This window comes from Plectropomus leopardus, chromosome 19 (assembly GCF_026936395.1).
Source record: "Plectropomus leopardus strain MGB_pleo_1.0 chromosome 19, ASM2693639v1, whole genome shotgun sequence".
In the NCBI taxonomy this organism is placed as follows: domain Eukaryota; kingdom Metazoa; phylum Chordata; class Actinopteri; order Perciformes; family Serranidae; genus Plectropomus; species Plectropomus leopardus.
The window spans coordinates 8,622,050-8,677,177 of record NC_142194.1 but is presented as its reverse complement, the minus strand read 5'-3'; the positions used below and the strand labels follow the sequence as shown (position 1 = coordinate 8,677,177).

The window sequence follows — 55,128 nt, the reverse complement described above, 5'->3', positions numbered from 1 at the left end:
GCAAACGGGTTGCAAATCGAACAGTAAAAACAAAAATGTGTGGTTCTTGCTCTAGCACTCGCCATGTTGATACCTTCGTCTTGTTGTATTTTCGTTCCCTCTTCTTCTTCTTTAGTTTTTCCCAACTTTCTTCTATGAATTTATGTTGTTCGACTTCTGTATTGAGTCCGAGTTTGGCACAGGGACTATTGAGCATGCGCAAAAGGCCTAGGCCAGTTCAAGTCTTCTTGAACGGTATATATGAAAGAGTAAATCGAACCCAAACCCCATTATCTAGGTGTGTTAGTCTGACTTCAAGAAATTTAACTCAGTGCGATTTCAGTCAGACTAACATGTTTAAATGTATTTTTAAAAGTCAAGTTTTAGTCGGACTAACATCATGTAAACGTACTGACTGGCTCGAGATAGAGCCGTAGTTAACGGTCTCCGCAACATGCAGTGTTGGAAAAACACAAATTCTTTCACATGAAACTGTTTTTTTAACCAGTTTGAATCCTTTTGTTTTGGAGGGAAAGTGAAATAAACCTCTTTAACATCTGGATCTTAAGTTACCTCAGAAAAAAGGCGAGCACACATCAGCAGGTGTTAGGCTAGCGGCTTGTCTCTGACAAACCAAACAGTGCGGGAGGAACACTGATTTATAACGTGAAACGCCTTTATTCAGTGTTTTTACTGGTTTCAATATCTTGACCTGTTTGTTTTGGAGAGAGAGACTTTTGTGGATAATTCGGCCCCTGGTTAAACTCTTCTCAACAATTAACAATTAAGGAATTCTAACATGCAGAAGCTTTGGCTGGTTGCAATCTGCAATCCTCACTCCCTGAATATTACACACTGTTCCTTTAACCTGAACTCGATGCTCTGTCTTCATCATCTTGCTTTTTAAAACATTTGTTTTATTCTAGTATCTTCAGGTGGAGTCCCCTATCTCTATCTCACAAACACACACACACACACTGTCACACAAAGACACCTCATTCGCTTACTCTCTCATACACACACACACACACACACACACACACACACACACACTATCACCAGTCGAGCCGTAAAAACTCAACTCAATTAAAGTGCCTCATTTCCTGGAAGCCAGCCTCAGACAGAACACTAGGTATGCAGGGAATGGGAACTCTGTGTGTGTGTGTGTGTGTGTGTGTGTGTGTGTGTGTGTGTGTGTGTGTGTGTGTGTGTGTGTGGTGAGGAATATAGAAATGAAGAAACTCACCCCCTGCTTAATTTTACCAGCAGCACACCCACACACTCACTGCATTGCCTGCACACAGACCGTCATAAATCTTCTCCACGTGGACCCTTTCACCTATTTGACCTCACACACACCCACACACACACACACACACATTTTTCTACTTCTTCTTTGTGAGGACCCTCACTATTATAAAGCATCCCCTAGCCTAAACTTAATTATAACCTGTACCCTGAAACCAAGTTTTAACCCTCAGATAGGCCTTTATAGAAGTACAGACAGGTGTGAATGTCCTCACCTGCCAAAAATGTCCTCACTTTGTAGGTTAACCCCTTGAAACCTGAATCGATATCAGTTTTAGACACCGTTCACAAGCTATTTGACCTTTTGAAACTTGAGCAACTTGGTTAGATTTCTTCCAGAAACATGGGAGAAAAAGCAATGACCAACTTGGTAAGAAATGTCCCACAAACAAAATTAGAAAAAGTGACAAGAAAATTACCTAAAAATTTGTTTAAAATAGAAGAGATAATTTATTTAAAAAATGGAAAAACGTCTCAAAAACTACATTCATAATTCTAAAAAATTTATATTTAAAATGATGCTGCAGAAAAATAAAAATTTCATAGAAATACATTTTATCAGCATTTTTTCTGGGTCATTTTCATATTTTTGTTTTACACTTTTTGAGCTAATTTTGAGATGGTTTTCTACTTGTGCTTATTTTTGGGCTACGTCTTGTTTATTGCTCAATGCCTTCTCTCCATATTTTTGAAAGAAATCAGAACAAAGCGCTGAGGTTTTCAAGGTTTAAAAATGTGTTTTGGTCCTATGTAGCAAGGACAAGGACTCACAAACGCACACACACACACATACATACATACATATGTCCATTCTCTCCCTCTCTCTCTAGAGGACACCATCCTCACTCAGCCCCTCAGGCAGGATGTATAAAACCCGGCTGCATTCCTTTCCAGTTAGGTCCAGCCCAAAGTGAGCGCTGTGCACAGTAACTGCTGTGTCAAAGTGTGTGTGTGTGTGTGTGTGTGTGTGTGTGTGTGTGTGTGTGATGGTGTTAACATAACTGCGTGCTTCTGGGAATCCCTTTGTTACTGACTTGTGTACATCTGCAGGGCATGGCTGAGAAAAGCATGCCCGCACCCCTTTCCTATACGTTCTCTAAAGCTTATGGAATTTACCCACAATGCTCTGGCAGAGAAAACGAGACGTGATGATTGCAGTAATTTTAACCCTATGCTGAATGTTCTCTCAGTGCTGGTGCGGTGACTTTAAAAGCCTGCCGACTGAATAAACACCGCTTTGTTTAACTAGGAAATCCCATTTGCCAGGTAATAATCTGAGGCCAGGCATTGCTGGAATACAGGCTGCCCTACAATACGTTACGGTAAGCTAGCAAGTCAATATTGACTCAGTGAAGTAAGAGCAAGAAAAAAAAAAGAGGCAAAAAAACCAAACAGTAACACACAGGGCAAATGCATTGACTTTTGTAAAAATAGTGCTCTTTAATATAAATTATTGAAATATTTTAGAAATATAAATATGTGCAATGTTTCCTTTTCATTTATTTTTTTTTTCTTGTAATGCTTTGTCATTTCAGATATTACACCTTGTATTTTGCCAGACTAGTGGCCAGCCTTTTGCGAGAGTCTTTATAAAAGACAAAATGATTCACATACACGTGTGGTCCAACTGGTGCAACACATGTAAAAAAAAAACAAAAACTTGGTGTTAATGTGAGAAAATAAGACGTAGATTTGACCAAAAATATGCCGCAATGGTACGTTTTCAGTGCTTTTTGTCTGAAATTTTACGATGTGAAAAGGCTTCCACTCCAATATGGATCACAGGTAAGTATGAGCACTGGTGAAACACGGACTATTCTGATCAAATCTGAGTCTTTGTTTTACAAAAGGCGTTTTTTTAAGAATCACTTAAAGGAAGTCTTGTGTTCCCTTGACATTCAGACAACTGCTTCAGAGGTAACGATGAGGGTGAGAAACCTTTCTAAAGTTACAGGGATTAAAAAACACACATTTTCTCCTGCATGATGTAAGCAAACCAGGAGAGAGCACAGACACAAAAAGCAATACGTTCGAGATGATAATGTTAAATCAAAAACATAATTAAGACTCAGCCAAAACTTTTTTTTTTTCACACGGGGCTTCTTAGCAAACCTGGTTTTATATTTACAGGAGCAGCGTCCTGTTGAAACATTTCCTCTAAGTCTGAGGACATCAATCACGTCAGTGTTCTTGTTTAGCTGTATACCAGTATGTCTCCTCCCACTTCTCCCCAAGCCCCCTCCCCAGTCCTCTGTCCTCTTCAATTTCCTTTTCCTAATCCCATTTCCCGCTCTTCTTTCTCCTTCGTTCAATCCCTCTTCTTCACCCTCCCCCCCAAAATCTCTCGGATCATCATCACCGTCGTCATTCCCCGAGGAGCCTTTACAGTGTCGCTGACATCTTTCCAGCCGGTCTGGATAAAAATAAGTTCTGCTGTTTTGTTTGGTGCCGTGCCAAGGCTTTTGTCTCAGTAACAAGCTTTTGTCTCGGCAACAGCAGCCTGTTTTCTGTCACTGTCAACTCAAAAGGGTTGCAGGGAGTCGGTAATGTAAGAGAGAAGTTGGTAATGTAGGAGAACCAAAAAACAAAGAGGAGAAGATGCTTTGTAATGCTTGTTTTCTCTCTCTTGTTCCCTTTCACATGCTGGCTTGTACCTGTGTGTGTGTTTGTGTGTGTGTGTGTGTGTGTGTGTGTGTGTGTATAGCGAGCGTGCATGACCGCCCCTCTCCCCTCTGTGAGGCAACACTTGCGGGAAGCAGAGCTGGAAATGTGTGCTTCGCCACAACACACAAACACACACACACACTCAGACAAACAAATGCTGTATGTTCTCTGCTTTGGGCCCCTCGTTCAGACTTTGCCTTTTCTCTGTAACTCCGCCTTCGTTCACCCCCTCTGAACCTTCCGGCTCTTTGTCGTCTTTCTTTCTGTCCGCTGATCCAAAGAGTTGTAAATGTCAGGCTGACGGAGGAGAGGGGAAGGTTTTTTTTTCTTGGAGCACATTAAAACCCACGGGGATCACTGGTGGTGTATTGATCATGTCGTCACTGTCGTCGTTAATATCGACCAATCAGGTTAATCTTCTACGAGACTCTGCTCTGCGTCTGAGTCAGTCATAGGAAACACTGACCTTTGACCTCTGGCTTCTTTCGCCACTCACATTAGTGGTCAGTTTTTGCAAGGCAGGACGGATGAGGTAAATCACACTCTAGGCATGGGTGGTATCATGGTGAGACGGTATGTCGGGTTATTGAGAAATCACGACAGCATGATTTTAAATACCTTAAAAATATGGACCCTCATCTTTCGGTTAACTTCACACCGGAGAGGCTGTACTGAAGATGTTTTGCATGCAGTGTGCATCACGTACCCTGGAGGTTACGCCCGGGCCACACTGCATGCGTGGGCAGTGTGTGTTCACATTGGCAGCGTTTGTTGTTGCTACGCAGCTGCAGAGCTGCCTGCTGTTATAACTACAGTACTTCCACAATTAAAAGCACACACTTCACTCATTTATGAAGCCGTGCAAGGTACTGCACTGTCACAGTCTGTCAAATGTTTCACAATAAAATGCCTTGTGTTAAAAACTGAAGGGATTTTGTCGTCAGAAACGCTGTCAGAGGGCTTTTATTTTGAAACACAAACAGAAGAGGGTTGAGTGAAAAAGATAAATTTGTATTTCCTAATGTCTGTGACAGATACAGACATCGAAACTGTGGTAAAAGCTTCCGTAGAGTCAATATGATCATCAAAAGACCATTTTTACTGTCTAGTTTTGTTGAAAACTGGGCGCGTCATGCTGAAAAAAATCGGTGAGACTCCTACATAAGCCGCAACTGAGCAGCGCTGCTTGCACTTGCATCACTTGCATCAGTGTGGCTGCTCTAATGTGGTAACATGGGCGCCAACATAAAAAACAACAGGTTCCACAGTGCTGAAGTCTTAGTTTCGGTAAAAGTGAGAAACATGATTTCAGAGGGTGTATGGTTGTGTTTTTCTGATTAATAATGAAAATGGGTGTATAACAGGTGAATATTACTTGCTGACATCTCGCAAATGTATTGTGTATTTAGTGGACTGAAAATGGACAGAGACAGCCTGCAGAACGTAGCAAACTCGCCAGTTGGCGGTGTCAGGGGAGGGGGGTTAGAGCTGCACACTGATACCGTTACATACCGTATACGCCGGTAAAATTTCAGGAAGGAAAAAACAGATACCGCCCAAGCCTATTCCTCATCCCAGACCCCAGGTCAGCGGGAGACTCTAGGTAGATGGTGTCCGCCAGTGTTGAAGCTGATTTGGGTCGCAAGGAAACAACTGACCTCACATTGGCATCTAAGGCTGGTCAGTGTCTGACGACGCACATATTCACAGAACTAGTCTGCGCCATCCTCCAGGCACCTGGTCCATGTGGTGGAACCTCTGCGGTTCCTGTCAGTCATATAGGAGCATCGTACTCCTCCAGGAAGTCTCTGAGTGTGTGCGGGAGCTGCTCGGCTCGCTCCGACCCCCCCAGGTTGTTCAGGGTCCTCCTGCACATGTGCTGCAGGGACGAGAGGGAACTAATGAGGGGCCGACGCAGTTCCAAGGGAATCCTTTCCCCGCCGGTGTGGATCAGATACACACTGCACCCCTTCTTTTCTCCCTCCCTTGAATTCCCTCCACACGCCCCGTCACGGGTCCTTCCAGCGTCCGACCCTTTCCCCATGTAGTGCGCTACGAGTTTCAGCACACAATCAAACTGCGGCAGCTCTTGGGTGTTTTGGGGGTCCGGTTGTAAGAAGAAGCCGCCTCCCTCGCTGTGGATGCGCAGGTTCTTGGTTCCTCGAGCAGTCTGGACTGAGAGGGTGAAGAAGTGGTGGTGGTCCGAGGAGTCGCGGATCAGGAAGGTACCGGGCGGTTCAGAGCGCAGCAGGGAGCTGGCCTCCCGGCCTCCAACAGCCCCCCAGTAAAACCCACTCTCCTGTAGCCTACGCAATGCACGCATCACCTGAAATAGGTAGACAGAAAAAAAAACATTATTACGCGTTGTGTGACACTGTTGTGTGACTTGGGGCTAGGCGATTAAACGATAATTATCTCAACATTAATTCCTTCAATAGCAATATAATAAATGTTCAATATATCCTCTATATAAAGAAACAACCCATACGACCATAGAGGGGGGCGGTAATGCACCTTAAGTGTTACCACCGCCAATGCACAGAGGAAGACAGCGAAACTGGTGGACCAACAAACTGTGCATGGCAACATCTTAACATTACAACATTAAACGTGCTTAAAGTTAAGCTACAGTAGCGGTAAAGCTTTCTCATCTATGCTAACAGGACGTTTGCAAGTTAACGTGACTGACTAACTTGCTATTTCATACAAAATAAGACATAACATGACTAAAGGTAACGTGATTCAAACTTTCAGACATTAACACGTCTGTAAACATGATTTCTGTCTCAGTCACCTCAGATAGACTTTCATCGCTACTTCACAAAGACGAAATCTGACTTTTGTGATTGTTTTGTTTAAGAAACAGCAGAAATGATAAACTGTGGGTGTAACACTTGCAAAGAAAATACTCACCACAGTTGATATTTTTGTCTATTTAATTTGTGTACAATGCTGCTTAAACCTTTAAAAACGGTTTAAGGTCACGTGTACAGAGTTTGACATGCAGCTGACCAGAACTGATTTCTTTATCATCTGTTTTTAATTTTATTTGTAACATTATTTTCATTACAACTGTCTTGAATCCACCTCAGATTTGTGAAAAACGTTTGTTATGTTCTGACTATAAAAAGCCGTTTAAACCACAACTAACCGCGATTTCTTCAACTTTAACTTAGGAGCAAATATTAGCCTTGAATCTCTAAAGAAACAATGCTCTGACTCAGACTTATTTTGGCAGATAATTATCGATAGCAAACAATCTGAAAACCTATATCGTGATGGCATTTTTAGCCATATCGCTGAGCCCTAGTGACACTTCAGTGAAACACAGGTATTTCGCTACAGCTGTGACTGACCTGCTGGTAGTGTGCATGCGAGCTGAAGGGCTTGTAGTGATGCGGGGTAAAGTTGGACCCCTGAACCCTGCTCTCCGGAGAGGTCACGCTGCTCATGGCGAGGGTGTTGCGTCCGCTGAACGCTACCATGGCGCCATGGCCCCCTGCCTCGGCCTGCCGGTCGAGAGGCAGGGGGCCAACAAGTGGAGCGCCGAGGTGAACAGGTGGAAAGGAGTTTAGGGCGGAGGGAGAGGGAAGAGAGGGGGAATGGGGTGAGGGTGGCGGGGTCACACACCGGGTCCAGGGCCCCGGGGGAGAGGAGTCTGATGCATCCAGAGAGGGGCTGGGAGAGAGCACCTAAACACAGCTGGAGAGAGGGAGCACACATTATCCATCGATATACAGACCAGTGGTTCCCAACTGGTGGGTCTAAATGGACTTCAAGTGACTCCCAATAATGTCAAGTGGGTGAAAAAAAACTTTATTTTGAAGTATATTGAATTTCCTGCACAGAGCTTTTATTTTGAAGTGTGGTTTCCTGTTGTGAAATGAGAAATTTTTTTCAAGGACAGAAACTGTTTTATTGTCCTACTCTTTGTATTATTTGGCCTGTTCACATGCTGTGCATTTGCAGCATCACTGGTCTGTGTGTGTGTGTGTGTGTGTGTGTGTGTGTGTGTGTGGTTTTAGAGGCATGTTTTCACCAAAAAAAAAAGAAAAATCGCCCAAAAACTGTAGAAAAACGAAAATCAGAAAAAAACCCTAAAGAAAAAACAGCAGTTTTTAAAAATTCACTTAAGTTTCAAAGCAAAAAACGTTTTAAAAAAGTTTTAAAGGAAAAAAAAGACAAAAGGTTAAAAAAAATCACCAAAAGAAGGTCCCCCCATAACGTCTTTTTTAAAAAGAAAAAAACATCACTGCCAAAAATTCAAAGGAAAAAGATATCAAAATGTTTTAAAATGTTTCACCAAATGTTTTAAAGAAATAAAAGTCAAACGAGTTAAAAAATCACCTAAAATGTATTTTAAAAATTTTTTTTTTTTTAAATCGTTTCTTGCACGTTATTCTCGCTATATGTTTAATTTCATTGTTTTTTGAGCCCACGTGCTATTTACATTTCTCAAATAAAATGTGCAAGTTTCTTTTCTGTGCGGACCTTTAGACGATCTTAATGACTAAGGAGAAATCTGGAGCAGTTAGGATCAACTCGCACAGACTGATGCACATTCAGGCTCCCCTCTGTAGCCATTCATAAGCATGGATATAAATAAATGACTACTTTGCCACACTGGAGCTCTCGATTAAAATGCAGTTATGACGACTGTGACAAATGCATAGGGCAGGACAGGCAGCGAGCAGGTTATATTTAGTTTAAATGAATCCTCGCTGCTGCTGCACCGTGCAGCCAGACAGCAACCAGATCCTGATTGCTTTCAATTGTCTTCGATCGGGCGTACCGCAACAAGGGATTTCAGAAACCGGGTCACTGTGAATGAGTCCGGCGCGCTTTTTCTCCCCCTCTTTCACAAAAAAACTCCTTATCCCCTGCTCACAGAGGCCCCTTTCTCCGGTTTCACTGGGACTCAAAAGGTGTCCCGTCTGCTCCGGTTGGTCTGATCCTCTGAAGGGGAATTAAAGACAGTGCGGGACAGGGGATTGAAGCAGGAGGCGCCATAACGGTACCGAATAGAAGTCCACTATTCACAATATTGCGAAACAACCCCTTAAAATACACTTCATTCCCATTTGGCTGCAGTGCACCAAGCAGCCAACAACAGCTGCTTCCTTTTAATCTGCATTATAACCTTATTTTTTTCTGTCATTTTGCCTGCTTGAACGATGCACACCGACCCGCTTTGGGTGTCTTTTCAGTCTTTTTTTTTTTTTTTTTTTAACTTACCTTGCGGATATGTTCAGCCCCGCACCGCAGCCGCTCGTCACCAAAGGAAAATGTATGCAAACTACCCGAGAGTAGTGCTAAACGAAGGATTAACTCAGGCATTAAAATCCACAGAAAGTATCCAAAAAAGTGTGTGGGTTTCTGTCCTGAGCGGAGGAATGTGGCCGATATCAGCCGGAGAGATCGTGTCGGTGTGTGGAGGAAGGTTACTGGAGGTTGTTTCCAGTGAGTAAAGCCGATGTTCGTAAGGCTCCGCCTCCCCCGTCCTTCCAGTAAACACACACACGCACGCACGCTCGCGCGCACACACACGCACGCACGCACGCAAAAAACAGACGCTCGTGCTCGCGCTCTTTCTCGGCAGATTGCCAATAAATAATCAGCGTGACCTTTGCCGGGCTGTTTCCTGGTACTGGTGGGTTCCCTTCTGCACAAGGTGGACAAGTTAAAAGCTTCGCATATGGAACAATGCACCGTTATAAAATGTGACATTATTATAGGAATGTTACAGAATTTACTGGCAGACATAGATGGAAGAATGAATACTGTGCAACATTAATAAGTCCATAAAAACTTTAGTATCATTGCACATTTTACTATTGGCTACTTGTACTACTATTACTTTACTATTATACTGTTATTATGCTATGCTATTTGCCACGACATGCAGTGGAGTCATGTTTGCACACACACACACATATATGTTTTAAGTTTTAACACTGATGCATGTAAAGTATTGCATTTATGTATGAAAGGTGCTATACGTTTAAATATATTTATTATTATTATTATTATATTAATTCACACAAGAATTTAACATTTAATAACCTGAATAATCTTAATTTAAGACAAACGACAATGTAAAAACACTAAAATACACATTTGTATGACAAATAAAAATACAGAACTGTTTCCATTAATAGTGGCTCATTATTTAATTACTTAGTGGCTGTAAAATAGCTGTATACGGTTGTTTTTTTTATCACTTTCTATACTGTTAAGTAATTAAATCTGTGGTGATGATGATGATAATATCTTTTAAATGTCAAATTAATATAGTAAAATGTTGGAAATTTTATTTTATACATTATTCTAAAATGTGATGGAGTAGCATAAATAGTGTTAACACAAGTAAAGCATGAGTATGTTCACCTCAAAATTGTGCTTCTGCACAGTAGATCATTATTTTAATAATAAAATACTCACAAGTACATTTTGCATTTAGAATTCTACATTATTAATTATATGCTGCATTGCCACAGTAATATGTTAGCAGCATTTAAATGTAATGTTTAGTTCAAACAACAACAAAGCATTACCCTTTTTTAAGGCAAACATATGTTTTTTATGTTAAATAAATATGAAATTGTAATCTTTCCTTCTGAAATTTGGAGGTGGAGAAGCATATGATAGTATAAGCTAGAAATATTCAAATATTTGCTCAATAATGTTTTTGCTGCAATTATTTACTTTTGAATTCTTATTCTTAAATTATCTTTTTTAAAATCTAAATAGTTAATCACTTTATTTAAGTCTCTTATGCTGCTGTAACATGCTCCCACTGCAAAAGATAAATAGGGCTTTACCTTAACATCAGGCTCCAGAAGTACAAACCTTTGATTTTCTTTCTTCACAACATGACAGATGATTAACAATTGAAGCCTGCTAATGTTTAAAGATAAACTCCTGCAGGCCCTCATGTCACGTCAGGAAGCAACTGACTTACTGTAAGTGCTCTTGAGCAACAACTGGCTGCTGCTGACCTGAAATACTCTGTCACAAGACTGCATTCAAAGTCTGTCTTAATTAAAATTATGAATGTAATAACAGCAAAATGCACTGAAGGTAGTAAAGATAAAAGTACTAATTATGCAGAGTGTTTCCTGACAGTTTTATAATACGTTGTATTGTTCGATCACTATTACTGGAATATAGTTATGTAAGCAGTTTTTTTTAATGTTATATTAGGTCAAATGAGCTATTATTAAGTATAATTATTGGGTTGAGGTTATTATTAAGTACTTAACATACGGCTGGGTAATTTCATTTACCTACAACCAGGGTGTAGCACCTAATTTTGGGCTTTATGCATAAGTGATTTCTGTGGCCCCCCCGTTCTTCCTCTCCAGATCTCGTCTTTTATGCACGTTTGATTTTTTTTTTTTTCTTACAGAGTCAGTTTGCTTTCTTTAACTTTTCTTTCTTTCTTTTGTTTTTTGGAACCCAGATTTCCTTTTCTTGGGCACAAACATGTCCGTTAGTGCCCTGGCTGCAAAATCAGTCACTCACTTGTCTTTATCAACAAATTCCAGGGCAAGACAGGACTAAACCATGTAATGCCATTAACCCTTTGAAACCTGAGCAAATTGGTTTGATTTCTTTCAAAAACATGGGAAAAAATTAAAATAATAATTAAAAAAAAATTATATATATGCACAGGCTTCAAGGGTTATGATGATGTGCATCCGGGTTTAAAGGGTTAAGGATCCTCAGAGAGCTTCCAGTTTTTACTTTTATACAAACTTCAGTCTTTCAAGCAATTTATTCAGCCAGTTATTAATTTAGTTATAGCACAACTTACAAAATAAAATACAATAAAATGAAATAAAATGCAAACATCAAACTTTGCAATAGGATTTTCGAGAGCCCACCTCCCAATCAGTCTCTGGGTAATCAGTCCCACTTTTGTCCCCAACATGATGTTCCTGTAATTAACACAATGTGTTTTATATGCCCTTTAAGGGTTCCCAAAACTTCAGCTGTCAAATACAGCAGTAAGCCCTCTGTGACGTAATGGAGTGCAAGCATAAAGCAGCAGATAATGTTCTTACACTATCAAAGAGGAAGTACACAAAGATTACAACAACGCTGCTTTTATTTTCTGTGTATGGGCATCAATAAAATAACTGCAAAAGCTATAACACCTTTAATACCACAAATGAATGCTCATATCAATACTGTCATTACTATACTGTCATTTTAGTGTAATGACTGGGTGGAGCGTGTTTAAAGTCCTCGTGCTACAAGGAGGACTGAATTCCTGGAACACCTGTATACACTACACACCATGTGACTGAAAACACCAGGTGAGAGCTTGAAGTCACACCATAGATGTGACATGGAAGCCAAAGAGTAAACAAGTGTTAGCAGAAAGGCATTTGGATATATTTGAATACAAAAATCAAGGCTAAATTTGACTAGTAAAGCGTTTAGGTTTGATTGCACCATCACAGATTAACTTTAAGCTTATTTAAGTCATGGTTTAAATTTAAATTCTGTTGCACCAAACTTTATAACTATCTCAAAACTGAAAAATAATAAAAGTAAACCTCTCTTTTAATCTCAGTTTAGTTTTTTTCCCTCCCTAAATCTAGATGAAATTGATTCTGTTGCACCAAAACTTTAAACTGGAGGAATAATTTGAGCCTCACTGCCGAGCCATAATGAGTACAGTTAAGATAGCAACAATGTAAAGTTTATCGTTATAGAAAAGCAGCTTCACGCCCCCCTCCACCTCTGTTTCATACTTATAGGTGTAGACCATAGACTGTATATACAATCTATGGTGCAGACAGTATGCTGATTATTTATTTATTTGTTTAAATTTCAATATGACACTTATCCCTATTGAATTTACTGAGTTTAAATTCTATTTTAATTGAATAAATGTGGCTTTACTAACCCAAGATTGATTTTAATGGTGCAACAGAGCTCTGCTTAAATGTAAAACTGGATATACAGATTTTTTAACCTAGTTTTCCTAAATTGCAATCAGAGCTAATCTGCGATTAAATGAATTCTTGTTGAATTTATTCAATTTAAATTCTTTTTAAATAAATACATTCAGCTTTACTAAACCAAGATTGTTTTTTTATAATGGTGCAACAGATTTCTGCTTAATTTAAAAACAGGATTCACTCATTTTAAACCTAGTTTTACTAAACTCTGATCAGAGCTAATCTGATATTAAATTAATACTTGTTGGTGCACCCTAGTTTTAAAATGCAGTTTTTGGGGTGACCACAAGAGGTCATTTACATGCATTAAATCAAAACAAATACATAAATAGATATAAACTACCAGTTATAATGACTATTATTTATGTAATTTATTGATTTATTGGTGCAGTTTATTTTTAGAAAGCAATGATTATTAAGTTGCTCAGTGCTCGTGACTCTATCTCAGCCTGCAGGGACCTCAGTGTGTCTGTAAACACAGGTACGGTCAATAAAGTTGTTTCAAAGTCCCCGTGCTGCAGCAATGGCTGCTCCCATGTCCTGGAGGAGGCTGCTGCACTCCGTGTACTCACCGGCCATCGCCGGTGTTTTCACGCGAATATCTGACCGACTCTTTCGTGCACGAGACAGGAGAGGAGGGTAAGAGACACGGCTCACGAGGACAGACACAGACTCGAGGACAGTTTAGCGCGAGGCTCTGTCATAAAGATGCTCTGCTAATGTTGTCATGCTAATGCGTCAGTTATCGGACTCATGCGGCTCTAGTTTGGTGTTTTCGGTTTAAGTCTGTAGACACCAGCTTGTGTCTTTTTGGGGGTGAAACTACCGTGTCACCAGCAGAGTTTAAAGTCAGATTTAACTCGTGTTTACCCGGTAATGCGGCTCCAAACAGAAGCTAACATTAACCTTCAGGGACATATTTTCTACAACTGAAGTTTGTACATGATGTGCTCCTCAGAGTTTGTTATGTAACAGGGAGACTGAAACCTGACTGTTACCTGACAGGTTACAGGTTTCTCTTCCTGTCAGTGATTACACAGGTAATATCCCACATAAGCACAATTCACCTACGGCCAAATTATTCACAGGAAGTCACATCTGTGCCCATTGAAACCAGGTACCTGTTCCTCGTGCGTGAGTAACCAGACTGTTCACATTATAATGTTAACTATTTGACATGCATCTGGATTATTTTTTGTTCTTTGAAGATGGTTTAACCCTTACAAACCCAGGCAAACAGGCTTGATTTCTTTCAAAAAGATGGGGAAAAGGCAATGAGCATCAAAAGAAGAAATTACCCAAAAATAAGCAAAAAAAAAAAAAAAGTAAGTAAGTAAAGGAACATTAGCTGAGAACTAGTAAAAACAAAAAAGAACAAAAATGGAGAAAAAAGGTTACAAAAAAAAGGTAAACAAGACTTGTAAAAAGTGCATAAAAATGATAATACCTCTGTAATATAATTTTACATATGTAATTATTATTATGAATATAGTTTTCATTTCAAGTTACCTAAAATTAGTAAAACAAATAAAAATTATTTAATTCTGATAAGCGCTATGAATATTTTTTCAATAGAGTCTCCATAACATTTCTATCCCCTAGACATTTTCCCCTTGCTTTTTAAAAATAAATTTCTAAATCTACTAATATTTTGCAATTTGTTGAACATTTCTGACCAAGTTGCTCATTGCCCTTTTTTTCAATGTTTACAAAATAAATCGCACCAATTTGCCCAGGGTTCAACGGTTTAAATACTTGTGGAAGGCATCTGTAAGAAGCACAAGAAAACTGATGTTACTCCAGGTTTCGAAGGGTTAAATACAACATGATGAATTACAAAATAAAGGAAATTATTTCCAACATTATTTTACTGAACTAACTCAGTGTCAAACTGAAAACAAAGGGGACAAAACCTGATAATTAATTTTTTAATGCAGTTTTGCACTAATTATCTTCTTTAAGTTACTCAAAAATATTACATTTAAAAGGTGTTCAAAATATTTCGCGCAGCCTTAGTTTAAATTAGCAGATGAGTCGGAAGCAGATATTTTAACTTGTCATAGTGGAAAAAGCACAGCTGTAACTCTAATGATGGCTTTTAGATTCAAAGCTCACAGTAAACCAGCATGTTACAACACCAGGATCCTGAATCTGAAGCAGCTAAATGGAATTCAGCCGTTATTAATTTTAGCATTCACACCTGTGATTTTCCTCCTGTGTTCGTCCTCTGTAGACGTCTCGTTACAACTTAAGACTCTGTGGGGGAATTAGTTTGAAGTGCAGTTTCCTGGGTCGTGTCTCCTTTTCCAAAAAGGAAACTTGAGTTAGGGCATTGAGACAGGTTGGAGCCTGAAATAAGAATCTGTAATCTGCATATCTTTCTTATCTTTATCTTTTTATCTCATACTGTAATCATTCTGCAGTGCTTCCTCAAATATTTAACCCTGGTACAAGTCTAAAATAGTACAAGGCAAACCTAGAGAATGTGTCAACGTTGTAAACCTGTAGGTTTAATAGGTTTGATTTTAGCATCACAGTAGTTATAAAGACTAATCTAAAATTCTAATTGCAGCGTATGTGGAGTATGTGGAAAAATACTTTAATGTACTTTTTGTTTTGAGGCTGTTGTCTTGGTTTTTAGGATGCTTTTGTTATCAAATTGCTGTTCTTCCAAGTGCGCTTCAGTGTTTATTTAAATGTCATATGCTTTTTTAAAATAAAAAGTAACTCATTAATCAGGTGGCGGTCTATCAAAAAACAAAAATAACTGAAACTGACATCCCTTATTGAGCCAGAAATCCCTCCCGTGCTATGCTGATGCGCTGAGTCAAACTGAGTCAAGCCAAGCTAGCATACGTGTTTGTAAAAAGGCGCTATTTGCGAGGCAGGAATCATTGTCCAACATCAGATGTCGACCCCACAAATGCTCTTGTGGTTGAAGGGAGCAAATCTTTGCACCCAGGCTCCGACATCTTGTGGAAAGCTTTCCCAGAAGACATGAAGCTGTTATAGCAGCAGATTAATGCTCGTGGTTTTGAAGTTAGAGTGTAAAGTTTGGGTGTCCATATACTTTTGGCCATGTAGCATGCACGCTAACCATTATAATTGTTACTTTTATCTTCATATTAAGAACTATGAAAGAAAACAAAGACCAGCTTGTAGTTTGCAAACTGACTCTCGACCCGTTGAGACAAATGAGGATGTGAGTCTGTGAGGATCCAAAGTTCCCATTCGGGGGAATTTTTAATTATAAGGAAGACAGACAGTATTTTTTTCCTGTCACATGCTTCAAATCAGCAGGGATGTTGTGCAGTAACATACCAGAGTAAACAGCTCCTCCTCCTTGTTGCAGCTAGTAGCTCGAGTCTTTATTAACTTAGCCTCTAACCCAGTGATACTCAGTTTATGGCCCGCAGGTGAAATCTGGCCTCTGATTGGTTGCCTGGTGGCCTTCCAAACATTTTATAATTACAATAAAAATGAATTGATAACCACTGGGATTTTGCTTTGTATTATTACTATACATAAGGTGCTAGAGTGCACGAAACAGCATCCAGATAGAGCTTGTAAAGCAAAAAAAAAATCCAGCGGAGGATCCCCCATCTCCGACAGAGGTCATATCAAAGCCCCCAATGTCCTTAAGTCCTAGAAACATCCGAAAATCCTAGAAATGTCCTCAAACCCTAGGAAATGTCCAAAAATCCAGGAAATGTCCAAAAATCCAAGAAATGTTCAAAAATCGGAGAAATGTCCTAAAACCTTAGAAACATCCTCAGAGTCCAAGAAATGACCTAAAATCCTAGAAATTTCCCAAAATCAGAGAAACAACCTTAAAATGCAAGAAATGTCCCAAAATCCAAGAAACAGCCTAAATTCCTAGAAATGTTCCAAAATCTGAGAAATGGCCTAAAATCCTAGAAATGTCCTGAAACCTGAGAAACATCCTAAAATCCAAGAAATGTCCCAAAATCCAATAAACATGTTAACATCATTCCAGTTTGATCAAATCACTGTTGTTTGAAGTGCGTTACATCACCTAAGTAACATTTTTTGTTTTAATGGCATCTACAGAGACCAACTACAGGAGGTGCACGCACTTCACCCTCATTGGGGGTTAAAAAACAGTCTATTTGACTTTTTTGCCTTTTATGGAAGGTTTTGTTTACTGCAGCTACACTGAGTCAATGGTATATTACCGGAATCAGTGTTTCTTATCTCCTGTCAGGCTTGTTATCTTTTATGACTTACAGAAAGTAGCAGTGTGTTTGTGGTCAGCAGAGCCTGTCCAACACATTACATAAGTCTTATGACCGAGCTTGATGTCCTCCTGTCAGATAACATTTGTAATTTGCACCGCTGTAAAATAAAGAGAGATAATTCCACACGAACTGTTTAGAAAGGAGGGATTTCTCTTTGATGCCGCAGTTGTTTTATAGCTCGATGAGTGATTCGCGTGTTTATGATCGGACTCAAGTCCCAAACATCGGGGAAAATCCCCCTCATCTGTGTTTGCTGCTGAAGCTCCAGCTCAGCAAAGTGGAAACAACTCCTTTTGTTTTGATGTGACTTTTGTTTCCTAGACGTTTTTTGTGGGTTCAGTCCAAACCAAAACGTAAACTATGAGTGTGTTTTTCTGTGTGTGTGTTCTGGTCGTAATGGATATAAAGGAATTCAGGAGATTTTCGACAATCAGCCTCTGAGGGTCACAGTCATGTCTGAGGTTCACACTCCACCCTGTTTTTATTTAATGTGGTTGCGTTGTCAGACCAGATTGTGAGATTATATGGCAGAGACAAAAGGGATGTGGCGTAGGGGTGAGTTTTAGGACACATATTCAGACACACTGTTGAATCTTATCGTGGATCTGTGTCTTTAAAGGTTAAATGCAAAAATTGATTAATTAGCTGATCAACAGAAAATTGTTTGTTCCATTCACTTTTTAAGCAAAATCGCCAAATAATTGTTTAATTTCATCATAGTAAAGTGAATGTTTTTTGGTTTAGACCATTGAAGACATTCGAAGACGTCACTTTTAGCTGTGGGAAATTATAACAGGCACTTTTCACTATTTTCTGACATTTTATTGATTAAACTACTCATCAGAAAATATTTTTGTTTCAGTTTAAGTGCCCTTGAAAATATTAAAGGTCCAGAGTGTAAGATTTAAGGGCTATATTGGTACTTTGTGGTGAGGACTGCAGATTGCAACCAATTTAAAGGCAGATATGTAAAGTTAGATATTTGTCAGTGTTTATTGTAAAATAATTTTTACCAGGAGCCGAATAATGCACATAGATCTCTTGCTCTCCAAAATAAACAGAACTGGCGATTTAAACTTGTAAAAACACTAAATAAAGCAGTTTCTGTTAAAAACAAATCAGTGTTTCTCCTACACTGTTTGGCATGTCGGAGATGGGCCGCTAGCTGAGCACCTGCTAATCTGTGCTCACCTTTTTTCTCAGATAACTTGAGGTCCAGATGTTTTTACAGGGAGCCGAATTTACGCAGAATTCTCCTCTAATCCAAAACAAATATACCCGCTGATTTAAACCGGTAAAAAGACTGAATTAAACAGTTCAAGTTTAAAGAAATCAGCGTTTTTTCGACACTCTCACAATGGAGGGGCTGCTAACTAAAGTCGCTGAGAAGAAAATACGAATGCGTTTGGCGTTGGTGTGTCTGTTCTGGGCCACTGTAGAGTCACGGTGGTGTAACGTGGCGATCTCCGTTGACGAGGACCTGCTCTATTTAGATATAAACGGCTTATTCTGAGGTTAAGGAAACACAGCAATTATTTTCAGTTGATTATACCCTCAATAAAACATACCATTTCTGACAATATGTCCCCCTTAAACTCACACACTGAACCTTTAATTAACCTTTGTCCGGTGTCACCTCGTTTGTTTATCTTGGAGATATTTAGTGTTTTCCACACGACAATCATTATGCAGCCTCAGAGGTTAGCATTGTGATGTATTCAAGTGCTGGTGGGAACCTTTGATGCTTGACACAAAAAGACGATTCCTAGGAAACTATTGTTTTCCCCTGATATGTGGCACAACTGACCCATTTAATCTGACATCGTCTCCTCAAGCAAGGACACCTCCATGGAGACGCGTCTCATTTTCCACTGACGAGGTCAGCTGTTTCTCATGAGTGCTTTTTTTTTTTTTTCTGGATATTTTTCAATCAACCCACGGTATCGGATTTCCGTGCAGATTTTCAAAAGGGAAATATAAACACAGAAATAGTAAACTGAGCAAATCTCTCTGATCTAATACTGTTTCTTTAAGGTAATTTGTATATATTCTCGCACACCTTCTTATCTGTACTGACTTTGTTTTGCCTGTTTAAGTGTCTGAAGGACAGAAGTGGAGGAACAATAAAAGCTGGTAATCAGTGACAAAAGCTTGACAAAGTTTATGCAGCGACCTACTTGACAGAAACTATCAGGGGCTGCACGAATGGCTGAAATCATTATAGTTAAATTAATGTAATTTTACAATAAAAACCTCTTCACACATGTAGAACAAAAACTAAACAACTACTTTAAAAAGTTTTCTTTTATTACACTTCAAATAACTATAATAAAGTAATCACCAATTAGACAATTAATACTCACAATCATTTTAATTAAGGCTGTGACTAATGATTGTTTTCATTATTGATTAATCTGCCTATTATTTTCTTGATTAATGATTATTGATTTTGTCCAATAAAATGTAAGAAAACAGTGAAAATGGCTTATAATTTCCCGGAGCTCGAGGTGACATCTTTAAATGTGGTTTTATTCGATCAACAGTCCAAGAAAAGCATCAAATTTTCACATTTAAGAAGGATGAAACAAGCAAATGTTTCACTTTTTTTGCTTTAAAAAAAAGGACTAAAACAATAATTCAAAAATCAAAATAGTTGCCCATTAATAATTCCATACATCCACACTTATTTGGGATAATTATCATTTTTAGGCAGCAAAGAAGCCATTTTTAAATGCTTATTTTCCAGGGTCCTTTTTATTTCTTATATTTAAAAATAAGATTATTTCTCAAGACGTGGTGTGCGATGGCAGTCTTACCTGAATAATGCTCCTTTTATTTAGATTTTTTTTTAATCCATCTGCAAACTCTCATGGTTTGTTTAGATTACATAATCTCACTGTCATAATTTCGTATGTGTTGCTGGTAATGAAACCCTTTGGTAGGGATCGTTTGATTTATGGTTGTCAGTCCCGTTGGAATACAATATTGTGTAATCATATACTTTATAAATTTGTTTATGATTTTTAATGAGATTTGAATGGGTTGTGCTGTGATCCAAATCCATCCTTCTGTCTTCTAAATGACAATTCATACTTTACTCTTAATCAGCGCAGGCTGTTGTTTGAAAGTTTTACAGCTGCAAAAAAAGGCAATATTACAAATTTGGCACACATGGAGTCTCTCTGCAGTCATACTGGATTCTGGCTTTTAACAAAATAGCAAACTTGGGAGGCTCAGCAGTCCCAATACCTACTCCAGGTTCTTAATTTCTTAATTTACGACTGAACCAACACAGAAACTATTTTCCCTCCAGGTCCTCAGTGCTGCTGCTGGCCCCCCTCCTGGCTGAAGCTGACCCAGCCCCCCAGCGCGTCTCCAGGCCCACCGGGTCCGCCGGAGCTCAGGGCACAGATGGCCTCTGCACCCACTTCCGATGGATGGCGGAGCACGTCCCCGCCTTTCGGGTGCCGGGCACCCACATCCACATCCTCACCTCACCTGACCAGTTCTACCAGACCATGAAGGTTGGTGTCACTGTGACCATAAACATTTTTGTTGAGTTGCAAAGGAATGATTGGAAATAAAAACAAAACTAAGGCCAACAAATGTCAGTAGTGACTTTGCAAAAATGTTCCATGCCGTCATGAGGTGTGACGCAACAAATGAGGGAGTGAAAGTGTTTCAGGTATTCGAGCGAGTATAGTTTCCCAGCAGGTTGATTGTTTACTCGACGACGCCTGAGTTGACAGAGAAACAACTTGCAGTTGACAGGAGTTAGATGTTTAGATGTAATGTGAATTTTCTCCTCTGCATATTTGTGTTGCAGCTTATCTGCTAAATATTTAAGCAACATCACACATGCTGCGAGTGTCTACGGCCGAATCACCGCCGTAATGATGATGATATACAGTACAGCAGCACGACCTCGAGTGTGACAGAGCTTTTATCCAACAGTTCAACAAGCGTCTTCAGTAATCAGCGACAACAGATTTTGATTTGTTTGTTTATTTAATGTTATGGCTCTGTCAACACAAATAGTCCTTACAAGGAAAATGTACATGATACTAAGGAAGCTGGACATTTTCAGTGTGCTTCCAGTTAAATAAGAGTCTGTCAGTGGTCGCTTTGCAGATGAGTTAGTAAGTTTTACGCTCCAGCGTGTGTTCACTCACTGCTGTGATCTGTGTCACCTCACGTCCTGTATCAGACAGTTTGTGCTGGTTTACTCCCAGTAAACAGCGGTTTACCAAAACCCATCCATGGCAGCCGCTCCCCTCTTGGGCTGCAGGCAGAGGGCGTTTGCATGAGGCAGAATTGTGCTCAGGTAGTTTTTGACGCTGGTCAGAGCGGGGTTAATTCGCCCTTCAAACATTGAGGCAATCTATGGTAACAGTAGATACCGAATGATTGTTAATATGAGATTAATTAATGGTTTTGAACACCTGTAAAGCAGAGTGATACATGCAGAGTTAAAAGTCCCAGTGATGATGTACTGTATATCAGCACTCACGGTGCGCCTCTCGACCGGTTTAATTGCTTTGTCGTAATTAACTGATGTATAAATCTGAATATGTAATCATAGATGCTTTCATAGAAAACATTTTTTACCATTTAAAGTCACCCTGCACATTTAACTTAATTTGAGAATCATTCAAATCACAAAGGTACAGTTCGAATTGAACCCATCCAGAGCTACACACTGGGTGATTTAGGTTTCTTTATGTAGTCCCACACCTGCTGTGTGTCACCATGTTGGAATCCTTTTATGTTTCCTCTAACTGTAACCTATTCAGCAGCTCCAGGAAACACAGAAACAGGAATCGGCTGCAGATTAAATGCTGCTTCCATCATACAAAGACTCTGATTAAGAGTTTTGTTACGCACAAGAAACAAGCTTTTTCAAGAATTTTCCCCCAAAAAATGACCCCCGGTTTATTTGCATCCTAGCGTGATAAGATAATAAAACAATATATAACACCTTTGAATGCTCATGTTTGTCATTTAAAATGTTATGGGTGTGATTTATAAAAACACATATTTTGTTTTCTTTTTTTAGCAACGCTTCCTCATAACATGGAGAGCTGGGAATTCTCTGAATGCCTTATTGTTGTATTTGTAGATCACTCTCCGCACACATGCATGCTCTGCTTTTTCCTGTTCGTCTCTAATTGTCACAGAGCTGCTTGATATAATTACACTTGTGCATGCAAAGTAGAGGCAGACAAAACATTTGTAGCGCCGTAAGCGAAATGCAAAAGGAAATAAATGGATGCGATGACGAGTTAAACCACATTACAAAAGATTTTAACCTTTTCACTTGCAATCAGTGTTGTCAGACCTTTCAGATACTTTTGGCACAGGTTTGAAATATCAGAGATTTATGCTTCACAGTACAAAGGAGGTGAAGGGCAGAGTTTCAAGTGAAAATACCAAACATTACCTTTAACCTTGTGAGGCTGCTTTGCTGGCATTTTCTGTTCTTACATGTAGAGCTGCAATGATTCACCACTAATCTGATAATCAATTCATCAGTTTGAGTAATTTTCATGAAAAACAAATCTGCGATTCCAGCTTTTTTGACCCCTTAAAAGCAGCATCAGTTTACTTGTGCTGCTCTCGGGTGCCTTTTACAACCTATTTGACCCTTTGAAATCTGAACAAATTTCTTTCGTTCTAAAACATGGAGGGAAAGCAATAACTAACTTGGCAAGAAATGTCCTTAAAACTGCAAGAAATGAGTAAACGTTGACAAGAAAATTACCCAGAAATTTGTCTTAAAAAAGGATTATTTTAAAGAAATATCCAAAATATTGGGAAAATGCCCAGAGAACCTGGATATCTGCAATTATAATAATTTTATATTTAAAGTTATTTTGCAGAAAAAGATTTTTAAATATATTTTAGATAAATACATATATATTTTTATTTTTATTTATTTATTTATTTATTTATTTAAAAAAACATTATTTTTTTTTTGCTAATTTTTTCTCCATGTCTTGTGAAATTGCTTGTCACCTTTACCATTTCCTCAGGTTTCAAGGGGTTAATGTAAATATATTTTCAAAGTTATTTCCTCATGTATGACAGTTAACAGAATATCTTTGGGTTGTGAACAACACAAGACACTTGAACATGAGGATCTGATGGGAACTTGATTGTCAAAGGTCACTGAGGCCCCAAATAAACACGTTTTTTTTTTGGCTATTACTCAAGACTTCATACATTAATTACAACAAAATGTCACACAGATATAATGAATTTTTTTTTTAGCCAAAAGGTCAACTTCACTGTGGCACCATTATGTTCTGTAAAAAAAAAAAAAAAACACTTTTCGTTATTCAGCGTCATAACTCAGAAACAGAAGGGGAAACATTGAGTCAGATACTGAATTGGTGACGCTAATCTTGAAACTCTCGGAGGAAGATGTGTGTGAAGCATCCGTGTTTTCACAGACATGGATGTAAACTGTAACTTGACGGGTGCACGGAGGCGTACAACCACAGGGCAGTAATTGTAGTCTTTTTTTTGTCAGTGGGAAAACAGGACATCCTTAGTTTTTAGCGCTTGTAGAGGCAGAAAACTCAAGAGAGGAATATCTCAAAAACCTGAGCAAACAAACCAAACTCCCTGCATTAAATAATCAGTTGCCCCCCTCTGTTGAAACTTTTCATAATTTGCAGGTCTCTCTACCCTCTTACCCTTTGAAACACCTTTCACGAGCAAACATTTGAAGTCTGAGCAAATATGTTTGATTTCTTTCAAAGACGTGAAACAAGAAGCAGTATTCAAGAAATGGGTAAAAGGTGAAATTGACCTGAAAATTTGGTTTTAAAAAGAGAGAGGGACTGACAGATTATTATTATTAGAAAACTATTAAAAAAAGGGAAAAATGTCCAGAGAAATATATTTATCACAATTATATATTTTAAAATTTGTTACAGAACAGAGCTTTATGTATGATTTTTTTGGTTTTTTAGCACTTTTGTTCTGACTTTTGTTGATTTTATTTTATTTGGTTTTTTACTTTACTTTTCTTGCTTGTTTTCAACTAATTTTCTTATATTTTTTTACTTTATTTTTTATTTATTTAATTTTTAAAAACTTTTTTTGCGAATATTTAGGTCATTTCTTCTCATTGCCTTCTTCCTATGTTTTTGAAAGAAATGGAGGCAATTTGCTCTGGTTTTATAGGGTAAATGCCAAAAATATTTTATTAAATACCCCAGGAAATTGGTTAGTTTGCTTGTGTATACTGACTGTGTGACCGGCAGAAAATGTACCTTCTGCTGACTGTTTATCATTTCTTTGTATCAGATATTTGTGACAAGATTCCTGACGCTCACACACTCACCCATTGATTTATGCTGTGTCTGTTTCTCTCTTTGCTTCACTTCAGGCACGTATCAAGACGGCGAAGAGGCGAGTGGTAATGGCCTCGTTGTATCTGGGAACAGGCCGGCTGGAACAGGAGCTGGTGAGAAAAGTGGCGTTTGTGTGCGATTCATGTTCAGAGCCGTTTGTGAGACTTTGGAGTTTTTGGGGCAGGTGAGAACAACGCCATCCAAACACAAGCGTGTGCCAAATAACTGGTCAGAGATGCCAGAAAATGTGAGTCAGAGTCGTCTTCCAAGAGAACCACAGTGTGGTTTGTTCAAAATGAAAATGTACTGCAGGCCAGCTACAAGGAGTGACCCCAAAATGCGAGGGTTTATGGGTATAAGGAGACCAGTGCTGGCATGTGATATCTTGCTCTCCTCCATGCTTGGAAGGCCTAGCATAACAACATTAACTCAGAACAAACCACAGTCTGGACCGATGCTCATATTCAGCTGTTTTTCGTGTGTTTTCTGGTTCGAGCAGCAGCAGCGGAGGGTAAGTTACAGAAAACGCACAGACAAGTCAAACATGTTTAATTGCAGCTAAAAGCATTTGAATCTGCTGCGATCGCTGCCAAACTCTGTAACCTCACAGGATGATGGATTACTAGAAACGTTGAGTCAGGGAGGTGCACTGGGTCCATGTGACTTTTATTTTTCAAGTGCAGGTTTTTGGCTTGTAATCGGACACAATGACCTGAACTCCATTCAGTGCGAGAATGTGAGTGTGGTCTGAGGTTTAGACTGAAGAATGCAAACTGCAGGTGAGTCTGGATCCACAAACCTGATCCCAGGCTCGGCACAGAAAGTCACCTGGCTGATACTGTCACGCCTGTGCAGTGTGTTTACTTAAGCGCAGGTGCAGACGGTGAGAATAATCTGAAATTATAAAGAAAGGCGTGTTTATCTTGTGGGCGCTTTGAAGGTAATTAAGTGTTTTATTTAAATGTAAAGTACTACTGCACATGTTGACTAGAATTACAGCCTCCACCACTTCAGTCAAGCTGCACTTTACTTTCATTTCTGTGCAGACTCATATAATCACTTATAGTGATGACTTTAAAGAAAACAGAAAAATATATTAAACTAATATTTCACTGATGGAGAGATGGTCTTCACATAAAACTGGGCTGTCTATGCAGCAGAAAGGCTCTTTATAAATTGGTGCTCATGATCAGAGAAAACAGATAAAGGTCTGTGGCATTTGCTTTTGCTCAAGAGGCTTAAAACCCAAAACCACCAGAACGCACTGCACCGAACCAATAAATGCTCCCACTGGTGAGTGACGTAATGTGAGTAGCCTGTCTGAAAACAATATGGTGACTGGCTGTTTACAAACGATATTGAATAATAGTTGAACCATAAGCTAAAAGCTGTTTCTGAAAACATTTTAGGCGGGAAATAGGCGATGCAGTAACGAAGTCTAGGACTCTAGGAACAAGGAAAAAATGTCCAGACTATAACTATATTTGTAATAATAATTCTAATTATTATCATTACCGATTTTATCTGTATTTACATTTTTTTGTTTTGTTACCTTTTTCCTGTTTTTGTTTTTTTCTCTTTTTTTTCAAAGGGTCAGAGCTGTTGGTTGGCAGTGAAAACATTTTAGCTCAAGCTTTATTTTAATTTTTGAATTTGTAGTTGGTAAGAGTATATATATATATATATATATATATATTTTTTTTTATTTTTTTTAATTTATTTATTTTTTTCTTATGTAATCAGGTAAAAGTCTTACTGAAATGAAAAGTTCTCTTTTTAAGAGTGACTTGGCCAAAAGTGCAGCACACACATTGTTTCAACAGTAAAAAAAAGTGGACAAGTACAACCATCATACACCATAAATGAGCAAACACATAATTGTACATATAGCATGATAGCTAAAAGGATAAAAATACATTTTTTTCTTTTTTTTTTTAAACAGACTTTAAAATATCATTAACAGTACAGATATTAATTGCAAAACAGAAGTCTGATAAACACAATTTTTGGAGTCCCCTGCAGCTCCAGCTCATGATGACATTTCTCTCCAGAGCTGAGTTGGAAGTGTCGGCGGTCCCCAAAGAGCTCTGTACTGGAAAGACGAAACGTTTTTACTGGCATGAAAACAGGCGCTCTGGGGGGACAAATAACGAATGCATTTGGGAACCAGATGCACAATTTAGCCGACGTAAAAAACACAATCAGGTGGGGAACAAATGCCAAGCTGGCCACAAAGAAAGCTACCAGTGGTGCCCTCAGAAGAGGAGCCGTTTCCTCTCAGTGCACAGAGGAGTTAGTCATGCTTTTCCCACGCTCGGTAAACAGATAATAAAAGGCTGCCAGTGTTTGATAAATGCTGCCGGCTGCCAGTTAATCAATAATCATTAATCTACTCCTGTGTTTAGCGGCTTTGTCTTGGAACGTTCACAAATACACATGCAGGAGGAGAAAGTGTCAACACAAAAACCGGCAAGGTCATTTTGTGTGGTTTAACCTGACACCTGTGTTTGAGAACAAAACGTTCGATTCTGCAGACTGAAGTCAGTTTTAATTTATCATTTTTATCAACTTAATGCACTTTTTTTTACATTTTTTTTAAATCTACCCAACTCCTTGACTTTCAAAGAACAAGATGAACAATGATACCTGCTGAAAATAAAGAGAGACGCACACTTTAGTTTGTTGTTTGCTAAACAATGGCATGCAGTAAGAAGAGAAAACATTACTATGACAACAGGAAACCTATGCTTACTGGCTTTTCAAAGTAGTTTGGGTAGAGTCTGAACAAGTTCAGAGAAAATTAATAGGTTTGCAGCTAATAATCAGCTATTTTGTCAATTATATTCTTGGTTAATTGGTTTGTTTACAAAATGACAAATAAAGAAAAAATGCCCATTTTAAGTTCTCAGAGCCCCATGTGACATCTTCAGATGTCTTTTTTTGTCCGACCAACAGTCTAAAACTCAAAGATATTCAGTTTAAAATCATATGAAAGAGAGGAAATCAGAGCATACTCACATTTGAGAAGCTGAAAATAAACATTTGAGTTTTTGCATGATAAATGACAGTGTTCAAAAATGCAAAAATCATGGTTTGGGTTGAAATGAATAGATTTCTGCCAGATAGCCCTCTATACAAAGTTCTCCCATATGCAAAAATGACAAATAATTATTCAGTTATGAGTACTTTTCTCTAGAAAAACTATTTATATTTCTTATAAATATAACAATACTCTGTTTGGTGCATTTTATGTGCTTTTCATTCTTCTTTTTTTTTTTTGATAATTTTTGCTGTGTTCATGCATATGCCATACATTTTGGCAAGATTGTGTATTTTTGTTTAATCTTTGAATATCCAGCTCAACTCCTAAAATAAGTCTAAAATACATTGTGTAAACAAAATTATTGCATTCAAACTGTTAAGTGCAAAAAATGCCCCATTGAATGCATTTACACAACAGCAATTTTTGATCCCACAGTCACTGAAACATAAAACGTGCATTTTATTATTTCAATGTGTCATTCTGGACTTTTGGCCTTGGAAAATTTGTAATTTTTACTATTTTTCACCTGATATCTTTTTGAACATATTCGGCATATGAAGAAAATACACGCTATCTTCCACTAAGTTCACTGTCACAGTCGGTGTTGCTGTTAATTATTGACATACCAGACTGTGATTATCAAAAAAACATACCACTTAGCATGTAGTATATTGAAAATAATCATTTTTTTTCTTTTCTTGCTGAAAGTATTTTATCACGTTTTGATATTGTTTTGTTTGTCATCTGCTCTGTGTTTTTGTTTAGGTGGACTGTATGGAGGAAGCTCTACAACGCTCACAGGACAGTCAAGCTCCAGACCTAAAAGTCTCCGTGTTACTGGACTACACTCGCGGCTCACGAGGTTGTTATTTTAAAATTGTTCTGATGAATGGTTAGCACAGAGCACCACGCTCATCATCTTGATTTTTTGGTGTTTTTTTGTTTGTTTTTTTAACACGCAGGACAGATAAACTCGAGGACCATGCTGCTGCCGTTGTTGCAGCGTTTCACCTCTCAGATGCGGGTTTCTCTGTACCACACGCCAGACCTGCGGGGGCTGCTGCGGCTGCTGGTCCCTCAGCGCTTCAACGAGACCATCGGAGTCCAGCACATCAAAGTCTACCTGTTTGACGACAGCATCATCATCAGCGGGTACTGTGATTCTTGGTTGTTACTGTCACATACGTTTTCACCGTTGGTGTGTTATGCCTCAGCGCCGGCTATAGCCGAGGCCGCTGGCATTATGTTTTCGGGTTGTCCGTCTGTACGTACATATGTGCAACACATTTTTTTAACGCTATATCTCAAGAACACCTTGAGGGAATTTCTTCAAACTTGGCACAAACATTCACTTGGACTCAATGATGAGCTGATTAGATTTTGGTGGTCATAGGTCAAAAGTCAAGGTCCCTGTGACCTTGTCTGTCTCATTCTTGTGAACTCGATATCTCACCTTGGAGGAATTACTATAAATTTGGCACAAAAGTTTTGAGTGGACTCAATGATGAGCTGATCAGAATTTGGTGTTTTTCAGATTTGACACAAACGTTCACTTCGACAGAAGAATGAACTGATTAGAATGTGGTGGTCAAAGGTCACGGTGACCTCATAAAACATATTTTTGGCCGTAACTCAAGACCCTTGGGTGCCCACCTTGAAACGTAGCTGATTGTAAAGTTCCTCTGTGTTTGAAGCATCCATGTTTTCACAGACAACTTGACCTGTGCACGGAGGCATACAACTGCACACGGTATATCTAGTTTGTTTAAATTCAAACTTGTGTAATCTTGTTTTGAGAAACCAAGTATTTTGTTGACTGGGAACAGATCCAAAATGAAATTGACTACTGGAAGCTGTCCTTACACTTGTGCTTAGAAAAATGTTCACATGACCAAACAAGTGATTTTTCTCCTCTCTCCTTCTCTATCTGTTCCCTGGTCTCCTAATAAAAAACTGTCTGTCTCTCACTTTTCAGGGCCAATCTGAGCGACTCGTACTTTACCAACAGACAGGATCGCTATGTGCTGCTGGAGAACTGCAGGGAGGTCGCAGATTTCTTCTCCGACCTGGTGGAGGCCGTGGGAGACGTTTCCCTGCAGCTGCAACCCAACGACTCTGTCACCATGCTGGAGGGCATGGTGCACCCGTACAAAGGTGTGTGTGTGTGTGTGTGTGTGTGTGTGTGTGTGTGTGTGTGTGTGTGTGTGTGTGTGTGTTTACACAGACATATGTTTACCCTCCAACATGTTTTGACACTGTTTGACACTTCATGCTCAGTTACGGTGGCAGCGGCCGGTTTTCAGAAAGAAGAGCCGATGGATTTTGCTAATGGAGCTTGAAAGCTTAGACAGGCGAATAGATGATGGTCAGAGTGTGTGAGTGTGTGAGTGTGTGAGTGTGTGAGTGTGTGAGTGTGTGAGTTTGTGTGTGTGTGTGTGTGTGTGTGTGTGTGTGTGTGCAGTGAGAAAGAAGAAGAGAGCTCTTGCGGTTGGCTAGCCATGCAGCCGGATGTCAAATTGTCAGGATTTTCTCTGCACACACACACATATATATATACACGCACACACTGGTTCTGTGTGTCCGTAACTGGAGCGCAGACTGCCAGGATGTTAGTTTGAGAGATGAATGACATCATGTCTGCAGGACTCAGCCGCCGTGGTAACGAACACCAGGAATAGAGATGTGATGTCATAGTGTTGCTGGAAGACAATATGGAGTGGGATCTGAGATACACACACACACACACACACACACACACACGTATGCAAAATTCTAATGAAAAACATTAATGACTTTTATTATGCAATGTTGTGCTCTCACGTGCAAAAATACAGAAGAGGTGAAGTTTAAGTACTACACAGGGCCCGTCATCACACCCGCTGCAAAGTGGCGCACAACGAGACATTCAGTCATTTCTAGTTTCAAACCAAAGCAGTTGACATATTGACGGCCAGCGCTCATGTTGTGTATTAGCAAATGCTATGGCGCCCATCTTTGCGCGTGTTTACACCTTAAAATAAAGTGTGCACAGGTGCATTGTTCTTATTTTTGTTATTAACTTTTTTTTTTGACATGGAGAATTAACAACAAACATATTAATACACAACAATACCCCCACCCCCCAGCACATTATTACAAAATTATTATTATTATTATTATTATTATTATTATTATTATTACACTGCTGCTCTTACTGTATCACTCTCAGCAGAAAAAAACAGCTCGCTTCTCCAATTTGTCAAATCCGCCATGTCCATAGCAGTGTGCTCCGCGCCAGCACACCTGGGAGATGTTTAAACTCCCACTGGTCTGTTTATTATCTTGAGTAAGAGGGTTATGATTTCTGGAAAGCGACATTACTGCTGAGTGTTTTGTTTTTTTTGTGCTTGAGCACCACAAGCCAAGCGCCTTCCTGTTTCATTAGATTTTAGAGAAGGCAGAATCTCTGCGGCCCAAAACTTCAACATTGAGCATCTCACACAAAACAATCTTGACAAACAATTTAGAGGAAAAACTATTTGTACTTTTGGATTGAATTATCCCTTCAGTATACAGTTTAATTGGCCATTTGCCAGACAATCACAAACAACCATTTTTCAAAATAAGAGCTCCGTATCTGCTGTTTCACTCCCATCAGCATCCTCCTCTGCTTCATGTTTGTAAGTGGTTTGTAAATTTTCTCAGAAACACTCACAGCTCAGATAACTGTGACCCAGAGATCAGTTTGACCTGTCTCCCACTTATCTTTGTGTACACTTACGTTTCGTATCTCTGTTGCAACCAGGCAACAGGCAGGATTTCTCAGCGGAGGCGAGGAAGAGGATCATGGAGGTGGTGAACGCAGCCCACGTGAGGCAGCGACTGTTGAACGCGACGGAGGACTCGGAGGACGAGGGGATGAGCGAGGGGGAGGAGGACACCTGGGTGTTCCCGCTGGTCCAAATGAAACCTCTTGGGATCCAGGTGGATGAGCAGGTCACACAGGTAACTTAAAAAAAAACAATGATAACAATGAGTACACTAATATTAATGATGATGATGATGGTAAATAAAAAATGAAATAAAACAAAAGCAAAATAAAATAGAGGGTAAATAATAAATAATAAAATAAATTAAACCAAATAAAGTAAAGCACAGATCGTAATATAGTGTTAAAAAATAACATAAAAACTTATTTAAAAATTGATATAAAAACTTATTTTTTATAAAAATAGTAAATAAATAAAAATGAAATGGAATGCTGGTAATAGTTACACAAAACACTGATGTTAAAAAATAAATAAATGAAAAATAAACGGACAAAAACAAAACAAAGAAGAGAGATGACAACAGTAAGAGTAACACAAAAATCAAATTATTTAAAATAAAATACATGATTAAAAATTAAATGAAAAATATATCTGGAAATAATGATAAAAATAACTTTAAAACAAATTTTAAAAAATGAGAGACAAAAACTCCATTTGGGATAGAAATGCAAAAAAAATCAAGGTTAAATGCTAATTGATTAAAAATAGATAAATAAAAATGTGGAGAGCTGGTGATAGTATCATAAAGTAACATAAAAATACAATTTACAGAAAGGAAATTAAGGATCAAAGAGAAAATTAATAAATAAATAAATAAACGTTGACCATGGCTGTTAAATATATATATATATATATATATATATATATATATATATATATATATATACACACACACACACACACACAGTTTCTTTAATTTACTAGTGTCTCCAGTGTGTTGTTGAAGTTGACCTTTGCTCATTTTTCTTGTAACAAGTAATAACTATAATTAAATGAAGGTTCTTAGTGGGATGTTTTGAACATGTGACTAATAAAATAATAGATGACTAATAAATTACCATGTGAGTAATAAACCACGAATAAATATTTGAACATGCATTGCAGGTTTATTAGTCACTATTCTGGGAATGAACACAATAGAATGATGAGCAGAGTGATACTACAACAGCTCGTACCGTGGCGCCATAAAAAGTTCAATCGACACTCTGTCTCCATTTAACATTTTCATTTTTGTGGGCAATCAATCAAACTCACATTAAACGTGAAGAATTTCACATTGGTTATAAGGTAATTAATTAAGATACAATAATCAGACATGAGCAAACATGAAGGAAGGAAATATAATAAACAATGTTATCATTTATTGTTATCAAGATAATAAATGTGTCAAATGCTGCTGATAGATATGATCTGCACTGTTTAATGAACCTTATATAAATGATAATGATTAAACACTAAAAACAAGCTCTTTCAGAGCGCAGCAGCCAGTTTTTCACTGTTTTCTGTCAGGAAACAGTCACACATCTTTCTTCACTTTCCGTTTGTTATTAAACCTCCAGCGCCTGCTGACAGACGCTGGGCCGGACTCCACTGTGTTTCTAACATCGGGTTACTTTAACCTGACCCGGGCGTACATGCGGCTGGTGCTCGGGGCCGGAGCCAGCTACCGCATCCTCACCGCCTCCCCCGAGGTCAACGGGTTCTTTGGAGCCAAGGGTGTCGCCGGGGCGATTCCTGCAGCTTACATCCACATCGCCAGACAGTTTTATAACCAGGTGTGCCAGCTGGGCCAGCAGGAGAGAGTACACCTGCACGAGTACCACCGGTCACAGTGGACCTTCCACGCCAAAGGTGGGCTGAAACAAAAGTGCAAATATTTAACTGTATCCGTTTAGAGCTGCAGCTAGGGATCATATTCTTCTGCCCTTCTGACCAAGGTGACTTCTTCAAAACCTAAAAATAATTCATTTTGAAAGTATGTATAAGAGTAGAAATTCCAGTACGCTCACACAAGAGATGTCTTGAATCATTTTTCTGTTGCACATTTAAAGCTGTGTGTGTTTTCAGCAGCAACGTCAGTACGAGCAACAAGATTTTATCTTTAAGACTTTCCAAATGTTATCGGATGGCTTAAATCTAGATTGTATAATTAGTCGATTCGCTGATCTTTACTGATTTACAGACATCTCTTTCCCGATGTATGTTAAAGGGAAAAAGTCTCTGGCCCGTGTGCATCATGTGACTAACCCTGACGGTGTAATTCAGCTTTTGGCCACTATGTAAAATTTGCATCAAAGCCTGGCGCACTTCCTGGGGGCTTGCTTGCGTTCATGTCACGTATTTTTGAGGATGCGCCAAACCGCCGCAGCCATCATGTGTACGCGTAGTTAACAGCAAGTATATCTCGGCCTTACATTGACTATGGATAAAAACCTCATACAACCCCACTTAAAAAAAATCTGAACTATCCCTTTAAATTTCTGTGGATCAATTATTTGGCTAAAAGTTTTGCCCACATCAGCGTAGCTCACAGGAGATTACGATCTAAACCAGAACTCAGCATCCAGGCTAGTTTTGTTTGGCTCGGTGGAAATAATAAAACACTCTGCCTGCTCTGCTGCTCTTCTCGTGGTCACAGCGGTATGTAGCGTGAGAGAAGAGGGCTTGTACAGTCATTCTGTCGTGGCCTCGGGACGAGGATGTACACTCACTCTCTCTCATGCTTTGGGGTTTTGGATCCACATTGGGGATTTCTGCATGTGCTTCCTCTTTAGTTGTGGTCTGCGCCGACAGAAATCCCTGCTGGAGACGACTCTCTGAAGCATTACCTCCTCGCTGGCTCACTCCACTTTTCCTCTCCTCTCAGGTCTGTGGTATTACCTCCAGGGGCAGGATCGGCCTTGCCTCACTCTAATTGGCTCCCCTAATTTCGGTTACCGCTCGGTTCACCGTGACCTGGAGGCCCAGATCGCTATAGTAACGGAGAACGAGGAGCTGCAGAGCCAGCTGCAGGAGGTGGGTAAACCACAGGCAGAAATGATGATGAATGACTGTGTAAGTCTTTACTGAATACACACCTGTGTGTTAAACTGTGTGCCTCTCAGGAGCAGGAGATGCTGTACCAGCGCTCCACCGAGGTGTCCAACTCCACGTTTGAACGGCCGGACCGCCACGTCAAACTGTGGGTGAAACTAGTTACACCCCTCATCAAGAACTTCTTCTGAGACTCCACCAGGTGGTTACACACGTACACTGTCAAAGAGGATATTGGTCATGCACATCCAAAAACTGTGTAAGGCAGGTAAAAAAAAACACATAAATGAATACTAAATAAAATTTTAAAAAAATATATATAAATAAATAAATAAATAAAACAAATTTGAAAAATAAGAAAATAAAATATATTTAATAAATAGATACATTCATAAATTAAAAATAAGAAAAAATATGAATGATCTTATCATGTCCTCAAATAGCCCTTATAGTACAATATCACAAGAGTGGTCTGAAACAGAAATGATCATTTAGAAGCACACTACTTATGAATTTTGCTCACATTTATTTCACATTTCAAAGGATGATTTTATTTTATTAAAACTTATTTTCTGTTTAGTGGGTGGGGGGGATTCAGTCAGGTTATTTTAAATCTGCACAGAACAATTATTTTACGTACAAATTTGGTCAAGTGACTTGCAGCGAATTATCACCCGACTCTGCAGTTCCTCTCAGCTCTATGAAGCAATTTAGGTTCTTTCAGCTCATTATTTTGGTGTTCACAGCCACAACTTTACTGTTTTGGTTCACTCCCACTGCTCACATCAGCCAGAGAGACTGATATTTCCGTCAGGAGCTGGTAGAGACCAAACTCAGAGCTAAAATAGAGTTAATATTTGACTATTGTCAGATGGCCTGACACATCACTTCATAAAATTAATATTTTACATTGTTATTATTATTATATTATTATTTACAGTGTAGTGATGCACAGATTGTGAAACTTTGGTCTGATGCTGCTGTTTTTGTTGTTGTTTTACGTGGTTTTTGTTGTTTATTCCGGCCTTTGTGCTAGGGAAACAAAGAAATCTGCATTACAAAAAAAACCAAAAAAAAACTAAACTGTTTTAAAGTCGTTCAGTCCTTCGTTACCGGTCACCGGCTGCCTACTGCTAATGTTAACTAGCCTATTTCCTGCCAATTTCAACACATATTTATTGTTTGCTGTGTAGCATTATCGGGGAAAGTGCTTCCCCTGATGCGACGATTGTGAGTTTACTACATCATTTCATCCTGTAATTTTCTATGCATGCAAAGAGAACGAGGAAGTTCTGTTTCTTAGCGGCGCCTAAATAATGCCCCCAGGTTACCGGGAGGGGAAAACCTGCTTATAGTACTTCCTGCTTCCAACTACCTCTCTGTCACATCAAATGTAGGTGCTGAATGAAGGAAGAACAACAGATTTCACAATGCAAATTCAATTTTTTTAATCAATATGGCATGCACTACATTTACCATCAATTGTGACGGAACATCCACGTAAATAGTAGAAATTTTTCATTTCCAGTTATGTTCAGTTAGTCTTTTTTTTTTTTTTTAACAAATAAAGTGGTTTAGATGAATACGCTGTTCACTACCTCTCTGCCAACTCTTTATTTTTTCTATTGTAGTAAATTCGCTGTGTCATCATTACTTTAGAGATTACAATGTTATTGTAGAGGCTGATTAACCAGATTTCAACCCTCAGGGTAATAAGCCTTCTAGTTATGTCTGCTGTAATACTTTAGTTTAACTTTCCACCACTGGGTTAACCCTTTAAAAACCTAAGCAAATAGGTTTGAGTTCTTTCAAAGACATGGGAAAAAGGCAGTGAGCAGATTGATTAAAACATGACCCAAAAAAAGCAAGCTTCCACTCTTCTGGGAATGCTTTCTACAAGATTTTGGAGTTTGTTTGTGGGAATTTTTGCCCATTTATCCAAATTTTATGCACCTGTGGCAATGGGACTGAATGAAACACCCAAATTCAATGATTAAGAGTAGTGGTCCAGTACTTTTGTCCATATAGTGTAGTTTGCTGGACATTGTTTCATAGTTTGAAAAAAAGAAAACCAACAACTTCTAATAATTTTCTGGTCATTTTCTCTGTCACCTTTTCACTATTTTCTTGCAATTTGTGTGAAATTTCTTGCCAAATTGTTTACTGCTTTTCCTCCATGTTTTTAAAAGACATAAAATCAATTTGTTCAGGTTTTCAAAGAGTTAAATAGCTTGTTAAAAGGGGTTTTACAGTTATTATTAATAGTAAAAATAAGACCCAAGTTGTAAAAAACAGCATTTCGTCTAAAGAAACATTTGTGCATTGTTTCCATTTTTTTACACAAATTTTGTCTGCGATTTTTTGCTGAGTAGACAAAATACAGTCTTGAACATACTGTACAGAAACACACACACACACACGTGCAGTAAAACAGTCTGTGGCTTCTTAGAAATGTCTGCAGTCATTGTGGTGAGTCCCAAATCGCGGGTCCGTCCTCGTCTTCCCAGCAGCCCAAATCAGCAGAGTGAGAGTGGGGACAGCGTGTCGGCTGATTCACTTCTGTCAAGAAGTGAGTCAGCGCCGTGTTATGGTGATGATCTGACAGTGTGGTCTGCGTGAGTCCTGTCAGGACTTGGCGAGGTGAAGTCAGAGGGTTCATCAACCCTGAAACGGAGTCAGTCAACATTTTTGAAGAGATGTTAAGTTTTTGTTTTTTACGGAAACTGCAGGGAGATGGTAAAAACCAAAAAGAAAGTAAGAAATGTTCATTCTGTAACCTCAAATTCTAGCCAAAAGGAAACCTGTCAAGATCTCAGCAGCAGATTGAGGTTTTTTTTTAGTTTCTCAGAACAGGAAGTGTCACAGGCTGGATAATGACGGTAAATGGGTGGTGTCTTATCGCTACCTGGACAGAGTCGAGTGAGTGATCTGCTGCCAAAAGGAAACAGTCGTAAACAGATCGTCTTTCAGCAGTCGAGTATTATTCACAAAGTACGTACGCAGTAGATGTGAGAATAATACCTCTCAGACAATGATGTGAGCAGCAGCACATTCAGTGCTATTGTTGAAAATGTTGAAAAGACGTGTGGAAATCCTCGTTTTACCGTCACAGTGACTCAAACAAAGAGAGAGGGAGAGGTTTGCACTGTGAGAGTCCTGTGACCTCGGGGGAAAGTCGTTTTGAACTCTAAACATATTTAGATAACAACAGAAAAGTGTCAGATGATACAAAGACTGAGCCGGAAACACAAACAGCTGCAACATGTAATCAGAAATCTGATCAGAATCAGGCTGAACAAACTACTTATTTATGTACGAGTACACTCCGTTTCTTTTAAGGCCCAGAGGTCAAGGTCACCGTGACCTTGTCTGTCTTATTCTTTTGTATGCGATATCTCCAGAACACGGTGCGGGAATTTCTTCAAATTTGGCACAAACGTCCACTTGGACTAAACAATGAACGGAAAAAAAATTGGTGATTATTCCTGTGATATATCCCACATGGCACCAGAGCGTATCTGTGTTAAAATGCACTGTTCTCATAGTTTTTTTACTGTGGCCCTGAGAGATAAATGCACTGCAACTTTAAAAAAAAAACCAAAACATCTTCACCAAGTGAAAATGATCCCAAACGTACATTTTTAAAAATGTGCTTAATGATTTAAAAAAAAAAAATGTTTCTAACCTGTTTTTAATGATTGTCTTTTTTTCTACAATATATTTAAATTTTTCAGCTAGAACTGATAGAAAACACAGTCATATGTGGTCAGTCCAATGGAGATGAAAGAAAAGAGAAAATTAATAAATAAAATAGGAACAAAACAAAACCAAGACAGGAAAAAGGCAAGAAAAATACTACAAACCAAGTCAGTAAACATTTTTACGTAGGAAAGTCAAAAAGCAAACAAAAAAAACAACATATAGTCCCTGCTCCTGTTCACGATTTTAAATTTAGATTAAAGCAACTTAATCGTTAAAAAATTGAATATGACACACACTTATTTTAGTCTATGTGATAAAAAGGCAAAAACAATCAAACAGAATAGAAAAAAAGCTTATTTTATTTCCCATGTTTTTGTAATTTCTTTAATTCCTTGATATTTTAATTGTTCAAATTTTTTTAACTTTTTTCTCCTTTTTTTTAAATTAAAGGAAAACAAACGAAATAACAGCTGACAGTCTGAATGTCGTCTGTCAGCTTTGTTCACTCTCACTTGTGTTTTGTATCCGTCTGTTGTTGTGATCTGTGTACTTTACTGCTTATCTCTCTTTTTTTTCCTGACAGAGGAAAAAACAAAACACGGCCCTCTAACAATAGCTTTGCCGGTTAAAAGGGTAAAAAAAAAAACAAAAGTCCTTATCGGCAGCGCAGGCTGTCTATTGTTAGAAACTAGTGACAACAGGTTGGAGTCTCTCCAAACACGTTGAACGGCCTCCTGAGGGTCAGCGGGGTTAAAATTCAGCTGATGTCACAAAGTCATAATGTACTGGTTGTGATGGAGCTGCCCGACCTCTAGTGGTGAAACTGGGATTTGCCCACTGAACTGGTCTACTGTAAATCATCAACAGTTGACTATTTGTTACAATCAGGGCTCCTATTTATCTTTTAAAAGTGACATCTTAAATTTAAGTATAAAAAACATTTTACCTGCAAACTTAAGAATAAAATATTTGAATGAAAGCTAGATTAAAATATAGATATAATAGTTTAAAAAGACCCCAAAAGGCAAATCATTTTGGTAAGATGGATACATAATAATAAAAATAATAATAATATAAAAATAATTGATGAAAAAAGTTAGATTAAAACTTGACAACTTAAATCTAAGAAAGTTAATAAGTATAATAATATAAATTATGTATATAAGCCATTATAAATCAAAAGCCAAGCTAAATAAGTTTTAAGATTACTTTAAAGATTTCAGCCCTCCAAAATATTAAATCCAGAGATAGAGGTGAGTTCACATCACCAGAGACATGTTTTCAAATAATTGTACAAAATATCATTGGACTTAATAATAGAATAAAATGATCTCATTGTTCTGATTTATACATGCTGCTGCTCTTTATTATACAGTAATTATTATTATATCATACAATCTCTGATCTATCTGATCTACAAGCAGATTCCCCCCCTCCAGTTTGTTTTTCCTTTTGTTTCCAAACCTTTTTAATTCCTATTTATATGTGGTAAGTTGTTTTTCCTTTTTTTTTAAAAAAAACCAAACAAACCCAAAACAAACAAAAAATGCCCTAACTTTTTATTGATTTTATTTTTAACAAAAAAGAACATTCCCTGAAATAGGACCTCAAACACAAACAAAAATCTATAAAATTAATCAATCAATAAAATGAAGATTAACCGTCACCATCATATAAAAAATAAAGATAAATTCAATAAAAAATAATTAGATAGGAAATATTTAATTATATTTAAGATTGTTAATTTCACATGTCAACTATTAACTTACTAACTAACCGAATCACAGGTTACAAGGAAAAATAAAGTAAAATGTAAGGATTCATTTAAAGGATTAACAGTGAGGTTAAAGGCAGGGTTAATCCATGTCTCTGATTGGCTACTAGCATTAACCATGGCACACGTCACGCCCTTTCTGATATCGAACCACAGTGACATTGTAGAAATATTGATAAAGACTCAAAAATACTGAACATTTTTCTGTGTGTTTTCAGGTTCAACAGGAGGCTTCAGTTTAAGGCGGCCCTGAGGTTGAAGTTCTCGGTTGAGGTCGCTCTGCTCGTGCAGATGGGACACAGCGGCATGCTGGGAGTCTTCAGCTTCACCTCGACTACCGCTGTCTCCCAGGAAGTGTCTCACACACAAAAGAAGAGGATGCATGTGGTGAATTAAGCGGGTAAATCCTCATTTTTTTATCTTAACTTTGAGATTCTGTGGTTTACCTGCACAACTGTTTCTTCGTTAGATTGTTTATTTTGACACCTGACGTCATCACACTGTGGATTTCTGTTATTTTACCGACAAACATTTAAAAAAAAAAAAAAATACTGCTACTACTGCGCACACATCTCAACAGGTACATGCTGCATGTGTAAGATAGAGCTAGAGACTGTTGTGGTAAACAGACGGGTGTGGTGAAGAATTACAATCCCTCGAGGAGCCTTAATAACAGTTTTCAAGAGTTTACGGCAGTAATCAATGCTAACTGTACAGTGTTTATGTGTTATTATCTTTGTAAATTAAAGGATGAAGCGGTGAGTTTTTAAAATGACTTCAATTGTGTGACCATTTTTGTTTGGTGTAATCTGTGACTTTTTACCTGTGACTTTTGTGACTGAGCAGCACAAGTTAAAAAAAAACCCAAAAAAACACAAATGTTAAATGTTATGTTGTCAAGTATAACACCAAAGGCGGCAGCAGGCACACAAAAGTTTTAAAAACTCACTTTCCCCAGCGGACAGACACAGTTAGAGAGTCCCTGGTGAACATAGTGTAGCATTTGGCAGCTAAAGAGACAGATATTTTCCTCAGGAGGTGGTGGAGACCAAAAAAAGAGCTAAAAGCGATTAAAAATTAGTTTTAGGTCAAATACCTGCTCGATGTGTAAAAAACAGTTTACTAAAAAGTTTGTCCTAACAGCCTTACAAAGTGATAATATGTCAGTTTTTCACTGCCCCTAAGTGGCCAAAAAGCATGCACGCAGGAACATATTTTAGTGCAGAGGTTGAAAAAATGTGCGCTCCTCACCTCAGACACCATTTCTCTCTGGACTGCATGTGCCAAAAATTCTTAGATTTCATTTTGAACGGTGTTGGACATTCAGTTGCCTGTTTGCTGAATCCACGCGTGTCCCCCGGGCAAATCATAGCGTTACATTCACTCATCATAGTAGTCGTCATCATCAGTGGTTGCTCTTATGGCTGTCGGTCAATGTTTGGTTGTCGAGGGAGCATCTGCGCCCTAGTTGTTGCCGTGTATCATTTATTTGTCCATCCAATTCGGCACGTTGAATCAGCAATGGCAGAGCCCTTCCGTGAATTAAATAACTTTGATTGGTAGTTCGGTTCAGCGCGTGAGAGGAGAAACGAAAGTAAAAAGAAAAATAGGGCTTAAGTCAAGAGAGAGTGAGGTGGAAACAAGCTTTCACTGAGCTCTTAAGCAAAAACCAGATGGATTACAAATCTGTTAAATCTTTTAATTATTCTTTGGAAACAAACGAAAAGTCCCGCGTCTTCAAATCCTAATTATTTCTTCATAGTGGTGTGCATCAGACTGACATGAACATTTAAGATTCCTCATGAATGTTTACGACTGTTGTCATTGTCATTCAGCGACTAACGCGATTTTTAATTCAAAGTTGTCATGTTTTAGGTGTTTTTACGACAACAACTTGACATTAACAGAAACAATAATAACATTTAATGACAAGTTCAAATTTTAGCAATGTTGTTGAGGTCAATGTAATGATTCATGACCCGATTATAATGATCTCATAACAGTCTATGTCAAAACCAACATATGTCGGTTAAATGTAATGTAATTCAGCCTGCAGGTTCGTGACGGCTCGGGTGTCTTTGTTAATGTCAAGTTGTTGTAAGAAGTCTCAAACAATATCAACTTTGCATTAAAAATGCCAAAATTAAATGGATGACATCTAATTACAACTTTCATACACATTGTGCTCGTCAGTCTTTTGCACGTCCCTTAAAATTAAGTGTTACCGTTTATGCATTTATGATTAAGCAACCCGTCACTCAAAGCAAAACTGACTGAAAAGAATATAAATTCATCTTTTATGAGATGCTCCTCTGATCTTATGGATGTTTTTTACACTGAAATATTTTATCAGTTCTGACACATCAGTTCTTTGATTACGTCCGCGTTCCTCTAAAGTTGTTTCTTTTAAAATCACTCAAGTCGTTTCTGGGAATCTCCCTGCCCCGCCCGCTGAAGACGGCGCGATCGCTACACATGAAATGATCGGTTGTAGACAAGAGAAGCAGGAAATTACTTGTGTGGGGAAAATGTTAATAGTGTGACAAGTTGAGATCGTTTTTCACGATTGAACGCTCTGTTGGTTTCATCAACACGGCGTTGACAAGACATCTCATCATGCTTGGATGCTTGAGTTGTAGCAGCACGGTCACACTGGATGAGCACTTTTTTATCGAATAATGAGTCCCTTTGTTCTTTGGCTACATCTTCTGGACTTTGTGGTTCAAGATGAATAAAATACTTCATAAAAGAATCAAAAATCAGGCTGATTTGACAAACGACTTTAAGTTACGGTCCACTTAACTGTTGTTTCTGAAGTCGGATAGTTTGTTTTATTTTCAGTTCAGCTTGATTTGGTTTTAAATCAACAAAAACAGGTTTTAGTGGAAAGCAAAAAAAATTATCTCAAATGTTTAACATTTTCACTTCAAATTAAAAGTACTAATTGAATTCTCACTAAATTAACAAAGGAATCACATTTAATTTTGTGTATCAACAATAATTCAATATTTTTCAGTCCTGGTGCAGTCCACCTTAAATTTCCAGATCAAAGTCCACTTAAAGTCAAAACCGGAGTTACGTGTTAGTTTGCAATCTTTTAATGAGACAAAACTCAAACCGATAAATAACGAGAAATCCAGATTAAATAGATACGTAGTTATTTATGCATCACATTTAGTGAGGTTGTTTTTATGAAATTCAGTGAGATTACACATGAAATCCTTTAACATACTATTCTATGACGTGTTTCGGAAATTCTCGATTTTTAAAATTCTTTTAAAATTTTTTAAAGATAGTTTTAAACTACACTATGACTGTTTTAGTGTTTTTATGACTGGCCATTTTTTGGTTTTAATGACATAATATACTATGACTTTTTGGGTTAGTTAAGTCAACATACCAAACTATTTTCTGATGACATGCTTTATAATTATTTATTTCAGCCATTTTTTACAACATGCCATAGTATGGATTTGTTATGACATTTTGGACAACATACTATATTTTGTTTTATTATTTTGATCAACAAACTATATTGTGACATTTTTGATGCTATTTTAGATGAAATCCTATAATTAACTTTTTCATACTTTTTTGGATGACATACTATAGCATGACTTTTTTTATTAATTTGGACGACATACGAGAGTATGACTTTCACCGTGCTCTATTATGACGTTTTTATGCTGTTTGGGACAACATGCTATAGTACAACTTTTTTTTTGGCTGAAACGTACAAGAAAAGTATGTCAGTAAAACGCAAATGATAGTATATCGTGTTGAAAAAACAACCAAAAATGGCCTAAAAGCCCATGAAATAGCATGTTGAAAAAATGACCAAAAAGCAAGGCTATAGTATGGTGAAAATGTCAAAATTTGTCCAAAAAACAGCTGGAAATGGTAGAACAGCCTGCTAAAGTGAAAAAACCAAAAACTTCATGAAATAACACCATAGAATGACTTTTTCATACTATTTCGGTCCACCATGAATTTCTTGACAAAAGTCAAATGAAAACCAAATCCAGGGTTGAATTGTTGTTTCTACCTTTAATGAGCCAAAACTCAAAGCAATAAATTACAAGAAATCTGGATAAATAAATATGTAGCTATTTATGCATCAACTTCATTTTCATAAACAGTGCCTTGACAAAGACCAACAGCAGTATGAAAACAGGTTTAAAAAAAAAACAAAAAACAACTTCATGGCAAATCAGACAAAACGACAAATTCTGGCGTCCCAGACGAGATGACTACATTTATTTCCAGTTGACATCTTGAGTTTCAATAGACCTCATTAAAATGTACAATTTTAACTGCTGGATCTTGTTCATTCATCAACTCTTTTAATCCTCATGTTGCTATGTTGTGTTTTGAAACGCTATTTAATGTGATTTAATGTGGTTTTCAGCACTTTTTGGGATATGCAACATTTTGACATTTTTGCCATACTATAGCCTTGCTTTTTTGGTCATTTTTTCGAGATGCAAAATTATGGTGTTTTTGTTCCTTTATGCAGCTTTCTATGCTATGTTGTGTTTTAAACACTATTTTATGTGATTTAATGTGGTTTTCAGCACTTTTTTGGACATGTCATATTTTGACATTTTTGCCATACTATAGCCTTGCTTTTTCGGTCATTTTTTCTACATTGCCAAATTATTTAGTTTTTGTCCCTTTTTGCAACTTTCTATGCTATGTTGTGTTTTGAAACGCTATTTAATGTGATTTAATGTGGTTTTCAGCATTTTTTGCGATATGCCATATTTTGACATTTTTGCCATACTATAGCCTTGCTTTTTTGGTCATTTTTTCGAGATGCAAAATTATGTTGTTTTTGTCCCTTTTTTGCAGCTTTCTATGCTATGTTGTGTTTTGAAACACTATTTTATGTGATTTAATGTGGTTTTGAGCACTTTTTGGGATATGCCATATTTTGACATTTTTGCCATACTATAGCCTTGCTTTTTTGGTCATTTTTTCGAGATGCAAAATTATGGTGTTTTTGTTCCTTTATGCAGCTTTCTATGCTATGTTGTATTTTTAAACACTATTTTATGTAATTTAATGTGGTTTTCAGCACTTTTTAGGACATGTCATATTTTGACATTTTTGCCATACTATAGCCTTGCTTTTTCGGTCATTTTTTCGACGTGCAAAATTATTTAGTTTTTGTCCCTTTTTTCAACTTTCTATGCTTTGTCATGTTTTTGAAGGCTATTTTATGTTGTTTAATGTGGTTTTCAGCATTTTTTGCGATATGCCATATTTTGACATTTTTGCCATACTATAGCCTTGCTTTTTTGGTCATTTTTCTACATTGCCAAATTATTTAGTTTTTGTCCCTTTTTGCAACTTTCTATGCTATGTTGTGTTTTGAAACGCTATTTAATGTGATTTAATGTGGTTTTCAGCATTTTTTGCGATATGCCATATTTTGACATTTTTGCCATACTATAGCCTTGCTTTTTCGGTCATTTTTTCGTTATACAAAATTATGGTCTTTTTGGCCTTTTTTGCAACTTTCTATGCTATGTTGTGTTTTGAAAAGCTATTTTATGTTGTTTAATGTGGTTTTCAGCACTTCTTGGGGTAAGTCATATTTTGAAATTTTTGCCATACTATAGCCTTGCTTTTTCGGTCATTTTTCCACATTGCCAAATTATTTTGTTTTGGGCCTTTTTTGCAACTTTCTATGCCATGGGGTATCTAAAAAGGCCCTTTTATGTGATTTAATGTGGTTTCCAGCACTTTTTAGGACATGTCATATTTTGACATTTTTGCCATACTATAGCCTTGCTTTTTCGGTCATTTTTTCGACGTGCAAAATTATTTAGTTTTTGTCCCTTTTTTCAACTTTCTATGCTTTGTCATGTTTTTGAAGGCTATTTTATGTTGTTTAATGTGGTTTTCAGCATTTTTTGCGATATGCCATATTTTGACATTTTTGCCATACTATAGCCTTGCTTTTTTAGTCATTTTTTCTACATTGCCAAATTATTTAGTTTTTGTCCCTTTTTGCAACTTTCTATGCTATGTTGTGTTTTGAAACGCTATTTAATGTGATTTAATGTGGTTTTCAGCATTTTTTGCGATATGCCATATTTTGACATTTTTGCCATACTATAGCCTTGCTTTTTTGGTCATTTTTTCGAGATGCAAAATTATGGTGTTTTTGTTCCTTTATGCAGCTTTCTATGCTATGTTGTATTTTTAAACACTATTTTATGTGATTTAATGTGGTTTTCAGCACTTTTTTGGACATGTCATATTTTGACATTTTTGCCATACTATAGCCTTGCTTTTTCGGTCATTTTTTCGACGTGCAAAATTATTTAGTTTTTGTCCCTTTTTTCAACTTTCTATGCTTTGTCATGTTTTTGAAGGCTATTTTATGTTGTTTAATGTGGTTTTCAGCATTTTTTGCGATATGCCATATTTTGACATTTTTGCCATACTATAGCCTTGCTTTTTCGGTCATTTTTTCTACATTGCCAAATTATTTAGTTTTTGTCCCTTTTTGCAACTTTCTATGCTATGTTGTGTTTTGAAACGCTATTTAATGTGATTTAATGTGGTTTTCAGCATTTTTTGCGATATGCCATATTTTGACATTTTTGCCATACTATAGCCTTGCTTTTTCGGTCATTTTTTCGTTATACAAAATTATGGTCTTTTTGGCCTTTTTTGCAACTTTCTATGCTATGTTGTGTTTTGAAAAGCTATTTTATGTTGTTTAATGTGGTTTTCAGCACTTCTTGGGGTAAGTCATATTTTGAAATTTTTGCCATACTATAGCCTTGCTTTTTCGGTCATTTTTCCACATTGCCAAATTATTTTGTTTTGGGCCTTTTTTGCAACTTTCTATGCCATGGGGTATCTAAAAAGGCCCTTTTATGTGATTTAATGTGGTTTCCAGCACTTTTTAGGACATGTCATATTTTGACATTTTTGCCATACTATAGCCTTGCTTTTTCGGTCATTTTTTCGACGTGCAAAATTATTTAGTTTTTGTCCCTTTTTTCAACTTTCTATGCTTTGTCATGTTTTTGAAGGCTATTTTATGTTGTTTAATGTGGTTTTCAGCATTTTTTGCGATATGCCATATTTTGACATTTTTGCCATACTATAGCCTTGCTTTTTTAGTCATTTTTTCTACATTGCCAAATTATTTAGTTTTTGTCCCTTTTTGCAACTTTCTATGCTATGTTGTGTTTTGAAACGCTATTTAATGTGATTTAATGTGGTTTTCAGCATTTTTTGCGATATGCCATATTTTGACATTTTTGCCATACTATAGCCTTGCTTTTTTGGTCATTTTTTCGAGATGCAAAATTATGGTGTTTTTGTTCCTTTATGCAGCTTTCTATGCTATGTTGTATTTTTAAACACTATTTTATGTGATTTAATGTGGTTTTCAGCACTTTTTTGGACATGTCATATTTTGACATTTTTGCCATACTATAGCCTTGCTTTTTCGGTCATTTTTTCTACATTGCCAAATTATTTAGTTTTTGTCCGTTTTTGCAACTTTCCATGCTATGTTGTGTTTTGAAACGCTATTTAATGTGATTTAATGTGGTTTTCAGCACTTTTTGGGATATGCAACATTTTGACATTTTTGCCATACTATAGCCTTGCTTTTTTGGTCATTTTTTCGACGTGCAAAATTATGTTGTTTTTGTCCCTTTTTTGCAGCTTTCTATGCTATGTTGTGTTTTGAAACACTATTTTATGTGATTTAATGTGGTTTTGAGCACTTTTTGGGATATGCCATATTTTGACATTTTTGCCAGACTATAGCCTTGCTTTTTCGGTCATTTTTTCTACATTGCCAAATTATTTTGTTTTTGTCCCTTTTTGCAACTTTCTGTGCCATGGGGTATCTAAAAGGCCCTATTTTATGTGATTTAATGTGGTTTCCAGCACTTTTTGGGATATGTCATATTTTGACATTTTTGCCATACTATAGCCTTGCTTTTTTAGTCATTTTTTCGAGATGCAAAATTATGGTGTTTTTCTTCCTTTTTGCAGCTTTATATGCTATGTTGTGTTTTGAAACACTATTTTATGTGACTTAATGTGGTTTTCAGCATTTTTTGGACATGTCATATTTTGACATTTTTGCCATACTATAGCCTTGCTGTTTCGGTCATTTTTTCGACGTGCAAAATTATGGTGTTTTTGTTCCTTTTTGCAACTTTCTATGCTATGTTGTGTTTTGAAACGCTATTTAATGTGATTTAATGTGGTTTTCAGCATTTTTTGCGATATGCCATATTTTGACATTTTTGCCATACTATAGCCTTGCTTTTTTGGTCATTTTTTCTACATTGCCAAATTATTTAGTTTTTGTCCCTTTTTGCAACTTTCTATGCTATGTTGTGTTTTGAAACGCTATTCAATGTGATTTAATGTGGTTTTCAGCACTTTTTGGGATATGCAACATTTTGACATTTTTGCCATACTATAGCCTTGCTTTTTTGGTCATTTTTTCGACGTGCAAAATTATGGTGTTTTTGTCCCTTTTTGCAACTTTCTCTGCTATGTTGTGTTTTGAAACACTATTTTATGTGATTTAATGTGGTTTTCAGCATTTTTTGGACATGTCATATTTTGACATTTTTGCCATACTATAGCCTTGCTTTTTTGGTCATTTTTTCAAGATGCAAAATTATGGTGTTTTTGTCCCTTTTTGCAACTTTCTATGCTATGTTGTGTTTTGAAACGCTATTTAATGTGATTTAATGTGGTTTTCAGCATTTTTTGCGATATGCCATATTTTGACATTTTTGCCATACTATAGCCTTGCTTTTTCGGTCATTTTTTCTACATTGCCAAATTATTTTGTTTTTGTCCCTTTTTGCAACTTTCTGTGCCATGGGGTATCTAAAAAGGCCCTTTTATGTGATTTAATGTGGTTTCCAGCACTTTTTGGGATATGTCATATTTTGACATTTTTGCCATACTATAGCCTTGCTTTTTCGGTCATTTTTTCGAGATGCAAAATTATGGTGTTTTTGTTCCTTTATGCAGCTTTCTATGCTATGTTGTGTTTTTAAACACTATTTTATGTGATTTAATGTGGTTTTCAGCACTTTTTGGAACATGCCATATTTTGACATTTTTGCCATACTATAGCCTTGCTTTTTCGGTCATTTTTTCTACATTGCCAAATTATTTAGTTTTTGTCCCTTTTTGCAACTTTCTATGCTATGTTGTGTTTTGAAACGCTATTTAATGTGATTTAATGTGGTTTTCAGCATTTTTTGCGATATGCCATATTTTGACATTTTTGCCATACTATAGCCTTGCTTTTTCGGTCATTTTTTCGTTATACAAAATTATGGTCTTTTTGGCCTTTTTTGCAACTTTCTATGCTATGTTGTGTTTTGAAAAGCTATTTTATGTTGTTTAATGTGGTTTTCAGCACTTCTTGGGGTAAGTCATATTTTGAAATTTTTGCCATACTATAGCCTTGCTTTTTCGGTCATTTTTCCACATTGCCAAATTATTTTGTTTTGGGCCTTTTTTGCAACTTTCTATGCCATGGGGTATCTAAAAAGGCCCTTTTATGTGATTTAATGTGGTTTCCAGCACTTTTTAGGACATGTCATATTTTGACATTTTTGCCATACTATAGCCTTGCTTTTTCGGTCATTTTTTCGACGTGCAAAATTATTTAGTTTTTGTCCCTTTTTTCAACTTTCTATGCTTTGTCATGTTTTTGAAGGCTATTTTATGTTGTTTAATGTGGTTTTCAGCATTTTTTGCGATATGCCATATTTTGACATTTTTGCCATACTATAGCCTTGCTTTTTTAGTCATTTTTTCTACATTGCCAAATTATTTAGTTTTTGTCCCTTTTTGCAACTTTCTATGCTATGTTGTGTTTTGAAACGCTATTTAATGTGATTTAATGTGGTTTTCAGCATTTTTTGCGATATGCCATATTTTGACATTTTTGCCATACTATAGCCTTGCTTTTTTGGTCATTTTTTCGAGATGCAAAATTATGGTGTTTTTGTTCCTTTATGCAGCTTTCTATGCTATGTTGTATTTTTAAACACTATTTTATGTGATTTAATGTGGTTTTCAGCACTTTTTTGGACATGTCATATTTTGACATTTTTGCCATACTATAGCCTTGCTTTTTCGGTCATTTTTTCTACATTGCCAAATTATTTAGTTTTTGTCCGTTTTTGCAACTTTCCATGCTATGTTGTGTTTTGAAACGCTATTTAATGTGATTTAATGTGGTTTTCAGCACTTTTTGGGATATGCAACATTTTGACATTTTTGCCATACTATAGCCTTGCTTTTTTGGTCATTTTTTCGACGTGCAAAATTATGTTGTTTTTGTCCCTTTTTTGCAGCTTTCTATGCTATGTTGTGTTTTGAAACACTATTTTATGTGATTTAATGTGGTTTTGAGCACTTTTTGGGATATGCCATATTTTGACATTTTTGCCAGACTATAGCCTTGCTTTTTCGGTCATTTTTTCTACATTGCCAAATTATTTTGTTTTTGTCCCTTTTTGCAACTTTCTGTGCCATGGGGTATCTAAAAAGGCCCTTTTATGTGATTTAATGTGGTTTCCAGCACTTTTTGGGATATGTCATATTTTGACATTTTTGCCATACTATAGCCTTGCTTTTTTAGTCATTTTTTCGAGATGCAAAATTATGGTGTTTTTCTTCCTTTTTGCAGCTTTATATGCTATGTTGTGTTTTGAAACACTATTTTATGTGACTTAATGTGGTTTTCAGCATTTTTTGGACATGTCATATTTTGACATTTTTGCCATACTATAGCCTTGCTTTTTTGGTCATTTTTTCGACGTGCAAAATTATGGTGTTTTTGTCCCTTTTTGCAACTTTCTATGCTATGTTGTGTTTTGAAACGCTATTTTATGTGATTTAATGTGGTTTTCAGCATTTTTTGCGATATGCCATATTTTGACATTTTTGCCATACTATAGCCTTGCTTTTTTGGTCATTTTTTCTACATTGCCAAATTATTTAGTTTTTGTCCCTTTTTGCAACTTTCTATGCTATGTTGTGTTTTGAAACGCTATTCAATGTGATTTAATGTGGTTTTCAGCACTTTTTGGGATATGCAACATTTTGACATTTTTGCCATACTATAGCCTTGCTTTTTTGGTCATTTTTTCGACGTGCAAAATTATGGTGTTTTTGTCCCTTTTTGCAACTTTCTCTGCTATGTTGTGTTTTGAAACACTATTTTATGTGATTTAATGTGGTTTTCAGCATTTTTTGGACATGTCATATTTTGACATTTTTGCCATACTATAGCCTTGCTTTTTTGGTCATTTTTTCAAGATGCAAAATTATGGTGTTTTTGTCCCTTTTTGCAACTTTCTATGCTATGTTGTGTTTTGAAACGCTATTTAATGTGATTTAATGTGGTTTTCAGCATTTTTTGCGATATGCCATATTTTGACATTTTTGCCATACTATAGCCTTGCTTTTTCGGTCATTTTTTCTACATTGCCAAATTAGTTTGTTTTTGTCCCTTTTTGCAACTTTCTGTGCCATGGGTATCTAAAAGGCCCTTTTATGTGATTTAATGTGGTTTCCAGCACTTTTTGGGATATGTCATATTTTGACATTTTTGCCATACTATAGCCTTGCTTTTTCGGTCATTTTTTCGAGATGCAAAATTATGGTGTTTTTGTTCCTTTATGCAGCTTTCTATGCTATGTTGTGTTTTAAACACTATTTTATGTGATTTAATGTGGTTTTCAGCACTTTTTTGGACATGTCATATTTTGACATTTTTGCCATACTATAGCCTTGCTTTTTTGGTCATTTTTTCAACGTGCAAAATTATGGTGTTTTTGTCCCTTTTTGCAACTTTCTATGCTATGTTGTATTTTGAAACACTATTTAATGTGATTTAATGTGGTTTTCAGCATTTTTTTTGCGATATGCCATATTTTGACATTTTTGCCATACTATAGCCTTGCTTTTTTGGTCATTTTTTCGACGTGCAAAATTATGGTGTTTTTGTCCCTTTTTGCAACTTTCTATGCTATGTTGTGTTTTGAAACGCTATTTTATGTGATTTAATGTGGTTTTGAGCACTTTTTGGGATATGCCATATTTTGACATTTTTGCCATACTATAGCCTTGCTTTTTTAGTCATTTTTTCGAGATGCAAAATTATGGTGTTTTTGTTCCTTTATGCAGCTTTCTATGCTATGTTGTATTTTTAAACACTATTTTATGTGATTTAATGTGGTTTTCAGCACTTTTTTGGACATGTCATATTTTGACATTTTTGCCATACTATAGCCTTGCTTTTTTGGTCATTTTTTCGACGTGCAAAATTATGGTGTTTTTGTCCCTTTTTGCAACTTTCTATGCTATGTTGTGTTTTGAAACGCTATTTAATGTGATTTAATGTGGTTTTCAGCATTTTTTGCGATATGCCATATTTTGACATTTTTGCCATACTATAGCCTTGCTTTTTTGGTCATTTTTTCTACATTGCCAAATTATTTAGTTTTTGTCCCTTTTTGCAACTTTCTATGCTATGTTGTGTTTTGAAACGCTATTTAATGTGATTTAATGTGGTTTTCAGCACTTTTTGGGATATGCAACATTTTGACATTTTTGCCATACTATAGCCTTGCTTTTTTGGTCATTTTTTCGAGATGCAAAATTATGGTGTTTTTGTTCCTTTATGCAGCTTTCTATGCTATGTTGTATTTTTAAACACTATTTTATGTGATTTAATGTGGTTTTCAGCACTTTTTTGGACATGTCATATTTTGACATTTTTGCCATACTATGGCCTTGCTTTTTTGGTCATTTTTTCGACGTGCAAAATTATGGTGTTTTTGTCCCTTTTTGCAACTTTCTCTGCTGTGTTGTGTTTTGAAACACTATTTTATGTGATTTAATGTGGTTTTCAGCACTTTTTTGGACATGTCATATTTTGACATTTTTGCCATACTATAGCCTTGCTTTTTTGGTCATTTTTTCGAGATGCAAAATTATGGTGTTTTTGTCCCTTTTTGCAACTTTCTATGCTATGTTGTGTTTTGAAACGCTATTTAATGTGATTTAATGTGGTTTTCAGCATTTTTTGCGATATGCCATATTTTGACATTTTTGCCATACTATAGCCTTGCTTTTTCGGTCATTTTTTCTACATTGCCAAATTATTTTGTTTTTGTCCCTTTTTGCAACTTTCTGTGCCATGGGGTATCTAAAAAGGCCCTTTTATGTGATTTAATGTGGTTTCCAGCACTTTTTGGGATATGTCATATTTTGACATTTTTGCCATACTATAGCCTTGCTTTTTTGGTCATTTTTTCAACGTGCAAAATTATGGTGTTTTTGTCCCTTTTTGCAACTTTCTATGCTATGTTGTATTTTGAAACACTATTTAATGTGATTTAATGTGGTTTTCAGCATTTTTTGCGATATGCCATATTTTGACATTTTTGCCATACTATAGCCTTGCTTTTTTGGTCATTTTTTCGACGTGCAAAATTATGGTGTTTTTGTCCCTTTTTGCAACTTTCTATGCTATGTTGTGTTTTGAAACGCTATTTTATGTGATTTAATGTGGTTTTGAGCACTTTTTGGGATATGCCATATTTTGACATTTTTGCCATACTATAGCCTTGCTTTTTTGGTCATTTTTTCGACGTGCAAAATTATGGTGTTTTTGTCCCTTTTTGCAACTTTCTATGCTATGTTGTGTTTTGAAACGCTATTTTATGTGATTTAATGTGGTTTTCAGCATTTTTTGCGATATGCCATATTTTGACATTTTTGCCATACTATAGCCTTGCTTTTTCGGTCATTTTTTCGAGATGCAAAATTATGGTGTTTTTCTTCCTTTTTGCAGCTTTATATGCTATGTTGTGTTTTGAAACACTATTTTATGTGATTTAATGTGGTTTTCAGCACTTTTTTGGACATGTCATATTTTGACATTTTTGCCATACTATAGCCTTGCTTTTTTGGTCATTTTTTCAACGTGCAAAATTATGGTGTTTTTGTCCCTTTTTGCAACTTTCTATGCTATGTTGTATTTTGAAACACTATTTAATGTGATTTAATGTGGTTTTCAGCATTTTTTGCGATATGCCATATTTTGACATTTTTGCCATACTATAGCCTTGCTTTTTTGGTCATTTTTTCGACGTGCAAAATTATGGTGTTTTTGTCCCTTTTTGCAACTTTCTATGCTATGTTGTGTTTTGAAACGCTATTTTATGTGATTTAATGTGGTTTTCAGCATTTTTTGCGATATGCCATATTTTGACATTTTTGCCATACTATAGCCTTGCTTTTTTGGTCATTTTTTCGACGTGCAAAATTATGGTGTTTTTGTCCCTTTTTGCAACTTTCTATGCTATGTTGTGTTTTGAAACGCTATTTTATGTGATTTAATGTGGTTTTCAGCATTTTTTGCGATATGCCATATTTTGACATTTTTGCCATACTATAGCCTTGCTTTTTTGGTCATTTTTTCGACGTGCAAAATTATGGTGTTTTTGTCCCTTTTTGCAACTTTCTATGCTATGTTGTGTTTTGAAACGCTATTTAATGTGATTTAATGTGGTTTAATGTGGTTTTCAGCATTTTTTGCGATATGCCATATTTTGACATTTTTGCCATACTATAGCCTTGCTTTTTCGGTCATTTTTTCTACATTGCCAAATTAGTTTGTTTTTGTCCCTTTTTGCAACTTTCTGTGCCATGGGGTATCTAAAAAGGCCCTTTTATGTGATTTAATGTGGTTTCCAGCACTTTTTGGGATATGTCATATTTTGACATTTTTGCCATACTATAGCCTTGCTTTTTCGGTCATTTTTTCGAGATGCAAAATTATGGTGTTTTTCTTCCTTTTTGCAGCTTTATATGCTATGTTGTGTTTTGAAACACTATTTTATGTGATTTAATGTGGTTTTCAGCACTTTTTTGGACATGTCATATTTTGACATTTTTGCCATACTATAGCCTTGCTTTTTTGGTCATTTTTTCAACGTGCAAAATTATGGTGTTTTTGTCCCTTTTTGCAACTTTCTATGCTATGTTGTATTTTGAAACACTATTTAATGTGATTTAATGTGGTTTTCAGCATTTTTTGCGATATGCCATATTTTGACATTTTTGCCATACTATAGCCTTGCTTTTTTGGTCATTTTTTCGACGTGCAAAATTATGGTGTTTTTGTCCCTTTT

General features: G+C 36.9%; 2 protein-coding genes across 2 annotated transcripts; one reads left to right on the top strand and one right to left on the bottom strand.

Moving 5' to 3' along the window:
- Window positions 1-2,702: 2,702 nt before the first annotated feature.
- Window positions 2,703-9,424, bottom strand: socs3b (suppressor of cytokine signaling 3b). The gene is made up of 3 exons (XM_042507315.2): window positions 9,187-9,424; window positions 7,308-7,653; window positions 2,703-6,277 (listed from the first exon to the last, which is right to left on the bottom strand). Exons 2-3 carry the CDS (start codon window positions 7,434-7,436, stop codon window positions 5,726-5,728), a joined length of 681 nt encoding a protein of 226 aa, XP_042363249.1. The 5' UTR covers window positions 7,437-7,653; window positions 9,187-9,424; the 3' UTR covers window positions 2,703-5,725.
- A 3,980-nt stretch (window positions 9,425-13,404) lies between these two features.
- Window positions 13,405-40,679, top strand: pgs1 (phosphatidylglycerophosphate synthase 1). The gene is made up of 11 exons (XM_088070099.1): window positions 13,405-13,562; window positions 20,496-20,706; window positions 24,579-24,656; window positions 28,352-28,448; window positions 28,549-28,738; window positions 29,562-29,740; window positions 31,371-31,570; window positions 32,955-33,246; window positions 34,262-34,410; window positions 34,500-34,630; window positions 40,123-40,679. Exons 1-10 carry the CDS (start codon window positions 13,447-13,449, stop codon window positions 34,617-34,619), a joined length of 1,632 nt encoding a protein of 543 aa, XP_087926225.1. The 5' UTR covers window positions 13,405-13,446; the 3' UTR covers window positions 34,620-34,630; window positions 40,123-40,679.
- The last annotated feature ends 14,449 nt before the right edge of the window (window positions 40,680-55,128 follow it).

What these genes read in the sequence shown, in the direction of transcription:
- socs3b (XM_042507315.2), bottom strand. Translation starts at nt 7,436, where the DNA reads ATGGTAGCGTTCAGCGGACGCAACACCCTCGCCATGAGCAGCGTGACC. An exon ending in CGCATGCACACTACCAGCAG is followed by an intron (nt 6,278 to 7,307) that starts GTCAGTCACAGC and finishes TACCTATTTCAG; the next exon opens with GTGATGCGTGCATTGCGTAG.
- pgs1 (XM_088070099.1), top strand. Translation starts at nt 13,447, where the DNA reads ATGGCTGCTCCCATGTCCTGGAGGAGGCTGCTGCACTCCGTGTACTCA. An exon ending in GCACGAGACAGGAGAGGAGG is followed by an intron (nt 13,563 to 20,495) that starts GTAAGAGACACG and finishes TTTTCCCTCCAG; the next exon opens with GTCCTCAGTGCTGCTGCTGG. An exon ending in TGGATGAGCAGGTCACACAG is followed by an intron (nt 31,571 to 32,954) that starts GTAACTTAAAAA and finishes TTAAACCTCCAG; the next exon opens with CGCCTGCTGACAGACGCTGG.